General features: G+C 42.4%; 7 protein-coding genes and 2 long non-coding RNA genes across 13 annotated transcripts in view; 2 read left to right on the top strand and 7 right to left on the bottom strand.

Moving 5' to 3' along the window:
• nf2b (neurofibromin 2b (merlin)) overlaps nucleotides 1-10923 on the bottom strand; it is a 13011-nt gene extending 2088 nt beyond the window's left edge. The window contains exons 1-15 of the mRNA XM_042093029.1: nucleotides 10825-10923; nucleotides 10625-10750; nucleotides 10060-10182; nucleotides 9744-9827; nucleotides 9573-9641; nucleotides 9232-9314; nucleotides 8916-8991; nucleotides 8297-8434; nucleotides 7876-7950; nucleotides 6797-6910; nucleotides 5936-6058; nucleotides 4950-5167; nucleotides 2487-2589; nucleotides 2234-2364; nucleotides 1687-1855 (exon numbers count right to left, since the gene is read on the bottom strand). Of these exons, the coding sequence (XP_041948963.1) occupies nucleotides 1687-1855; nucleotides 2234-2364; nucleotides 2487-2589; nucleotides 4950-5167; nucleotides 5936-6058; nucleotides 6797-6910; nucleotides 7876-7950; nucleotides 8297-8434; nucleotides 8916-8991; nucleotides 9232-9314; nucleotides 9573-9641; nucleotides 9744-9827; nucleotides 10060-10182; nucleotides 10625-10750; nucleotides 10825-10914 (1722 nt within the window). The 5' untranslated portion in view covers nucleotides 10915-10923. The remainder of the gene's footprint in view (nucleotides 1-1686; nucleotides 1856-2233; nucleotides 2365-2486; nucleotides 2590-4949; nucleotides 5168-5935; nucleotides 6059-6796; nucleotides 6911-7875; nucleotides 7951-8296; nucleotides 8435-8915; nucleotides 8992-9231; nucleotides 9315-9572; nucleotides 9642-9743; nucleotides 9828-10059; nucleotides 10183-10624; nucleotides 10751-10824) is intronic.
• mettl27 (methyltransferase like 27) lies at nucleotides 10848-15318 on the top strand. Of its 2 annotated transcripts, XM_042093031.1 has the most exons (6): nucleotides 10848-10952; nucleotides 12519-12658; nucleotides 12871-12999; nucleotides 13374-13509; nucleotides 13902-13994; nucleotides 14597-15318. In XM_042093031.1, the coding sequence occupies exons 2-6, from the start codon at nucleotides 12539-12541 to the stop codon at nucleotides 14812-14814; spliced, it is 696 nt and encodes a 231-aa protein (XP_041948965.1). In that variant the 5' UTR covers nucleotides 10848-10952; nucleotides 12519-12538; the 3' UTR covers nucleotides 14815-15318. The 2 variants fall into 2 exon arrangements, with proteins under 2 accessions (XP_041948965.1, XP_041948964.1); XM_042093030.1 differs by lacking the exon at nucleotides 10848-10952 and having other exon boundaries at nucleotides 12365-12658.
• A 5478-nt stretch (nucleotides 15319-20796) lies between these two features.
• Nucleotides 20797-22229, bottom strand: cldn30 (claudin 30). The gene has a single exon (XM_042092757.1). The coding sequence runs from the start codon at nucleotides 22208-22210 to the stop codon at nucleotides 21200-21202; it is 1011 nt and encodes a 336-aa protein (XP_041948691.1). The 5' UTR covers nucleotides 22211-22229; the 3' UTR covers nucleotides 20797-21199.
• Nucleotides 22230-30513: 8284 nt separating this feature from the next.
• Nucleotides 30514-31096, bottom strand: LOC121709426 (claudin-4). The gene has a single exon (XM_042092758.1). The coding sequence runs from the start codon at nucleotides 31078-31080 to the stop codon at nucleotides 30514-30516; it is 567 nt and encodes a 188-aa protein (XP_041948692.1). The 5' UTR covers nucleotides 31081-31096.
• Nucleotides 31097-33348: 2252 nt separating this feature from the next.
• On the bottom strand, nucleotides 33349-40608 carry LOC121709481 (claudin-4-like). Its single transcript, XM_042092907.1, has 3 exons — nucleotides 40031-40608; nucleotides 36970-36979; nucleotides 33349-33984 (listed from the first exon to the last, which is right to left on the bottom strand). The coding sequence occupies exons 1-3, from the start codon at nucleotides 40516-40518 to the stop codon at nucleotides 33364-33366; spliced, it is 1119 nt and encodes a 372-aa protein (XP_041948841.1). The 5' UTR covers nucleotides 40519-40608; the 3' UTR covers nucleotides 33349-33363.
• Nucleotides 40609-46129: 5521 nt separating this feature from the next.
• On the top strand, nucleotides 46130-48253 carry LOC121708805 (claudin-3-like). The gene has a single exon (XM_042091718.1). The coding sequence runs from the start codon at nucleotides 46329-46331 to the stop codon at nucleotides 46974-46976; it is 648 nt and encodes a 215-aa protein (XP_041947652.1). The 5' UTR covers nucleotides 46130-46328; the 3' UTR covers nucleotides 46977-48253.
• Nucleotides 48254-55811: 7558 nt separating this feature from the next.
• On the bottom strand, nucleotides 55812-60484 carry LOC121708811. The gene is made up of 2 exons (XR_006031763.1): nucleotides 60381-60484; nucleotides 55812-55884 (listed from the first exon to the last, which is right to left on the bottom strand). It is a non-coding gene; the product is annotated as an uncharacterized LOC121708811 (long non-coding RNA).
• Nucleotides 55979-60046, bottom strand: LOC121708818. Its single transcript, XR_006031770.1, has 3 exons — nucleotides 59993-60046; nucleotides 56750-56849; nucleotides 55979-56548 (listed from the first exon to the last, which is right to left on the bottom strand). It is a non-coding gene; the product is annotated as an uncharacterized LOC121708818 (long non-coding RNA).
• A 2433-nt stretch (nucleotides 60485-62917) lies between the features above and the next one.
• Nucleotides 62918-64128, bottom strand: part of LOC121708793 (fMet-Leu-Phe receptor-like) — a 7662-nt gene continuing 6451 nt past the window's right edge. For all 4 annotated transcript variants that reach the window (XM_042091696.1, XM_042091695.1, XM_042091698.1 and 1 more), the window contains 2 exons: nucleotides 64048-64128; nucleotides 62918-63640 (listed from right to left, as the gene is read on the bottom strand). The exon at nucleotides 64048-64128 is cut by the window's right edge and continues 463 nt beyond it. In XM_042091696.1, coding sequence (XP_041947630.1) covers nucleotides 63224-63640; nucleotides 64048-64128 — 498 coding nt within the window. In that variant the 3' untranslated portion in view covers nucleotides 62918-63223. The remainder of the gene's footprint in view (nucleotides 63641-64047) is intronic.

Genomic DNA, 64128 nt, shown 5'->3' on the forward strand with positions numbered 1-64128 from the left:
TGTTATAGCTATGAACACATACAATGGCTCGTTTAAAAGGTGAGACTTTAAGCTCTCAGTGGGTGCAAACCGTGTATTTCTACACGCCTCTGTTCCTGAGAAATCCCAAGGTAAACAGTGGCTAGTTTTCATCAAAATCGCTGTTTTTTTCTAGAAATGGAGATATAACGTCTTTCATGAAATATTAAGTGTTGCCTGTAAACTTTCCGGGAAGTGATCAGCGAGACTGCCACTTAGTGATAGACCCACGAAAATGGCCTGGTTTTGAGATGACGTGTATGCGTCACTGATTCGACCCAAAGCGGCAACCGAGTTATGATAAAATGTCCAGATTGTGCGTTTTCATGAGTTTTCGATCGTCATATATTTAATTTCCATTCATCACAGAGTTCCCAAAATCACATATAAGGTGTGTTAGAGTGTCTAGTTTCGTAATTAAAAAAAAAGGCTAAAAACGTAATATTACGTTTTTGGCACTCAACGCATGGGAAGGAAAAACTTAATATTACGTTTTTGGAACTCAATGAGTTAAGAGCAGTGCATGCGCGTTCACGCTACGAGCATGTTCGGGAAACAGTCGGAAAAACCAAACGAACGATCGTAAGATGAATCGTAGAAAAAACTCCTAAGAGCGTGTCTCCGTCGGGAAACTGGGCCCAGTGCGTTATGTCCTGGGATTCGACATGCTCAAAAAGAAAAAAAACTTCGGGCTAGATTTTTATAGAAGATTATGAAGAGCAATATGAGGGAGAAATTTAATGATCATTGATCGTTGTTTTGGGACGTTAAGCCTTTTCCATAGGCGTCAGTGAAGGAGACAGTGAAGGAACATGCTATCACGTCAGGTAGCCTAAAGTTCATAGGCCTAATATGACTTCATGCTAAATTTTTTGAAGGTTCTTAGTGATTATGAGGAACAATATGAGAGCAATTTGGTGATTAGTGATCGTTGTTTTAGGACATTAAGCCACGTTAAGCTTTTTGCTTAGGCTACAATAGGCATTAATGAAGAATAAACGCTTAATGTCATCTTTGGCAAGGTGCGAAGCCCATTAGACACAAGGCCGCGGGCGACGGCACAATTTTTGCTGTTTTCGTGAATACAAAAGTTGGGTGACCCTCCCTTCTAGACTAAAAAAAGTTGGGTGACCCTCCCCTCAACAAAGAATAAAAAGACATGACCCTCCCCTATTTTCCTCCGGTGGTCCATTCCATCAATACCGAACGGTCCCTTGGTAGCATTGGCTAACTTTCGGAGTGCAGGGGACAAGCTGAGATAAGCTATGAGACAAAAGTTCACACTCGGTATCATGTTTCAACACACTTTAGTTCAATATCACACCGAACTTCTCCTTTAATGAATGTCTGCTGGGTAAGCATAGCACCCTTACTTTATGAGAGCCCGTGTCCTGTGTTAGCGTAGCGCCCTCACGTTGCTGTGAGGTAAGTGTGTTCTGCGTTAACATAGCACTCTTAAAGTGGTGTGAGGTAAGTGTGTCCTGTGTTAGCTTAGCTCTCTTACGTTGCTGTGAGGTAAGTGTGTTCTGTATTAACATTCCACCCTTACGTTGCTGTGAGGTAAGTGTGTTAGCGTAGCGCCATTGCACTGTGAAAGTGTTCCGTCTTAACATAGCACCCTTAAGTTGCTGTGAGGTAATGTGTTCCATGTTAGCGTAGCGCCCTTACGTTGCTGTGAGGTAAGTAGATGGGCTCGGAGTAGATGCGGGCCTGGGGTGGACACATGCCAAACACGCCGGCCTGCTGCTGTTGCTCCTCCAGCTTCAGGGACTCAATCTCAGACTTCAGTTCCTTCAACTGGTCCTGCAAGTGCTTGCTCTTCTCCATGTACTCCAACCTGGAGGTGACCCATACAAATACAAAACACACACACACAAAATACTTAAATGTATCACTGATGCAGAATAATGACGATCCCTCAGAGACTGATAGTTGGCAAAATTGTGACTAGCTGCAAAAATGCAAAAAAGTATAGCTGTATTCTAATGGCTTTATCTAATCTACACAGATGAACAATTGAAGTGCACAATGAGGCACAATTCATCGATGCACTTCCTACATTACATTTTCACAGAGCTTCCAGTTATTTTTTACATCTTTCACACATTATGTTTACTTCTCTGTTGCCTATCCTTCGCCTATTTGGCTGACACAGAATTGGACGCCTCAAAATTCAGTGTGAAGTGTGAAAGCATGCAGGTGTGCAGCACCTCACCGTTCCCTCTCGATTTCCATAGACAGCCTTTTCATGTCTGAGTCCTTGAAGTCCATTCTGTGCGAGCCTGTTTCCATGGACACTTCAGGGTATTCGGGGGCGGCAGGAGGGGTAGCATAAGAAGTGATCACCTAGACACACACACAGACAGATTTAATCAGGTGTGTAATTCTTTCAATCGATGTAAAAGTAAAAGTAAACACACATGAACTTATGAAACTACGGTGGCAATGCTGTTCATGACGTGTCCTACCGGGTATGTGGTTTTGGTGATGTCCAGGAGCTTCTGCTTGGCCCTGCGCTCTGCATCCTTAGCCTCATTCAGGTCCTGCTTTAGGTGATCAGCCTCCTTTAACCTACAAGACAATACTCTATAAGTAAACAACAACAACAACAACAACAACAACAAAAACAACCAACCAACGTAACAGCTCGACACCAAGGGGGTATTCCATCAACCTCGCTAAAGGCCAAACCTGGCTTATTTCGCTAATTTTAGTGAGAATTCCGTTCCATTAATGAGGTTAACGTGAATCCCAGCTTGGTAACTATGGGAATTTATGCCACAGAACTAACCTGCTCCGTAGCAGGTTAACTTTCAAGCTAAATTAAGCTGTGTTGCAAAAAAAACAATCAGTCGGAAAACGAGTCCAAAAAGATGGTTCCGTCAACCTGTGTTTCGTCACCTGTAGCCTACAACTTCAAAAATAGAAGTAGGCCTAGAAATGCTTTTTCCGACAGTATCACCAAGCATGGATTTACACATTCACTAGCTCCAAAGAATGTATAAGATTAAAAAAGCTTTAACTTCACATGCGTGTGGTTCTAGGAATCTTGCTACTCTGCGCCACTTACGCTCGGTGGTGGTGTAACGTGCAGCGAGACAGCATAGGAATGGAATTGCGTTCTTCCGTGTTCGCAGGTTCGCTTCCCATACGAAGTATTAAGGCTACATAGTTTATCACCTTGCTAATGGCATTTTTAGTTATAATCTTTGATGAAAGATATGTCTACTGCTGATAAAGGGCCATGCACAATTGGTAGGCTGTTCAGTGACAGCTGCCAGTGGCTATATTGTATCTGATGCAAGCCAAAGGATAATTCTGTAGCCTAGGCAGCTAATAATTAAAACTGCTTCATGTGTCGACGATTGTTCATGAATGTCAAATCAACTGTGTGCTACACAGATTAAATACCAGCCATAAATTGAATTGAAAGCCATTGCATTTCAGATAATTTTATTTCAAACACTTTGGGAGACAATAGGCTATTATGTTGATACTATTTTATTTATTTCACCTAGACAATAATTTGGAGTGAACACTTTTAATCTAAGAACGTAAGCTATAGATAGTTTAGATAGAATATCCATATGCATATCCATAAGTTGTTTTTGTTTATACTATTTGTTTTAAATGTATGCTTTCATTATTCTCCAATTTCTGTAGGCAATCTATTTTTTCTCTCGATGTTAAATTAGATGACTTTCAATGAAAATCCTGTAGATGGCGCTTGCCAACAGAAATCGTCTAGTATTGTCTTAATTTACGACATATATCCTCTTTTTGTCAAACTACTGTTTTGGTCTACTGTTCTCCCTCGTGCACGAGCAGAGATGAAGCTGACTTAAACCTCGCTTGAATAAACGAGGCCAAGATGCCGCTAACTTGAGTTAATGGAACGGCTTCAGCCCCAAGTAAAAGTCTACGCTAGTTCAAGCCAGGCTATTTCTGTTAAGCGCCGCCTTCATTAGCGAGGTTGATGGAATACCCCCCCAAGTAAACCGTAATAAACTTATAACCACAACACAAAACAGCAGAAGGACAAAGATGGAAAAGAAATCTTGATGTCAACTATAAAATGCCAATGAAGTCTGGTCTACAGTTAGTCTTTTCTACTCAAGCAGTAGAGATCTTTGAGGACAGATTTGACCATCTGAAGTCCCCACATGCTTGTAGACACAGGCGCTGATTCAGCCTGAGCAGTCCACTGCAAATGAACTGATACTGAAGATAAGAATTTCTCACTGATGTTACTTGGCTTGGCGTCTGTAGAAACTTTCCACTGCTTGTGGTCTTAAGTGCTCTCCTTTTACAAAACAACAACAATGACAGCACCATTTGCACTACTATCAACTAAAACGACCACAAACAAACAAACAACCAAACACATACACAACTACACCCAGTCATGTAATCTAATCCCATGCTTCTCCCCGGCCCTTTTGTGTATTCAGATCGAATGCAGTGTCCTCAGCTTGTGACATGTGAGCAAATGCTGCACCCAGCCAGGCTGTGGTGATGACTCACACATGACTGAGATGGAGCTGGTATCTACTGCATGAGAATACTATAGTGCTTAATCATCCGCATAGGATGAAGGAGTTGAACCATATCTCTGGCTTGAAGCACACACATGCTACATTAATGTCCTTGGTCTTATTTATGTTGCATATTACACTGAGGTTTTATTTACCCTACTCTTTTTCTTTCCCTATTTCTGATACATTTTCTCTCCTGCTGCATTATTATGACACTAAACAGTAAACACCATTTTAATTATTTATCTCATATTTATTCTTTTTCAATTAAAAAGTTTATTTATTTATCTATAGAGCAGTTTTATCAATTTACAATGTCTCAAAGTGTGTGTGTGTGTGTGTGTGTGTGTGTGTGTGTGTGTGTGTGTGTGTGTGTGTGTGTGTGTCTCGTCTGACCTCCTCTCGGACTGCTCCACGAGCTTCACAGCCAGCGACTCGGCCTCGCGCATCTTCTGCTCCATCAGTCGTTTCTCCTCCTTGGTCTTGAGCGCCGTCACCTCCAGCCGCTGGCGCTCCTGCTCCGCCTCCGCAGCCTTGTGAGCCAGCAGCTTGGCCTCCTCCTCCGCGATCTGGGCCTTCTCTGCCAGCAGGTCCGCCGTCTCCTCTGAGCGGAGCTAGACAGACAGCAACGGCATTGAGTCAACAGTAGGGGTGGGACGGTATGGATGTTTTCTTAACGCGGTTGGAAAGCAGGAAATGACCGTGATTTCACAGTATACCGCTTTAACACCCCCCCCCTAGGATTCTACTTCATGTAGCCGCCTGCAGACGTCTTAAGATAACTGAATAGACTTAATGTGATTATTTCTGAGATTCTGATACGTTTTTAACCCGGAATTGTGCATATGTCATAGTTGAAAACATATTATGCAGTCATCTTAAGACCTTTGCAGGCGGCTACATGAAGTAGAATCCCCCAAATGTTTCACAGATTTTTCTTTTTTTGTTTTGCGGTGATGACTGTGACAAGCTCAGACCCGCCCGCGGTAGGCATCACGCGACCGCGGTATTGCGGCAATGCGGTTACCGTCCCAGCCCTAGTCAACACTCAACAGTCATAGTTTTACTGTTTATGCACATTTACATGAAGTCATTTAGGTGATTTTTTTCCTAATCTGCCATCTCCTCCGAGCGAAGCTAGTTAGACAGCAACAGCATTGAGTCAACACTCGACAGTGATAGTTTTACTATACAAATAAACATTTACTTACTTACTTACTACTACTTACGTACTGTTTATGTACATTTACATAAAGTCATTTAAGTGATTTTTTTTTTAAGAAATTGCGTGACTTTCGATAATCATTTGAACTTGATTTTTAAAAAAATCTGTGTGTCTCTGTCTGTGTGTCTCTGTCTCTGTGTGTAATGTGTATCCTCACCAGGGCCTCGTTGGCCATGCGGGCTTCGTCCTGCAGCTGGAAGAGGCGTCGCTCCATCTCCTCTTTGGCTCTCTCCGCCTCCTCCCTCATCTGCTTCTCCCGGGCCAGCACCTGCCTCTCCATCTGACCATTCATCCATCACACACACGACACACACACACACAACACAACGAAGACATGGCACACACACGACACACACAACACAATGAAGACACGGCACACACACACGACACACACAACACAACGAAGACAGGGCACATACACACGACACACAACGCCCGTCACAGGAGTCACACGGTCAGCAAAGAATAAAAGCAAGCTTTTAGAATACGATTGGGTCTTTCATTTCAGCTATCAAACTGCCAATTGGCAAAATGTTCTAATCCATCATGAAAGCCATCTGAGAGTTAAAGGTGCTCCAAGCGATGCTGGGTAACATCACTTCTGTTAACATTCAAACAAAACAGAGACTAGCTCGCTACTTCCTCCCCCTCCCTCCCGTGCAATTGAAACTCCTCCTAAACAAGCATCTCGTCTGTGATTTGCTGGATCAGTTTGTTATGTATGGGCTAGGTTTGCCCAGGTTGTTTTTGTTGCCGTTTTTGGAGCCTGGGCGGTCCACAGAGATCGCGTTTTTTTACAGTGTTTTCAGGACGCAGGCAGCTAGCGGATGGTAAGGTGATGTTTGCTGTAAGTGACAAAAAGTGTTTTAGCCTAAAAAACGTGTGGCATCGCTTAGAGCACCTTTAAGAGAAGGCTGATTTGAAGCACCATCAAGCAGATAATCAATCTGTCTATTCATCAGTTAATTAAGAAGTGGGCCAAGTTATAATCAATAGATCCATGAGTAAGAGCCTGAACCTTTTTCCTGGCTTTCTCTTCCTTGGCCAGAGCCTTCATCTGCTGGACCTCTATCGAGTCCACTTTTCTTCTCCTCATGAACAGGTCGTGGTTCCCAATGCAGAGCTGCAGGATCTGTGATAAATTAATCACATTTACATTTTATTTGTTTAGTAGACACTAACAGTTAGGAACAAAATTACTCATACTCATATTGATTTAATATTTTCTCTTGACCAATGTTTGTTCTGAGTAAATGGTAACACTAAAACAAGGGGCTATATCAAGATTTTTGGAGGAAAAGATCTGGTCTGCCAAAAGACCTGCCCCAATAGGCGGCATTGGACCATTAAACCACACAATGATCCAAAACATACAGCCAAACAAGGCAAGAAATGGAGAATAATATATTTTAGATTAATAACATTTTAGAGTGGCCCAGCCAGAGTCCAGACCTCAATCCGTCAAAAAAGTGAGCACAAGGCCAGAGTGATGGCAAATAATCATTACTGCCTCAAAACCCAGATTGCTGCTAAAAAGGTGTGGTCTAGAATCATTGTGGAGAAATGGGGAGGTTTGGTAGATATTATAAGAACCATATTGAGAGCTGTGAATGCAAATAAAGATGTTTCCATTGATTATTTACAAAGCGTATTAATAATTTGGGACATGCCATTTTTCATAAAAATGTAAAAAAAAAAAAAAAAAATGAAAACGCTTCTTTTTTTGATTCCATGTTTCTCCCACATTGTCTTACAACCTTTTGGCATGTGGCAGTGTCATTTTCAGTCGGAACAAACATATTGGTCAAGAGAAAAAAAACATTAAATCAATATTTGCCATTTTATTCTTAACTGTAAATGTTAAGAAAAGCCAGCACTTCTTCTGAGACGATGCAGTCATCTGTTCGTATTGCATTACATTACACTGTGCATTCACATATCTATATGTCTATATATCACATATCTATATGTCTATATATCACATATCTATATGTCTATATGTGTGTGTGTCAGTCATAAGAGAATCCATTAAGAAATGAAAATAAGATCACAGCCACAATGTATAATTCTACATTCTAAATAGATCTCTTCACCTACCAGTTTGTTAACACGTAGCTGAGAAGAGTAGAACTTGAAAACATCCTTCTTCTTGTCAAGTGGCTTTATCGTGAACTAACAGCAGAGAAATATACAACAGCATTAGTACGTAACAATAGTCTAAAATCCACTCAATCAAAAGGAAGGCCATCAGATCTAATGTATAGCTGGGATCAGATGAGCAATGCAATAACACAAACAATAGCAACAGATAGACGGACAGAACACTGAAATTCTCTTAAATATCTTTCACTATGTGCTACGATCAAGACTTCCAAGATTTCAAGCTGGCCTTCATTTCTTCAGGACTTATCAATTATTTCTTTCTCACTTACGCACACACACACGCGCGCACACACACACACACACACACGCACACACACACACACACACACGCACACACACACACGCACACACACACCTCTTTCTCGCTGTATGAGATGTTGCGGATACCACTCCAGGGGAAGGACTTGTTGGGGGTGAGCTTGCTGTTGGGGCTGTAGATGTGCAGACCCTGGGCATCCACACCCAGCTGCAGCTCCGTGTCACGCTTGTTTTGCTAAGGAAAGAAACATCAGAGGACGTCAGTGGTGCACGAGTGCTTGTGTGGGTCTCAAACACAAGGGGATCTCTGACCCCAACCGGCCAGGCGGCAGTGGTGCACAAGTGCTTGAGTGGGCCTCAAACATCTGCTGACCACAACAGGGCAGGCCACTCAGCAGTGGCTAAGGAGGAGGAAGAGGAGTCGTTCAGCAGCAGAAAAGTGAGTAGAAAGCACTATATCAATGCATGAGCATATCAATATTATACCAATACTATATCAGTACCATTACAATCTACCATATGAAATTCCCAAACAAAAGAACAGCATTTCAGTATGAATGTATTGTATTTTCTTATCGTTACTGTAGCATTTGTGATGGAAAGCACACGTTATTATTACCAAAGCATTTGTGAGTTATATTAAAACTGATTGACATGTTCTGGTAGTTCTGACGCTTATCAGCAAGGCCTCAGAGTATTGATGAGCAGGAACCTACTGTGATGGAGAAGTAGCTAACACCGTACATCTCAAGGTCCTGTGCTATCTTCAGGTACTCCATCTCCGCCTCATCCCTGAACAGAAACATGAATTCGGTGAAAATATAGCCAAAGAATGTATGGTGATGATTTTTCTTTTAACCAAAGTGTTCAAATGGACATATTAAACACTATTAGGGGTCAATCACTGTCTTCTTAACCAGTGACTGAACAGAGGCAGCTAACAGAACCTCAATGAGCAGCAAACAAGGATTCTGTTTAGAATTGGAACCAAAGAAGCTTGGCCGAGGTTCTAGAGAGGAAAGGGTGTGTTACCTGGCGATACCTCTGTGCTCTGCATACCAGGCGGTGATCTTCTCCTCCCACATGTCCGGGGTCATCTGGTACTGCATCAAAACCTGTTCGCACACAGACAGACACGTCCACAGTTTAAATCTATACAGTATTTTTACAAAAATCATCTATGTATAACAAACAAAACCCAATTAATAAACATCTGTCATCAATTGTGTCTGTAATTTCTTCCAAAGACAATGGCATGAAATAACTGCAGATCATACATCATCACAACATCATAACTCACACACACACACACAATTATGAACACCAGCATTATCGAGAAAGGTAAAACGACAAAAGATCACACCCTTACTCACTCTTTTAGGCAGGAGTTCATCTTGGGCCAAAAAGCCAGGTTTGTGGAAGTTTGGGTCATAGTCACCATACTGGAAGTAACAAATACGCAGAGGTTACCATTTTACATGCTATAGATTCATGTTTCATTACATTAGAATTCGGTGGACAATGGAAGTTCCTACAAAACCAACCTTTGCTTGAACAGCATATGATGCCAAAAGTACAGACGCTTCAGGTGAACAAAATATCTCTTCATCTAATATCTGCTTTTTAACCTATGGGGTTGAATTTCAACACACACAGTCAATGTCAGAAACATTGTTATGGTACAAATATCATGTACGATATACATGTATACAATGTATCACAACATTATTGTCAAGAACATGCCAACAAAATACAGAGAGAGAGAAAGAAAGAAAGAAAGAAAGAAAGAAAGAGAAAGAGACAGACAGACAGGGAGGGAGAGAGAGAAAGTCAATAATTTGAAAGCCCAGGTCCACCCACCTGTAAGAAGAAGAGATGCTGCGTAATCTCCTGGACCAGCTCCTCCTCCACCTTCTCAGGGAAGAATTTTGCTAAGAAATGAAATGTTATTGGGGAGTCTTTGGGGACTTCTTGATCCAAGACCTGTTTCAGAAGAAGCACAAAACAAACACATTTAGACTGTACAAACAAACTGCACTACAATCACACCCTAGGTCATCAGGGTTTAGGCATCACGACCACACCTCTCCTCATAAAACATTAGAGGATATTTCAGTCAGTTACATTCATTGGGCATTTTTCCTTAGTTCCCCTCGTTAACTTCATTGTTCCTATGTCCCTGTGCAATCCAACTTGTACATTGTCCAGTGGTACAAATCCCCAGGAGTGGTAACACACTATTGTCCCTGTTTTAAAAGTTCCTATTCTAGATCCCAGCCAAAACAGCCACTGTTGAAAGATGCTGGTGCTCCATTTTGCCAAAATAACAGCAATCTGTAAGGGATCGAGAGCCTCCATTAGGACTGGGACTACCGCAATACCAACATATGGCGCCTTGTTGCTTGTCCACCCTATGCTTACTCACCCGTTTCTCTGTCTTCAGCCAGGCGTTGGTATCCTTCACCTTATATCTCAGACCAAAGAACCAGGTTTCCCGAAGTCCAATGGTACGGCAAACAAGGTCAAACAGGTCTTTTCCTTTCCACTTAACCTAAAGAAAACAAAAAGTTATTGTGTCTGGTTCACTTCCCATTGTTTTCAAACTTCATAAGCAGGGTAACTTACTTCACAACTGAATTCCATTTCGGCATCCATAGTGACGACTTTGACTTTAAAAGTCTTGGGCTGTTTCTTCTTTAGGCCAAGGATAGACATTTTCAGCTCTGGATCCTAAGTGATGAGCAAAAGAGGAGGTAATGTTAGTTTTGCTTTATGAATTGAGATGTGACGTAGTTACATTTAACACAAGTCTGCAGCACATCATGGTAGGACCCCATTACCATCAGAAATCAATGCATTGTTATTGTTGTGCAACGTGAAGCAACTCCGCAAGCTCTGCAAAACTACTTCATCAAGACAGCTACCGTTAGACGTGAAACGTCAAATAAAGTTGACAACCTGGCAGGGGTTTGGTATTTAGCCAGTTATCATTGTTCGACTCCAAATTGTCCATAGATGTTTTAATTTTAGCTCACGGAACTAACAAGACACTGGAGTAGAACTTAAAGCAGCCATCATACTATTATTGTCTGTGGATTAACGTTAAAGACAACCCGTCGCTAAATGGACCAACCAACCATTATTTTTTTGTTTCTTATCTAATTTCTGAGACATAAATGTTATGCAAGAAACGGACGGCACTACGGAAGATAGCTAACGTTCAAAAACAAAAACAGCTAACGTTTGACGTTAACGCTACGTGAATGTTAGCCAGCTCACTGTTGCTAACCAAAGAGCTAATCTAACTAACCTGGCTAATTAAGTCAGGCATTGGAATAAATCGCATTTCTATATAATGTCCTTGTTATTTGAAGTGAACAGAAAAGAGACGAATGTAAGGACGTTAAAACAACCCAAATACCACTCACTTCATAACTGACGTTGGTCAGTGAAGTTAGTAGCGAGCTGGCCATGTTGCTGTAATGGTAGCTAATGTTAGCGAGCATAGCCATAACGTTAGAACAAACTGGACATAGCCTACCTAACAAATAGCTAAATCGGTGCAAAATATTAAATGCAGACAACTACAATACGGTATCATCCAATTTAAGTCCTGAGAGTCGAATTTCAGTGTCGCCACAACAGTGCAGACAAGAATGTAAAAAAAACAGTGAAAACTTACAGTAGCTGTATGCCTGAACCGTGATTGACTTTCAGCTGAGTTGAAGTTTATCCACACTCCAGTGGTGAATGTGTGAACTGCAATCACAAGTAACTTCACTGTTCATCACCTTAGGGGAGGTATTTTCTGAAACCATTACACATACAGTTATGGAGAAAGATTACTACCTAGTAAATACTGTATTCAGATTCTGCTGACCACGAGGGTATATATAGCATATTTCTCCAAATTGCACTTGCCCCTAAATAATGTCCTTTATCTGTCCTCCTCCCATAGCCGTTGCAAGGGCTGTGAGAGAAGTGCACTCGTGATTTTGTACAGGTTGGCTATATTTTTCTACCGCTGAAGGTCAGAAACCGTATATCCGGTAACTCCGGCACACGAATACCTGAAGCAGGTGTGGTTATTGCTCCAGTCCAGTTGATGGCAGTAACCTAATATATAAATAGCATAGTGTAACAACCGGAAATGTGCAGTCAGCTAGACCCTAGACCCGAGAAGAAACGTTGAAAAAGAAACAACAGCTCAAACAGCTGAGCTGTGTGTTGACATGTTGTGTTGAAATGAGCAAAGTCCTTCAATAAAGTCTCTGGATATGAGGGACAAACCTCTGACAAATTCTCTGCTGGTATTTCAGACTTTTGCAGATAAACTATAATGGAAGAGCACACGAGGACTTTCACAGATGTGAAAAATGCAATTCTTTCTGCACACGAAAACAGTGGTCCAAGGGATAAAATGCGTTTCTACGATAAGTGGGCTGAACAATATGAAGAGGTGAGAGAAATAAAGATCAGTATGGGGACGGAAGCGATCAACACGACATTAGGCTAATCCTTTTTGTTTTGTGAGAAAGCCAAACCAATAGGCTTCTAGGGTCTTTGCTCTTTGCTATGAATTATTGTGACAATATTCCCAATTCTCTGTTTAAAAACACTTCACTGACTGTTCACCTGAATTCCAATAGCCTGTTATATCTTCTGCAACAGGATGTAGCTCTCCTGGACTATCGCGCTCCAAGTCTGGCCACAGAATGCATTGCGTCTCACGTTCAAGGTGACAGGGACAGTGCAAAGGTTTTGGATGTGGCCTGTGGAACAGGCTTGGTCAGTATGAAGGTAAATAAGTTATAACTGTTTATTGTTTTGATTTAAGAAATAAATTACCCTATATGATGCACTTCTCAATAATGTGCACATTGCATGGGCCAACTAACTCCAACCCTACTGTATATGGCCATTGCCAACAAATTGCAACATTTCAATTTCAATTCAATTTCATCTCACCTACAGAGCGTCAAAACATTGCACATGTCTCATGGCACTTTATAGAGTGTTAAACATGTCAAGGAAAATAAATTGCACTTGAATAATCAATTAGATATTTAGTACAGTAAGGTCACCATATAGCTGTGTACACAGAGGAAAGCCACATTTGTTTACAACACTATGTTTATCTATTAATTCACATAAGGGTCTTTTTGTTTTTGCAGCTGAAAGAAAAGGGGTTTCAGCATTTCAGTGGACTGGATGGCAGTGAAGTCATGTTGGATTTGTCCAGGAAGACAGGGCTGTATCAGGAGCTGTGGAAGTGTCTGCTTGGGTTAGAACCACTTCCTGTACAAGCTGGTATGCCACTGCATGGACTTCTGAATATTTGAATATGAGAAATAGAAGGAAAACTTAATTTCTAAAAACAGATATTATAAATCATGTGGAGATTTGTTGTGTGTTCCAGGTAATATCAACCAAACTGCAGTTAGGTTGATTAAGTAAAAATAAATTAAATCAAAACAACCCGATCACAGTTTATTTTAGGCCTACCTGATATGCACTTATGACCATTCATTAAAATGAAGGATATCTGTATTTGCAATTGAACTCTGCTTGAAATGTTCATAGGACTAATCAAAAAATTGAAACTCATTTCAACCAACATGGTCAACCTAGATTGGTGTGGTTATTGCTCCAGTTCTTTGATATCACCTGTGTTTTCTTCTGTCTCACCCCTCATATTTTAGAGGCATATGACGTTGTTGTAATTGTGGGGGCGCTGAGTGTCGGACAGGTACCCGTGCCGGTCATTGAAGAGATGTGGCGGGCCACAAAACCAGGTGAATGGTGCACCTGTCACATCAACTCTGATCACATTTACAGTACAGAATCATGTCATTTAATTAATCTCTCACTCTCTCTCTCTCTCTGATATATATTTATTTTTATGCTGTTTTGGTTTATTATTGTTAAGCGTCTTGCATTGAAGAAAGTCATTGCCGCTTACAGTTGTGTTCATAAGTTTACACACCCAATCTTAATGGAAATCTTAACCTTAATTTTAAAAAATGATGAAAAATGTAACGTTTTTAGGATACCAATTTTCTTTGTGAATGAATAATGTATCATAAATAAACAAATGTTCTTCCTTAAAATACAGGGGGCATAAGTACTGTATACACACCCCGTTGTTAAATTCCCATAGAGGCAGACAGATTTTTATTTTTAAAGGCCAGTTTTGGGCTAACTGAAATAAAACCATGTAAATTTCCAAAAGATGTTTTTCCTTTTTTCCTCTTTTTAGTAAACTTTAGCATGGGTGTGTACACTTATGAATACAACTGTAGCTGTTAGGGTTAGAATCAGTGATCTATATTTCTAAATGCTAAATGAGTTCATAATGAACCAGAGAGATAAAGCCATGCTTTGGCGCCTGTTTCAGGGGGGCACATCTGCATGACAACAAGGGCCAACCCTGACAACCTGAAGTACAAAGCTGAGCTGGAGCTTGCGCTGGACAGCATGGTCAGTGAAGGGCGGATGATCCGAGTTGCCGTCAGTGAGGTAGAGGAATGGGAGAAAGCAGTGCAGGAGCACGAGACTGGGTATATACCTGGGGCTGTGTATCTGTACAGAAAGGCCATGGCCCTGCACAAGTAAGGCATGTTAAGCAAGACATTTTGGACACTTGTGATCTGATTTGGGTTCGGATGTGAATGCTTTGGCAGTCTTCTCAGAAACAATGGTAAGGTATTGTGACATCAAATGATTTTCAAGATATGGTCCACATATTATTTGATGGTTCATAACTGAACAAAATGGCAAATAGGAAATCATTATGGTTTGATTTAGTAATGTTTTATATTGAAGTGAATGAAGTCAACTGCTGTACACAATGCTGCCACAAGATGGAAGCAGTGAGTTGACAAGTTGATGTAATGTGTTCACACCTAAAGTTTAATTAAAAAAAAAAAAATCACACCCCTGTACCAGGATTATATGCTATAAATTAGTATTTGTAATGCATTGTAGAATTATTCCAACTGTTGAGAGGTGAACCTGTTTCAGTAATTATCAGTAAGGTTACAGTTAACTGTTTACTCAGGAAAGACAATGTGACCTGTACAAGTTGTTATATTTCTAGGTAAAATCCATTGATATTGACATACTGTGGTTATATGTTCCTTCAGAAATGATGGTAGCAGAAGGGTCGTCACATCAGGTGCTATAGTGGAGGCTTCAAAACATGGCAAGGGATGGGAGCTCATTTTCATTCAACACCAGACAACGTTTTCGTGTTAATTAATCATCTTCGTAAGTTGGTATATGGTTAAATGACTCATTACAGGGCCAATGAAGACTCCCTCGCCCGCCCCTACTGCCTGTAAGAAGAATATCCCACTTGCAAGTTCGGTGTATCCTACCCGCCGACGGAAGCATTACATCCTGCATACAGCACAGAGGCAGGCTAACGAAACGCTAGCGATTGTTGCAAACGTGTGTGTAATGGCAGAGCCAGCGAAGAAGCAGCGAAAACCCTTGACGGAAGATGCAAAGAAAAGGAAAAGAGCTTCAGACCGAGCGAGGGGGAGTTTCGTAGAGAAAAAGCATCAAGCTTGCCTGGGGCCTGTACTACGAAGGGAGCTGATGCTGCTTTCGAGATGTCTCGTAAATCCGTCGCTCGAGTTGGAAAGTAAATTACCCAGCTTTCTTGCGACATTTTGGGCAGGCACGCCCACTTTACCTCGGAGTACTTGAGGGTACCCTGAGGTGGACATACGACCTTACAACAAACATGGCTGCGCCCATAGTTGATATGAGATGACATGTATTTTTTTTGCATATGTGTTGGTCATGTTAAAGTTGATGTAATGCTCTTACACACTAGATTACATTGCTGCTTCAATCCGGTCACCATTTCATGCATTGCACAGTCTTGCTGTGCCTGCAATACAATGTAACAATTTGTTTTGCAGCCGTTTAGCTAAAGGCTACATGTAGCACAAAATATTAACAATGACTAGCCTCCTGCTAATGCCCCTCGTGGCTCGAGAGAAAGGCGTTCCTAAAGCCACTCATTGGTACATGTTGTACTGGTGAGTGTACAATGATTTACGAGACATCTCAAAAGCAGCATTAACCTACCCAGATGTAACCCATGGCAGGGCTCGAATGATCTTTTTGTCTTTAAGGGGGTCTCTCTATCTCATGAAAAGTTGGCACACCCCGCGCATAGCCTAACAAGGCGATACAATGAAATAGCCTAGGCGCAAGTGGTGCTTTTGCGCAGTACAGTATAATGCGCACGGTAGGCCCAGGCTTTACCTTGACACACGCACACAAAAGACATAGATTTTTCATAGAAATTGATTACTTTTAATTCATTTCAACATATTATTGATTGTAATAGTCCATATCTCATTTCAATTTCACAATACAAAGAAATAGACTAAACGATTTAGTCTGTGCCATTCTCAATTTCACAACGTAACTCATTTAAACCAGACCACCGTCTCAGATAGGCTATCCTCAGTGTCAAACACAATAGGCTAATGCATGTAGTGTAACTTATACACAGGGGAAAAAGCACTTACTGGCAGAAATGAATAAAGCCAGCCAAACTATGTTCTAGTAGGCCAATGTGTTGAACCGTGGAAAATTAATAGACAAACAATTTTGGAGTTTGCACTGAGATATGGTCGGGTAGCCATTGAATATTCCGACATCAGAGATTGCTAACAGGTGTTTCAAAATAGCTGGGAACTTTCCGGAGCTCTCAATGGCAGAGGATAGCTAGATCATCAGACAACACAATCATTGTAGGCTGCATTATGGGCCATAATTTATGGCTTTGTCAATCAACATAGAATAGGTGAAGCGCAAGTTCAACAGCAAACAGGACTTTTCAGCACGTATCAAACCACGTAGGCTAGCCCAATGAACGCAAATAGACAAAACATTCACATCAAAGCAGGGTGACAGATTTGCGAGTGCTGTCAAATCGATACGGTTTGCTCATATAGTCTAGTGGTGTGGTGGTGAAGTGTCATGCTGCGTTCAAGAGCGTAGTGTAGGTCTACGTCCCGAGTAGCCTATATTTTAATTTAACGTCTTTAATGGTAAGAGATCGCACAGGGATGGATAATGAGCGGTTGTTTAAGATTAAATTACAATGCCAGACACCTTCAGATATGAGAGACCCCCTCAGGTTTATGACTTTGTTGCTTTCAGCCAGTCCTCACTCTATGGGAGCTCGGCTCCCTCTGGCTCCCACGTAATTCGAGCCCTGACCCAGGGTTACTTTGTAAAACCGGGGTTGAGAAAACCTGGTTATCATAAGTGGTGTTAATCGGTACTACGACGCTGATTAAGAAGTTGATTTGTTGAACTGGGATTAACCTAATTGGAGTTTGTGCGCGTTCACATAAAAGGGGCGGGTTGCAACGCAAGTCACCACTTTCAATGATGACGCGATCTCCTTATTTTATGGACGAGGAATGAAATTATTGTGACAAGTTATGAGGAATTAAAACTCACTTTACGACAAAAATCAAATACGTCGGCAGCAAGCAAGGCAAGGCTGTTGGCAACGCATTGCAGATCGGGTAGCCTAAAATGCCTAAAAGTAAAGTTTTATTTCCACATGCTCTTCAAATATGTGTTACTGAGGATTAATAGCTTGCCAAATGTCTGAAATGAGTTGAAATAATTAAATTGCCTATTTTGAGTTCATAAAAAGGCCTACAGATGCAACCCAATTCAGAAGTGGGCATATAGATTACAGTAATAAGGATATTTGAATGTTTAAGTAGCCCCCATTGACTGATTTAGTGTATGCCTAATCCTGTGAACATTTCAGATGCAACACCATTGCCAAACGCACATGGCAGCAGGTGAAAATGAAACACAAAAATATTATTCAGAATAGGTTTATAGCTTATTAATATTTCTTAATTATGAAAACATGTAGGCTAGGCCTAGTATGCTTATAGCCTTCACTTGGCCTCTGTTTTACAGCTAACAAGAAAAAGGTGTCTTTGAACACTACTGTAAGGCACCAGAGTGTTTTACAGTAGCAGAGGAGTTGGCCATCGCAAATAATAGTGGAAGGACGATTATGGAGGGGGTTGAGGGAGGCATTCGGTCGGATTCTGGTGCTGTGGAAATGTGTAGCCTTTATGTGCAGGGTACAGTAATATGACATTCAATTCAACAAGTTTGTTAAAATGGTGATTTTAATTTATTAGGCCTACTGTAGGCTATGTCTGATTTATTTTCGGACAGTAGGAGGCTATTCTTGCTCAGATGTTCAGCATATGTAGGCCTATGTCCGATTTATTTTCGGACATACAGTATTCTTGCTCAGATGTTCAGCATCACCGATGGAATACATGAATTGTCCACGTAAGGGCATTGCTATGACGGGTGTCTCATCTGATAAAGATAACGAATTCCCTCAGCTGACAATCTATATCTTCATAGAAAATATCGTCCGGGTATATATATATATATATCTGGCGGTCTCTAAAACCCCTCGCCCTGCGAATAGAGCTTCTCACGATTTGCGCTCCAATGTCGTATGGATCATCCAGGTATACGCCGACATTCTCGGGAGAAATTGGTGGAAATTTGGGGGAGGGGTGGTACTTATAAAGGGTGTGGTTAACGGAAACCTCGGGTTAACCAAGAACTGATGGCTCCTACACACAGCTGCGTGCGTTGCGTTGCTGGAGACGCATCCCATTCACTTTATATGGGCTCACGTCATCCATTGCCGAACTGAATTGTGGGTCCGTTGCGTCGCGTTTCTCCCACCGCTCGCGTTGAGAAGTTCAGCTGTTGCTGCACCGACAGACTGCACCGGTCAATCAAGCCAATCGACGGGCGGCACCAACCAATGAAATTACAGTTATACTTCAGGTCATTTGCATAGCTACCGTCGGGAACACCCACTGGCATGCGTTGACGGAACGCAACTGTGTGTAGAAGCCCTGACCGTGCTTTCTATTTGTCTCGTAAATCCGCCGCCCGAGTTGGAAAGTGTAAGTTACCCAGCTTTCTTGCGGCATTTTGGGCAGGCACGTCCACTTTACCTCGGAGTACTTGAGGGTACCCCGAGGTGGACGTATGACCTTACAACAAACATGGCTGCGCCCATAGTTGAGATGAGATGACATGTATTTTTTTTTGCATATGTACTGTGTTGGTCATGTTAATGTTGATGTAATGCTCTTACACACTAGATTACATTGCTGCTTCAATCCGGTCGCCAATTCATGCATTGCACGGTTTTGCTGTGCCTGCAATACAATGTAACAATTTGTTTTCCAGCCGTTTAGCTAGAGGCTACATGTAGCACAAAACAATAACAATGACTAGCCTCCTGCTAATGCCCCTCGTGGCTCGAGAGAAACGCGTTCCTATAGCCACTCATTCGTACATGTTGTACGAGTGGGTGTACGATGATTTACAAGACAAATAGAAAGCACCAATAGCCTGCTCGGAGCAGGTTTGAGATGCAGCGTAAATTGCCATGGCAGCATATCTCGGTTAAGACCTATCCACCTTTCGTAGTACGGGTTAAGTACGCCACACGTGATCAAGTTACTCTCGAAGTTACCCAGATAATTTAATTTTAATATATGGAAACATTAGACAATACAACAATTGTGAGGTGCGAACAAAAAACATGAAAGCAACATCAGCAACATAATGTAATGTGACTTTGAATTTAGTTGGTGGAGCATGAACACCTTCTGTTTTCCCTTTGTTGTTTTTGATCATTCTGTAAGGTGTGTTTTGAACCTGATACATGCAATCTTTTGTACTTCCTACTATCTACCTGCTGCTGTTTCATGCTGACATTTAAAATCTCTTTTAACTTATTTAAATAAAAAGCAGCTGATGTAGAGGACAATATTGTAGTCTCTGGGATTTCTTAGTTTCTAAAAAAAAGACATCTAACCGTCTGACTGGGAAAGACAGTATATTAACTTTGTGGAAGACACTAAAAACATTTAAAAGACTCCCTGTTCTATTCCTGTTGTCAACTAAAAGTCAAATTCTTATGTACATATACATGTCATACTCAGACAGGTGAACCAAATAACCACAGTATTCCTTAACCATTTCCTTTCTTAACCACTATCTAGCTACTACTCTAACTACTATTTCTTAACTACTACTTTACTAAACATCCCCAAAACAGTCTCATATTAAAGTATAACAAAAGCAAAACATCTGTTGAATCATGACTCCAAAACTGCATGATTTCCTAGCTTGCCTCACAGTGAAACTGGATTTGAATCCATTGCAAATATACAAAGTCCTGACAGAATGCAAAGCATCTTTATTAGCTCGTTCTCTGTCAAACCGGTTTCACCACAGATGCTCTTTCACTTTGCTGAAGCCATAATTGAGAACGATACCAGGAAGAAAGTGGGAGAAGGTATCGATGTAACGGACTAGCAAGCCCCTCAATATAATACTACAAAATAGCACGACACATATATAATATCAAATTATGAAGACATATTGAACTCTTATTCATTGATTGATATTGATTGTCATTGTGCTCCTCAGTTTGATTGATTGTGCTCCTCGGGCAAATGAAATAAAAATAGATACAATGTGTAAAAGATATATCTAGAAATGTATAAACTTTTATTTGGATAACATCAAAATGAGCATTCAAATAGCTGCAGGATAACATTTCAGAACACATTTTCTAAGAACTATTTCAGGATCACATTTCAATAACTGAAAAAGTAATAACATCAAGATCACAATTCACATTCATTTTTTTACACATCAAAGGAACACACGAGCACTGTGAAATTACATAAATTATCTTTCCTTCATTTTACTAGACATACATTTGAACATTAAGAAAAACATATACATTTCAACAGCTTCATTTTAAATATATATTTTTACTCTTGACTGGCCCGCAAGAAGAGTACAAAGTCCAAGTGCACAACTGATCCAATCAGGGTGATTTTAACTAGAATATAATGTGGCAGTGCCTTGAAGAAAATGCTGTCAGTCAGATGTAAGTCTTTGTAGGAGTCATTGGTGGCTCATCTGTGAATGGAGCTGTGTCATTGAGCTGGGACTTGGTCAGAGACTCCACACTCTTAGTGGAGTTTGCCCTCTGCAGCTGGGACTTGGTGGAGGGCCCCTCACTCACCTCGGACTGGGGTGACATAGGCCTAGGGAGCTGGGACTTGGTGGAGGGCCCCTCACTCACCTCGGACTGGGGTGACATAGGCCTAGCGAGCTGGGACTTGGTGGAGGGCGCTTTGCTGTAGTTGGACCCCACGGAGGGTGCATGGCTGGGGAGCTTCGCCATTGTGATGGGCTGCCTGCCCCACTGGCTGCCCTCTGGGAGGGAACGGACGGACGGGCCTGGGGTGTGTCTGGAGCTGCCGTTAATGGATGAGCGCACAAGGACGTACTTCACGGCGGGCGTGTTGTTCTCGGAGGGCTTCCGAGAGCAGGCCGAGCCGCAGAACATTCCCCCCGCCAGGAAGAAGAGGATGGAAGCCCCCCACCCGATGTACACTGCAGCCCCGAGTTCTCGACGCTGAGAGTCTGACATCTGGGGGTTATAGAATTTCTGCACCTCCACCGCAGCGGTCCATGACACCGGGATGATGCACAGGACCGCGGCGACGATCAGCGCCACTCCGGCGGCGAGCAACACCCGGGCCTTGAGCCGGTCCTGGCCGTCCAGGAAGCGGGTGCACTTGCCCCCGACGAAGGCGAGCAGGAGTCCGCCGCTGGCCATGAGCAAGGCGAAAACCATTAGTGCCCGGGCGGCCTGCAGGTCGGTGCCCAGCTCCAGCATGGACTGGTACGGCTTGCACATGACATACCCGGTGCTCTGCGCCACGCATGTCATCCAGATGCCCTCCCAGATGACCTCGGAGGTGACTATGGTGGTGCCCACGTAGGCCGTCACCCGCCACATGGGCAGAATGCATGTGAGCAGCGCACCCGCCCAGCCCAGCAGTGCCAGCGAGCTCGCCAGCATCTGCATGCCCAGGGAGGCCATCGTTCCCACGGAAACGGCTCGCTGCAACAAACACACCCTCCTCTTTGTTGTCCTGCTCAGTAGCTTCACTCAGGTAGTGTTGTCCTTGGACTCCCACTCTCCAGTAGACTCTTAGAAACGTTGCTGTTGTTTTTAACAACAACTATTCTCACCTACCTTAGTGGTACCTGTTCAGCCCTAGCCCTGTGAACACCTGTTCGGTGTATCCATCTTCCCCTCTCTTGCGTGCGTCTCTGACTAACCTCCTGTTTACCACTACCTCTGCATGTTGGCTCGTGCTCGCTACTTCATGGCCTGAGATCCTCTTAGGTGACCGAGATGAGAGGTGGAAAACTGAAAAACAGAGAGAGAGAGAGAAAAGGAGGTGTGATCCAGGCTGGAGACCACTCCCCCTATTTGTTATAAACTACACCATACCAGCTCAACAGGATTCTTCTCTAGCAAGAAGACACCGTGGGTGTGGCAAAATGATGGCATATGCAGACAACGGCAGGAGAAAACACAAATACATCTACGTACCTCCTTTTGGGTAGTTGAAGCTAATCACATTTTGAATACAGATATATTGGGTTTCAAACTAAAGATTTTTAACATGATCAACATGATCCAGAAGTTTAACCTATGAAGTGCATCCATCAAGGATTTTCCAATTTGGTTCTTGTAAACCTTTGAGAATATAAAAACTGTAACTTAGTTTTATATTTTCCTAAAAGGTTACCATGACCAAAATCCAAGGATTTCAGTTGTAAAACTTTGAGGAGGATATGAAACTTTTAAAAACTACATAGGAATTGTGCTCTTATTCTTGATCTTTTTTTTTGTTCTAAATTTGCGCCACCAACATGTGCAAACGTGAACACGCTGTGCATTGTTCAGAAGCAAATGTGGGGATTTTTATTCACAGTAGTGAATGTATTCACATATTTCACAACGTCAGTGTTAATTTTGGATGCAACCAAGTCCATACAGAGAGGGCATACAAGATCTGTTTGCATTGCATCATTTTCTTTTTTTAACGGCTCCACCTCATGTAGGCAAGCCTATCAAGTAGTAGGCCTCATGAATATCTGGATGATACAATTATGGGCTACTCGAACTGTATACAGTAAATTAGAGATAGGTAGTTAGGTCTTAGAATCTGTGCCAGTGGGTGTCGCAGATCATCTCTCCCCTAAGCAAGAGGAGGAAGCCGGACACCCAGCCCAAGTAGATGGAGGCCCCCTCGCCCCTCTTCTGTGGCCTTGGGGTTATAGAAGGTGTTGTTGATGATGTAAGCTGACCAGCTTATGGACATGATGCACATCAGCCCGGCCACTATGAACAAGATCCCTGCAAAGGGGCTCAACAGACCGCCGATCGCTCTCCTATTGCATTGGCAGAAGTCACGTATGGCCTCCACACTGACGACGAAGGAGAGCAACAGCAGGGGGTGAACCAGCCGCAGGTCCTCTGGGGGAGCCAGAAGTCAATGACCGCTAGCAAGAGGCCCAGGAGCTGTTTGCCTGCCCTTGTCAAGCACAAGAAATATATATCAAAGCAACAAAGAGGAAAAGACCAACAAAATTACAATGTAAGCCATTTTGCCGTGGTGTAGCACCCTCTGTTTACTCCGAACTCCAATTGAGTATGACCAACTTTTTAGTTGTGCAGCAGGTGGGGAGTGAGAGAGAGAGACTGAATATATTATTGTGTGTGTGTTCAGGTTTCCTCTTTTGACTGGATTGCTTTTTTATGCTCTGTGAGGTAGAGAGAGATGGGCAGACTGACTAAATGACCACAGGTGAAGAAGGTTTAGAAAATGCTGCTGAACATGTTTGAATGCTGAGGCAAAAAGACTATTCATGTGCCTTCTGAAGCTTATACCAAAAGACTGTAGGTGCAGCAGATCATCCCCCCAAGTATGGAAGTATTAGACTCAAAAGTTTTGTGTGTATCATGTTTTGAAGTAAAAATGATCTGTACAAGTAATTGTCAATATCACAAATATGCCCTACACTTACAAATCTATTCTACAGGTACGGATCGGTTTTACAGCTACAAATCATCCTACAGTTAAAAATATTTTACCATTACAAATATATTATGCAATTACAAATCAATATTCTATGTACAAAATGTTGTCCTACAGTTACAAATCTTTTCTGCAGGTGCACAGACTTTTGCACCACCTTAGGGATAAGAAGCGTCTCATATGTATTGTGTGTGTGTGTGTATCAGGATTTGTAACTGTAAAAATGATTTGTGATTTACCCTGTAACAAAAAAATAACACGAAGGATTTTAAGTATTACTCCTTCACTTACAAATATATTCCACAGGTATTAAACCTTCCACAGTTGCTGTCTTTCAATTACGAAACTATTCTGCCATTACGAATATCTGCCGGTCGCACATAGCCTGGCGAGCCAGACCCACATTAAAATGTAGGGTCTGGGCACTCACCGTTCGCAGTGCTCAGTCCGAGGGGCGGGATAATCAGTTGTCTTTCAAATTCCCTCTGCACGCAATAGGACAGCGGCAGCGCTATGAGTCCCATGCGTTTCCCACCAGCGGAGCTAGTTGGCTAGTTCAAACGTTTGCCAACATAATAAAAGCTTAACTCGTGTCACACTGTTCGCCAGCAGCAACATCCATCTTATTTGTTTTGAAGTAGCAGGGAATTCAAGCCAAACCGTTGTAACTCTGCCATCAATCATTACGTTAAGCCCACCTAACGACTCTATACACGATTTCAATGGCTTGATTAAGTTTCGATTTCTGGAGCTCACAAGCCAACGGAGAGTTGCTAGACTAGCCCTGGCAGCAATTTGCTGCCGCTAGGGGCGCGTCTAGATTTCTATGCTAGCTCGCACAAGTATTTTCTGCAAGTATACGAATACTTTTGAGACTGTTCTGGCACTTCCTGTTGAATAGCCAATGGCGATGCTCAGGTTTGGCTAGCCAATCAGTGGGGTATACTACGAATCTCGATTAGTGGGTTAGCGAGGTATGTTGCGCTCAAAGCCAGGCTATGCTGTGACATGAAAGTGGATCTGTTTTAGTGTCGCTATATCACCATGGCAGTGGTGATTCTAGACATTTTTAACAAGGGTGGCCCTAGTGGGGCACTGATTAATTCAACGGTGGCATGAGGCAAAACATCCAGATAAATAGAAACAGGCTCAAGATGTTAAATTAACACAAATACATTAGGAAAACCATGCACCAAACACCATACTCATCAATTGTAGGACAAAGACCATACTCTCACATAATATTTTATTTGTATTTGCATATAATGCAAATACAAATAAACAAACATATTAAATCTAAGTTGTCTATCAATGGGTTATGCTGAGCTAAAACAAATTCCATCATGGGGACATTAAACTGACGGTGACGGTGTGTTTCTGATGTCAGATTATTATGTAGGCTAGCCTATCTAGACTGTTTTCACGTTGCAGCGCTTTACTTATGAAGTAGCATTAATCAATATGAGGGGCAGAGTGGGATAAATGTTGTCCCCCCTGACGATAAAAAATATTTAGCAGAGGTAGGGATAGGAAAAACAGAGGGGGGGAAATCCTCACCATCCCCCCCTACAAATCGCGCCCTGCATAGGGGTGAGAATATTCCCCTTGGATATAGGACACCACTAGCCTATGGGACAACTGGGACGATCAAAACACGTTTTAATTACACGTAATTTACAAAGAGACCACACCGAAAGTTAATATTTTGTCACTAGCAATAACTTACATCTGTCTTTTGTCAAATACAGTTGCACTTTTAGCTCTGAACAAAACCGTTCAGGAATTCTTTAAGCAAAAGTGGAACGTGCACAATGTTTAATTTATCCCTCCTGGCCGGGACGAATAAAACAGGCATGGGGGACGAAATAAACATACAGTTTAGCTTAAGCTACGTAAACTTCCCAAAATTTAAATATTTCACAACAAATCCTTGACTGGTTGAATGGTCACCAGAATTCATATCGCTACCTGTAGCCTAGCCTAGATGCGACGAGTGTTTATAAGTGAGCTTGATGAACCATAAAGGAAAAGTTGTCTTATCATTACATTAGGACCAGGCTTGGAATTTCATAATTTTAGGGCCAAGGCCATTTGGCCTTCAGTTGGGCGTGTTTGGCAGGGGGCACAAAGGCCACATGTCAGGGCACCAAGGTCAAAGTTAACTATACAGTAGACATAAAAATGATCAAAGTTATATTTAGTCTATTCACAGCAGTAGTCCTGCATCACTGTATGAAACATGACAAAAACATGAAACATGACATATTACATAGAACTGTAAATCATCTGATTTTACAGATATCTAGGCTGTATTTAACATTTATGTTTTATTTGGCCTGCTATGAAATTTAAAGCCCAAAGTTGGAGACATGCATGTATAAATTTGCTGCAAATTCAAAACCGGATTACTCTGGAATGGCTATCTGTACAGGGGGATCCTTTACACCTTTGTGTTCGGTAAGGTCTGTTTATTCTGATATGTTTGTATGTATTGTTTGTATATAGGAAGAGTTCGCAAGACATTCCACCGAGATGAATGGGTAGGGAGATGGGCGCAGAACTGTATAATAATATGATTAAATTAAAGTTACTTTTCTCGCGAACCGTTTATCACTAGTGGCTAACATTGTTTAAAAGCTAAGAAAAAGCTCTTTCATGTGATGTGATACATGTACTGTAATGTCTGTGTGATGAGTAGGCTACTTCGCGAGTAGTTCAACAGAGAAGAATGGGTGAATTTGGACGCTCTTTCTTTCTTTCTCGTCACTTTCTACACTGCGTAAAAGACTAAATTAATGTGAATGCTAAGATTATTTTGACAGGCCATAGGTTAAATGAAAATCGCTTTTAGTCGGATGCAAAGCAGAATATTGAAAGAAGGGAGCACCAAGGCCACAGTGGCCTGTGAACCTCCGATTTTCAAACCTTGATTAGGACAGTATTATCATTAAACGCTTTTACAAAAGTAGGCCCACAGTTAAAGGGATGGTTCAGGATTTTGGACATAAGACCTTATTTCCAAGTAAGCAAGTGTGATATTTATCAGTGGAGACCGTTTTCAGCACGTTTCATCCAGTCCTTCTAGATGAAGGACTGGATGAAACCGGGTGTACTTTGGAGTGGGTAAGACTGTCTTTAGTGGCAGGCTAGCACATACCGTTGACTTGCGCTAGCCTAGCACCTGCGAACTCTGCAATTAGAAGGACTGGATGAAGTGTTGAAAACGGTCTCCACTGATAAATATCACACTTGCTTACTTGGAAATGAGGTCCTATGTCCAAAATCCTGAACCACCCCTTTAACACTTAATGACCTAGCAAGTGTTGGCTGAGCAGGCTAGGTACAATAAGCAGGTAGGAAAATTAGTCTAGGATGACGTGATTCAACAAACGCAACTTGTGTGTGTGATTAGATAAATAGGCACTGGCGGATGCGATAGGTAAATAGATATCTTTGCGTGTTGGCACAAGCAGTAGCCTGTAGGCCTAAACTCACATGCTAAAAACAATAAGTCATGTATAATGGCAAGCATGTTTGTCACTTTCCGAAGTCTGTCTGACACTTCAAACTAGCGCTGCAAATGCGTCAAGAAAGGTCCCGCCTTAGACCGTCATAATGGCCAATCGTAGACTAGGATTTCGGGGTGGCACCTGGGGTGGCCAATCGAATTTCAAGGATGGCCTGTGCCACCCAAAGCCACCCCTCTGGCTCCGCCCCTGCACCATGGTATCTTATGCTGTCAACCAAACCTGGTCGGGAGGAGGTTATGTGCTGAAATCGTGTAATCTACTGCACACTGACCAGTCAATTGTCTTAAAAACGAAGTTCTCTCACGTGTAGGATTCTGTCATATATCTTACAGATGGAGCTCCGCCTCTACTAACATTTTGGATCTCGAATGTGCTTTAATAAGTGCTGTGCGTGCAAATATCCCACTATGGACGTGCATACCATACAACAACTGATGACAATTGATTTATTTGATGTTATAGGTTGAACACAAAAAATGACCGCAGTGTAGAAGCTATCGCTCATGAATGCGGAAGTAATTGTTTTTAAATAGAGGCGGTCTTGTGCGTCTCCACGTTTCACGATTGGCCAACGTCGTCCCAACACCGAGAACGCGCACAGATCTGAGCTGAAAGCCTAGTTTGACAAATATATCACATAACTGCTATCGTAGTATCACTTAACGTATACCCCCGAGTCAAGGCTTTGTGAAGCCTCGCTATGTCTACATAGCCTAGATATGTCTAACGTGCTTCGTAGTATACCCCACAGGAATCTAAGTTTACTAACCAATCACAGAGCCAGGAGTGTACCAACGTGGGTGGGTTGTGTTGGTGGTCGCAACAGCTGGCAACTCGTGGCATAGGCTAATATCAGAGAATGTCTAATAAGGGGAGAACTGCCACTCTCGGAAAACCTGAAACTCAATTGCCTGACACTGGCATGTCACAATCATTGGTTGCTGTCATAAATAGTTCCGTCTATAGCTTAACGTTATGGCAAAGAGGGTAAAACGGAGTAGGCCTAGTCAGTAATCAAGGTTCTTCGGTTATGGCGTCTTACTAGCATGAGATGCAAAGTGACAAGCCATATGACACATTAATGATTGTATGATAGTCTTATGACTGAAGCTTAGAGTGAATTGTTAGCAAAAGTAAGATAAGTAAAATAAGGATGGGTAGTTGGGTCATCGCAGGATCTGTTAGATCAACCCTCCCCCAACCAAGAGGAAGGAGCTGGACACCCAGCCTAGATGGAGGCTCCCAGCTCCCCGTGACTCTCTTCTGTGACCTCGGGGTTGGAGAAACCCTTTCAAGAGAGTTCCATTTTCAGCATTATAGTTGGCCCCACAAGGCTTCCGTTTTAACATTCCATATGTTATCTTAATGCAGAGGAAGTCGATTGGGAACCAAATAGAACGTTCAAGCATTGTTTTTGTTTTTATTGTTGAAAGGGTCTATAGAGGCTCACCAGCTAGTCTCTCCTAGCCATGAAGTCATATATGGCCGCCACACTGCTGGTGATGGAGATGCACAGAAGTAACAAAACTGTTCCAGGCCCTCAAGAGGAACCAGGAAAGAGTGTACTGAGACCCTTTGCACTTAAACCACACACCCTCACTAAGGATATAGGATGTTGCAATGTTGTCCCTGGAAATGTTGTCACCTGGGACGCTGGGATAAAGAACGCCATGATGCTAAACATGAAGCCAATGAATGCCAGCAAAATGCCCAGGAACTGTTGACCCATCCTAGTCCAGCACAGGTAAAAAGAACAGGGAAAGGAAAATAATTAACATTTTGATGTAGCAGCCTAATTACTCCAATCGAGTATGACCAACTTTTTAGTTGTGCGGCAGGTCTGATGAGAAGTGAAAGAGAGAGACTGAGAATGTTTGTTTGTTTGTGTGTGTGTGTGTGTTCAGGTGTCTATGCTCTATGAGGATGAGAGAGGACAGACTTTGCTCATTTAGGCAAGATAAGCAGCCAATCAGAGCAACCCTTATACACTTGTAAGAGTAACATCATCATGTCATAAAAATGTAACAATTAATGATTTACTTTTATTTTCAGATATATATGTCAGATTGTGACCAGCAGTAGAAAACAGTAATGCTATCATTATCAGTCACTGTAATGGCAGATCACATGAGATTGGATGTCTTACTAGCATATGGCACAAAATCTTACAACAGGTCATGGCAAGAACTAATGTAATTAGACATTTCCTCTCACAATGCATAACTAGATGACACCTTAATATGACTGAAGAGTAGAATGAAGTATTACCTTAAATGTTTATGTTACCTCAAATAGAATTATAGTTATATTTTGATACAAAGGTAGAAATGTAAATGTACAAAATATTTTGTAAACATTTACTAATTCATCTGGCTTAATGTTGATTATACTGTATATGTCCTATTATAGCTTGGTTTTTTAAATCAGCCTAGTGCAGTAAATCCATTCTGACATTATCAGTATCAGCATTTTTAAAACCCCCTTCTTAAACAGGAGCATCTGATGTCTCTGGCCTGTCTGTGACATCCACAGTGTAAGGTAAACATCATATCATTGTCATCACAGGTTGCCATCACATAGTGGGCCAGAAAACTGTTAACATTTGCCTATTTATTTTAGCAAGAACATCTGGCAAAAAAAAGAAACATCTCTGAAAAACTTTGTCCTCATGAATACGTTCCAGCCATTTTAACTGGAGGTCCAGTTCACTCCAGTTTCAGTTCATCATAGTTCATTGTTTAATCTCAGGCATTAGTTACTCCTCAGCAGCATCTGTGAGAGTAGGTGCTGCAGATCATCCCTCCCCCCAGGAAGAGGAGGAAGCCGGACACCCAGCCCACGTACATGGAGGCCCCCAGCTCCCCTCGCCTCTCCTGCGTGGCCAGGGGATTGTAGAATCCCGTGATGATGGTGTAAGCTGACCAGCTGACGGGCACGATGCACAGTACGCCGGCCACCATGAACACGATCCCTGCTGAGAGACCCAGCTGGTCCTTGGTGATCCTCTCGTCCCTGTAGAAGTTCGTGCACTTGGCCCCGAGCACACTCAGGGATATGGCCACCACGGCGACAGCGATGGAGACGCAGACGAGGGCGCGCGAGGCCTGCAGGTCCTGCGGCAGTGCCAGTACAGAGTCGTAGGCCTTGCACTGCAGGTGACCCGTGCTCTGAATCACGCAGTTCATCCACAGGCCCTCCCAGAACACCTGCGACGTGACGATGTTGGCACCCACGAAGGCAGTCACCTTCCACATGGGCAGCGCGCAGATCAGGATGGTGCCCATGAAGCCGATAAGCGCCAGGCAGAAGGCCAGCAGCTGCCGGCCCATCCTGCTTCCGCGGTGGTGGGACTCACAGGACGGACTTTAGAAAGTTTGCGGTGAAAAAATCGACAGAGAAACTCATTCAGTCACAGCGTGCCATCCGATTATTGCCTGAGTTTGACCAGATTTTTAGTTGTGTAGCAGGTCTTGTGGGGAGAGAGAGAGAATGCTTGTTTGTGTTAGAGAGCAAGAGATGTGTAAGAGAGAGAGAGAGATAGAGAAAGAGTGAAAGAAAGAGAGAGGGAGGAGATTTCCTCGTCGGGGCTCGGGTTACTTTCCTGTTTGACTGGATTGTTTGTTATGTTCTTTGAGCAGGAGAGAGGGGGAGGGGACAGCAGGTGTAATGGGCTTAGAAAATGCTTTATGTTCGAAAGCTTTGAACAGGTGTCAAGTCTTCACATCAGCACTCTAGACTCTTCTGCAATGCAATGTTCTAAAGAGAACAGTTACAGTTTTTTTATGGTTTTCTAAAAATATCCTCAAATTAGGAATCACAGTGATGCTGAAAAGACGGATGCTCACTACTTAATGAATCAATGGCTGATTCCAGCCTGTGTGTCTATGATTTCTGTCTCTGTGTGAGTCCTTCTAAAGAACAGCGGCAGGGTTCTCCAAATAGAGGAAGGGGGGTGAACAGGTGTCTAGTAACCTGTTGTGCCTCAGACAAAGGAAGGAGGGATGCAAATAGTCCTTTAGCCCCCGATCCTGGAGACACAACACCCGAGCCCTGAGTATCAGCGGGCACCGTCCAGGAGACGCTCCAAACACACCCATGTCTTGATTTACTGTGCTGCTTAGTTCAACAGTTTTAAGAGACTGAAAAGGCTTAAAAGCCCTTTACCCCATAACTTGCTATTCCTGGTCATAGACATTTGTGTCTATGTGGGTGTCTCATGTGATGTGTTCTTTCTTTTGTGTTGAATGAGGATGGGATACAAGTTACTGTTATATGCCATATGCTTGTGCATGCATGTGCTGAGTGGATGAGATATATGTCACATGGGTGAATGGGATATATGTGTTACATGTTTTATGTGTTTTTTATACAGTATGTGTCGTTGCTGTGCTATGGAACAGAAGATGTGTGGAAATGATTATCCCTATGTGACAATATTCTAATTTCTATAATCAGAATTTAATTTGTCTAGAAACATGATGGATCTGGCTACATGTATCAAACACTAAAAAAAAAAAGTCTTAACTAGCAAATAGTGGTAACTCTGAAATACAAATCCAATTGAGGCACTCTTGGACTAATGATTACAACACATGTATTGTCACAATACAATGCTCTTAGGGATGTGGACGAATAAAATTACCAAGCATTTTCTCTCCTTGCTTTTATTTTGACCTATCCTTATTGTTTGTCTTCATATGACTTATAAATGATAGACACCAGAATCACCCGTATTCAACACAAAAATGTGTTGAATGTGTCTACAGTCTCCTCTCCTACAGTCTTGCAGTTTCACAAATTGTCGTGAATTCAAATCTGTAAAGTGGTCTAATTTCTTTTTCTTTTTTTACTAATATTGATTAATGTATGGCTTTATAATGGTTTATAAGTAAGGGATAGAACGCCGGTCATTATTGGGAAAATAAGTCCCTTCAGGGCGAAGCAAGACCCCTCCGTTGCGCTGAGCTCCTTTCCTAGACCGCCACCTGTGAAGTAAGTGTCACCTCTTAGTGTGTGTAAGAAAGAGAGGGAGAAAAAGAGAACTATTATCCTTCTCGAAACTGCAGAACAATAGATTCTAAGGCCGATACCCTTCCACAACTCACTGGTTCTCTAGTGTGATATTCACACAATGTAGATTGGATTTGAATACACATATTCAGAGTTTGACTAGAAACTAGATGTTCTAGCTTGAAACTGCGTTATGGATCTGGTCACATGTATGAAACACTAAAAAATTAAGTCTGTGTTAACTAACAAATGGTGGTAACACTGAAATACAAAGCCAATTGAGGCACTTTTGGACAAATTATTACAACACTGTAATGTCACAATTCAATGCTCTTAGGAATTGGACAAATAAAATAACCAAGCATTTTCTCTCCTTGAAAAAAGTGCATTTATTTTGACGAGTTTCATATAAAATGATAATTTCAATGGCAGACACATTTTTGAGTACTGACACAAATGGGAGTAGTAAACAGGTAAAAAGACTAATAAGTATTCATGTAAGAAGAAAAAGCCAAACTTATACAAACATGAAACAGTTACTTTTCCTCACAGTCCTTAGACTCCTCTACACCATCGGTCACCTGGTTTTCCCGCTGCATCCCTCAAACGTAGTCCCCTGAGGCTTTGGACCGGGCCGGGGCGTACTGCGCCGCTCCGTAGGCCTGGTGATCTCTGGGGGGGCAGTTCCAGCAGAGTAGCCCCCCTCCGAGCAGCAGTAGCACCGCGGTGCCCCAGCCAATGTAGAGTGCTGCGCCCAGCTCTCGCTGCTGCGCCGCTATTATCAGCGGGTTGTAGAAGTCACGGATGACTGTGTGAGCTGACCAGGACACCGGCACCAGCACCAGGACGGCGGCCATGATGAAGATGACCCCAGAGACAATGCAGGCCCTGGCCTTGGCGCTCTCGTCCTCCAGGCAGTTGGTGCACTTGCCGCCCATGATGGCCATGAGCACGCCGAAGATGCCCACGATGATGGAGATGATGGTCATGGCGCGCGCCGCCTGCAGGTCCGAGCTCAGCGCCAGCATGGAGTCGTAGACCTTGCACTGCATTTGGCCCGTGCTCTGCACCACGCAGGTCATCCACAGGCCCTCCCAGATGACCTGTGCCGTCACGATGTTGGCCCCGATGAAGGCCGTCACACGCCACATGGGCATCGCGCAGGTGATGATGCTGCCCAGCCAGCCGATCATGGCCAGCATCACACCTAGGATCTGGAGCCCCTGTGATGCCATGGTTACGTTGGTTTCCTGCGTCTTGTGACTATAAACTGGGTCTATCAGGAAGAGTCGCAGTCGCAGATCATCACTGCGTGAGGTCGATGGTGGTAAAGGTTCACCTGAGAAGTGGGGTCTGGTTTTATAGATCAAGCCGATGGGTGTGGCTCCTAAGTTCTTTTGTTCCCAGGCCCTGAAGGAAAGCTGAAACTTGATATTGAAGCTCTCCATTCTCTGTCGAGTTCACTGAGAGCTGACTGACTCCATGTCAGCCCCATCAATCCAGAGACACTTCAATGTGGACAGACAGTATGGACAGACATATTATTATGACTGCTTCGGGTCATATAGGGATTGTCAAAGTTTTTTTTTTTTTTTTTTTTCCCGTCATCTACTTCCTGAATTTTTGGTCAACGATACCTGGGACACCGAACCACCGGGGCACATGAAATTTGGTGGGTATGTAGCCCCACTAGACTTTTACGGAAAAATTTCGTTTCGTCCCCGGGGGCCACTCCCCCCCCCCCCGTGCTGGGCCCCCCGAACTGCAAAAAAGCAGTTTTTCCTAAATAACTACCTGAACCGTGGCACTGAGGATGAAGAATCTTTTATGGTATGTTGGTCTCAAGGGCCCACATCAACCTGGCCCATAATCACTCATTTGTGATTTGCACCCCCCCCCCGGTAAAAAATGAAAATGCAATATTATTCTGCTTTAATCGCACAGGCACCCACATACTATCGGTATTAGAACTGCCGATACATAATTACAAATTCAGTAGGATTAAAAGAAAGCCAAAATAAATATTCATCATCATCATCATGGATGCATTTCCAGTATTGGCGATAAGTAGTCGTTTGTCCACTAGATGGCGCATCGTTGCAGTGAGACGTAATTTTGTTGGAAGTTAAAAGTGGGTTGGAAAAACAATGGACGCTTCCTACAAGGACTGTAGTTTACCGCAGAGAACGTCTAATAAGGATAGGATGATGTTCACATGAAATGTAATTCCCATTTCTTCTTGAAGCCGAAATAAATCTGAGGATGTTTATCGGACATGCTTGGTTTTTACTGCAGGTACGTTATTCTTATAATATCAATAAGGACCTAGGTAATGTTACCGTTAGCGTTGGTTGAGTGATGGAGGCCAATTTGATTGATTGCATTTGTAGAAAACTATAAATGCGGTTATACCAAGCAAATGGATCTGTAATTGTATCTTTCGACTGTCATTTGTTGCACGTGCTACAAAAATCATTCTGTGCAATGGAAGATTTACCAACGTTACACCGGTCTGATACAGTTTTGCCTATACATGCGTGAGACTGAGACGCCTGTTTATTTTGTTTTAAGTGCGTGCAGGGTGTGAGAGGGGAATCGATGTGCTTTGATTCCAGCTTGGTAGTTGTAGTCTGTGAAATTAAAAAGCACGTGTGTGTGAAGTATCCAAACAATGACACCTTCATTAAGTCTGCCACTTAGGTAAAGTTAGACAGAAATTGGCAGATTCGCAAGATTCACGTTTTGCGGTTCAATAACTCATAGGAGAAACGTTTTCATTGCACAATAGAGAGCTCTATGTAACCGTAGTAAGGTAGACAACAAGCTACAACCCAGTTTTCATCCGATAGAACCGTGTACATATGTGGATAAATAAAACGCATCCCTGTGAGCATTCTGCTTTCACCCGAGCGTCTAGGGACTGTCTACAAAGTGCAAAACCGAAAGTGGATACAAATACTTTTAAATAGCTTCACTGTTATTGAGCCTAGTGCTTCCAAAATCATAGCACACGGCTAGTGCTTCCCTAGCAACACACTACACCTGTCAATTACGGGAAAAACGGACTCACCCCATTTATAATATATTTTCATTGGGGAGAAAATTCAATAGCTTCACTGCCATTGAGCCTAGTGCTTTCAAAATCACAACACACATCTAGGGCCTCACTAGCAACATACTACACCAGCTAATTGTGGAAAAAACGGACTCACCCTATTTATAATCTATTTTTAATGGTTGAAAAAGCCAATAGCTTCACTGTTAGATAGATAGATAGATAGAGATAGATAGATACTTTATTGATCCCCAAGGGGAAATTCAGGGGGTCTCAGTAGCATACAGACATCACACACAACATGCACTTACAGCAGAAATGGTAAATATAAGTATAAGTATAAACATATAACCAAACTCCACTGTACAATAGAGACAGTAGGAGATAAGAAAAACTAACAAAACTAAATACAAAATATACTATATAAATTAAATGTAAAAAATCCAGTGTGCTTGAGGGTGATCAAGCATGAGACGCTTGTAGTGACAGGGCCTGTAGTTCTGTGTACATGGTGAGGTGCTCAAGAGAGTGAGTGTCATGGTGAAAGTGCAAAAGTAGTCCTGTAGTTCTGTGTGTATGGTAAGGTGCTCAAGAGAGTGAGTGTCATGGTGAGGGTGCAAAAAGTAGTCCAACATTAGTCCAACAGTACAATAATAAGGTCTAGAGACCAGCATAAATAATATGGACAAATAGGAGAGCAAAGTATAATGTAGACAAGGTAATATAAAAAACTATGTCAGCCTGCCTCAGCAGCCTGTGAAAGGCTATTTAGCATCGCAGGACTCTTCAGTCCAAGAAGAGTAAGACTGAATCAGGCCCGGGGTGGGAAATCGGGAGAATTCCCGGTGGGCCGCTTCACTTTTGGGCCGGTCGAGGGAAAAAATATTGACATTTGTCACGTTAGCCTATCTTTTCTTAAAGTAGGACACGTTCCGCATTCTGTGCATGACACTAATGCAATGCCTCTGCATGGGTTGTAGTCTACGTGAGGGAGTTCTCCCCTCCCAAAAAGATTTGGTTGGGTCCATATAGCCCCCGTCTTTTCCAAAAAGTTTTCTCAGATACGGATAGCCGAGCCGGCCCTACAGTAGACACAAGCGCCAGGAAGGATGGAGGGTAGAAAGAGGCAGGAGAGTCTGAGCAGCAGATCAACCAGTCGACCACTGAAAATGATGAGCCCGAAATTAGTGATGAGGAGGCCATGACTACAGGGACAAGTAGAGAGGATAAATTAAAGTTATTTAATGTAAGAAAGAGCAATTACCCTACATGATAAACCTATATGCCTTGTTTGCTCAGAAGAGGGTGTAGTAAAGGAGTAGGCTAAATCACCAAACAACAATATAGCCTACCCATGCAAAAAACATGCAGCCTAAACATTAGTTCAATATGCCTCTTTGTGGAAGCGTGGGATAGGCTACATTTCAAAGGCTTTCTTTCTTTCTTTCTTTCTTTCTTTCTTTCTTTCTGTTTTTGTTAACTTGTGGAATAGTGGAATATTTTTTGTTAACTTCTTAGTTCATCACCTCCCGTTTGGACTACTGCAATGATGTCCTGTCTGGACTGCCCACCAAGGCCCTTAGCAGACTCCAGTATGTCCAGAACTCAGCTGCCAGGGTTTTAACCCACACAAAGCCCTGGCAGCATATCACTCCCATTCTCCAACAGCTCCACTGGTCGCCAGTAAAGTCACGCATCGCCTACAAGATCCTCCTGCTCACCTACAAATCTTTCCATGGACTCTCACCACAATACCTCACAGATCTCCTCCACCCCTACACTCAGTCACGCTCCCTGGGGTCCTCTGACAAGGACCTGCTGGCCACCCCCCGCACCAGGTTGCGGACTTTTGGGGACAGGGCTTTCTCTGTCAACGCTCCCACAGTCTGGAACAGTCTACCACTCCATGTCCGCTCTTCCCCGTCCCTGCCCATGTCCAAAAAGCACCTCAAAACATTTTTTTTCACCAAGTCCTTTGACCCCTAACCCCCCCCCCCCCCCCCCCCATTGTTAAGCGACCTTGGGTACCATGAAAGACGCTATATAAGTCCAAGTTATTATTATTAGTTGAAGTGAATTATTATATAACCTTTACACATTTGTTGAACCATGGTACTAATAAAAACTACAGGATCGTAAGAGCTGAAATGTTGCTTCATTTATCCAATTTCCACCACTATGGAAAACGTGGGCCGGTCTTGGGCCTGAAACTACCAAGCACTGAATTCTGGCAACTTTGAAAACCAGCTTCTTTCGAAGATGAACAGACACCTTTTCAGTTTCAACTAATGACTGGCATATTAGTAGCTGGACTAGGTGGCCTGTGTGTGTGTGTGTGTGTGTGTGTGTGTGTGTGTGTGTGTGTGCGTGTGTGTGTGTGTGTGTGTGTGAGAGAGAGTGAGATGGTGACCTGGGGAGTAAGCCCTAGAGATGCACATGACCAAACTTTTCTCCCTACAAGCAGGTCATTTTTTCTAAAAAAATAAGTTATTTATTTTTCATTTTTACCTGAAGTTCATACAAAAGTGACATTTCTGTTTCTGTTTTTTTCTTTGACGTCAGCTCTAAAAATATGCTGTTTGTTCTTTGAACTTAAGAGAATTGTGCCTGAAAAGTCCTAGAAAAGAATGTGATGAGAAATTTTGATTTGATGAGTGAGATTAAGAAGATATGGGAACCCTGAATATGCTTTATGCTTTACTATAAGAAAGCCAAAATAAAGTTCACAATAAAAGTTCAAAATAAAACCGCTTGCTTTTTACTTTTTAGTTTTACTTCAAATACTTAAATACATTAAATATCAGAAAATTACTTTTGATACTTAAGTACAGTATATATCAGATACTTTAAGACTTTTACTTAAGTAATATTCTAAAAGGTAACTTTCACTTCTACCAAAGTCTTTTTCTAGTGCGATACTTGTACTTTTACTCAAGTATTGCTTTCTAGTATACAACACTGGCCACGCAACACCTGAAACTGTTCTATTTGTGTGGCAGAAGCCACAAAACAGTGATAAAATAATTTCTAAAATCCCATTGTGTGAAGTTTCTTTTCTCGTTGTGGTAAGTAGCCGTATAATAATTGGGATAATGTGCTGTCCGTGTCCGCTGCGCATCAGGGTCCTGTTTGCCCTGTTGGGACTTATTTTCTGATAATGAACGACGGACAATACATTATCCCTTACATACAGTATTCAGAAGTGTAACAGTCCAGCTTCAAAAAGTAAAAGTCCTGCCACATATTTACCTCACAACTCTATCTTCAGTTTACAGTGGAACGCAACAGGTTTTCATATTGCATAAATACTATACAATGTGTGCTAGATATGATGCAGCCACACATAAATCAGAACCTGTTTCAGACTTGACTGAGCCTCAGTGCTATTCATTTGACTCAAGGAATGTTACTGTATGGTTATCTCTGATCTATCGAATGATATCAGATTTAAAATGGGTGAGTTTATGGTCAAATTCGTTGTGATGTTCTCACAGTGTAAAAACATATTCAAAGTAACCAATGAGTCCCATAAAATTTTTATTAACAAAGTTCCATGTTGTTTTCAAAATATTTTCAAGAATGAAAAAAAATAACGTGTTTATATTTACAGACTTTACTGACTTAAAGTTAAATGGATTTGCTTTGATCATCCTCAGACTGTCAACACACTGTTACTGACAAAATCAAGCTGTATATGTCTATTTCAAGCAACTTTAAGGACACAGATTTAGTCACTGAAGTCACAGTGAAACACAAAGTTAACAGAACAGCAGTTTAACAAATGATTCTGAACAAAGAGAGTTTACTTGTCTGATCCTGATATTTTCTAAACTTTGTCTCCCAAGCAGTACTTCCTTTGTGTTCTCGCCCCTCCCTAATATTGTGTAAGTGATACTGAGCATTCTCCAACTCGGGAGTAATCACATGTAATACATTTCCAAATGTAAACTTATTTTAACAAAATGTCTGACAGCAACTCAATTGGAGGACGACAACAGTGTCCCAAAACTTAAACTACCTCTCAGAGGACAAAGCCATGCTTTTACCCAGACTCTGATCACACATAGTCCTTATTGGAGGGAGCAGAGGCATTGGATCTAGCAGCTGAGTACTTGGCAGTGTAGCCGGTGTCGTCGTCGTTCTTGGGGCAGTTGCAGCACAACAGGGCACCTCCAATGGTCATGAGTGCACCGGCACCCCAGCCGATGTAGAGCGCGGCCCCCAGCTCGCGTTTCTGGGCCTGGTCGAGCAGCGGGTTGTAGAAGTCCATGATGATGTTGTGGGCCGTCCAGCACACAGGCACCAGGGTCAGGATCCCGGCGATGATGTAGACCACACCGGCAACGATGCCCACCTTAGCCTTGGCCTTCTCATCCTCCACGCAGTTGGTGCACTTGCCACCGGCCACCGACAGCAGGATGCCGAAGATGCCCACGATGATGGAGATAATGCAGAGGGCACGAGCGGCCTGCAAGTCCTGAGGCAGCGCCAGCAGGGAATCGTAGACCTTACACTGCATCTGACCCGTGCTCTGGTGGACGCAATTCATCCAGATGCCTTCCCAGATCGTCTGTGACGTGACAATGTTGCTGCCGATGAATGCGGTGACTTTCCACATGGGGAGGGCGCACACCACGATGGCACCGATCCAGCCGATGATGCCCAATGCGGCACCCAGCATCTGAATCCCGGCAGCGACCATTTTGTTCTCCACGTATTGGCCTTCAGTTAAAAAGAAATATCCTTGAGAAGTTGCTGTGTGTCTGTGTGATAAAGCTGCTGCCTTTGTTTCTCTCTCCGTCAACCGTTGCACACAGAGTGTAAGGTGAGGTCCCCGGGGTGGACGTTTGAGAAGGGTGGGGCCTGACACACAAACACCATCATCTAACCAGCTCGGCCGGTTTCACAGTTTCTTCCTGTGGTTAACAAGGGGGGAGGGGGGGGACTTTTATATTCCCCTGGGTTAGTCACACAACACAAATTATTAGCCAAGGGGACAACAAAGAGCAGCCCATATATGGTCACATCATAGATGATCTCTTTAGGATTAAAGCCCCTCTTCCTTTTCAGAATAGTGTCTGATTTGTTGTTTTTGTCCAGTTATTTTTTGTGGCTTCCTTTAGCCCTTTCTTAAGTGGCAAATTATTTTGCAAATTATTTATTAATGTAGGCCTTGGACCCTTATATGTTATATGTTACAATCTCCAAATGAACAGGATTGCCTTTGATACATTAAATATTATATTTACTCACTTATTAGGCACCTTTATCCAAAACAACACAAACAAAACAACAATACAAGTGAGGAACAACGCTCACTTTAGCCACAGGACAATGAGTCCTTGGAGTAACATGACACCCGTGGTAGTTCCGGTCTAATTTCCTTGAAATGTCTATTGTATGCATTGCTGAATTTCTTAGAAAAACAGCCTAGCAAGCCTGTTAGAGCCATTTGAATTTTTAGCACCCAGAATGTATGTGCGTGGTGTCCTGTGAGGTCTTACAGGTCTGAATCATTTAATATGGCCTTTGTCTTCATTCCTTCATATAGAGATGAATAGAATAATTTGTTTAGATAGTACCTTTAGTAAAGCCAGTATTGCTTTGTGAAATATCAAAAAGTGAAATACATATTCAAACAAAAGATACAAACTTAAATCAAAGGGTAAACATTACAAGATAAACATACACAATCTTAAGTAAGATAAAGTCAGGAGATTGTTGTACACAAGATAACACACACATTGGAATTAGGATTATATATTAAATACATTCAGGTGATAATACACTTAGAGATGTAAGCTTATCACACACTAATAGAGTGGGTATCAGTGTAAGACACTCCACAGTCTGACTTAACTCTGTGTCTGGGCCAAGAGGGTGTCAGACTGTAGTAAAGGACCTGAGTGAGCAGTTAGTCAAGTGTGTATGTATGTGTATGTGTGTGTGTGTGTGTGTGTGTGTGGGGGGGGGGGGGGGGGGGGGGGGGGGTCTAAAGACTCGAATAGAGAGGTGTCTCAAGGCCAAATACACTTCATTCTCTATGTGCTCCTTATTGGTGCCCCCCCCCCCCCCCCAAATTCCAATCCACCCTCACCTTTCTTATGCAGCCCTTGCCACTTAATCTACTAAACCCCTCTTCTACTGCACTTTTTACCCCCCCCACTTTGCACAAATAGGCTGACACCAGACATAATTTCACTGCATTTCTTACTTCCAGTAACTATGCATGTGACAATAAACTTCCTTGTATCCTTGTATCCTTGTATATGTGACAATGATGACGAGTTACTGGTATGCGAGGTGCGGGTGTTTGTGGAAAGTTTGTCATTGGGGCAGCCGTGGCCTACTGGTTAGCACTTCGGACCTGTAACCGGAGGGTTGCCGGTTCGAACCCCGACCAGTAGGCACGGCTGAAGTGCCCTTGAGCAAGGCCTCACCCCTCACTGCTCCCCGAGCGCCGCTGTTGGTGCAGGCAGCTCACTGCGCCGGGATTAGTTTGTGCTTCACCTCACTGTGTGCTGTGTCTGTTTCACTAATTCACAGATTGGGATAAATGCAGAGACCAAATTTCCCTCACGGGATCAAGGAGTATATATACTTATACTCATTGGTGCACGAGCACATTCTCTAGCATGAGTCAGGCTGGGGAATTCTCAGCATGTTACGGTGCTCAGAGGAATGTATCGGACATGCCAGAGTAACAAAATGTCAAAGTATACAAGACATTCTTAACGTTTTCATTTTTCGATGTATAATAATTTAAAAATAAATAGCGTGTGCAATTTGTTTGATAATGGCTGCTGGATAGAAGCCAAAAGCTTTGTTTTGAGGAAGCAAAATGCCCTGTCAATTATTGTGAATCAAATCCTTGTTTCTGAAATTGCAACACTTTCATCATGCCAAGTTCATGGCTCAAGTCTCATCTTGACAAAACAATGCAACCTATCTGAGTGCACACTCTGCCCACAGCCCACACGATCACAATACCTTCACAAACAGCACAAAAGAAAGGTTTACATTGACATTGAGGTATTACATTGACAAATCTTATACATTCTTTTATGTAAATATAAATCATACAATACATCACATCAATATCATACTTTGTGTACAATATAGTGTGTAAGTATCACATGCAAGCATAATATCAAGTACTACTTCACCTACCATTGCCATTCAGTTTGGCTTTATTTGCATTGGGTTTAAGATATGGCGCAAAGTTGTGTTAGAGTTCCAGAAACTCTAGCTGAGAACGGATACAAAAATAAGGAAGGCCAAAATGCCACTGAAACTAATTGTCTGATCTGAGAGGACAGAAACTCCTGATCTAACACTCTCACCTGGAGGGAAGTACAGAGTGTTTTTTATGGAACAGGTGTATTGTGATTTTGCAGTTGACTTTTCTGTGTCATATTTGTGAGGTTGTGTGCTCTAATCTAATGTCCAAGGATTCACAAACCAGTCCAGCTTAAAGAACCAAAAAAGACCCACAATTGCAAAGAACAGTTCAACAACACAGATGCCCACACTACAACAGCAACAGTGACTTATAATCATGGTCTCATGATAACACATTTAACATAACAAAGCCTCACAGTTTAAATAAGCCTTTTCTTTTTCTCCATTTACTCAGTTGGACATCTGGCAGATGCTTCAAACTGTCACTTTCAGGAGTAAGAATGACAAAAATAGTCACACAAGAGCAGGTAAAAAGCTGTATGCAGCTCACTACCCCTTTCACAGATGATTATATATATGGTATATATATACACTACCGGTCAAAAGTTTGGGGTTACTTAGAAATGTCCATTCCACACATTATACAGAATACCAGCTGAGATCAGCAGTTTTCAGATTACATTATGCTTACATAATTGCAAAAGGGTTCTCCAATGTTTTCTCAGTTAGTCTTTTAAAATGATATTATATTAGTAAACAGAATGTGCCTTTGGAACATTGGATGAATGATTTATTGGATAATGGGCAATGTAGATATTGCATTAAAGATTAACAGTCGAGAACCTTTTTGCAATTATGTAAGCACATAATGGAATCTGAAAACTGCTGCCATGATTACAAAAACAATGCAACTGATCTCAGCTTGTATTCTGTCTATAATGGATGCCATAAAGTGACTCCAAACTTTTCGGTGTATATACTGTATATATACATATACAGCCAGAAATGACAGTCCTAGTGATTTGCCCCATTGAGAACTCAGAGAAAGAATGGTTGCAAAGTCAGACTCCAATGCAAATGAACTACACTAAATGGTGCACATTGACCACCCTACATATCTGCCCCAGGGACACATGGTAGCAGTATGTATGCATGTATTATACAGTAACAATCAAATGTTTGAACACTTACTAATTTATGTTTTTTTTCCCTTATTTTGACTATTTTTAACAAAACTGAAGAACAAAAACTATGAAATACCACACAGTATTACCCTGGAAATACAGAGTTCTCGCGAGAGCACAATTTAAATTTGCTCAGCGACTTACTCTGGCAATGATGCTCATTACCTATGCATGGAGCCGAGCTGCACCAATCACATCGGTGTAACTGATATAGGCGGGCCAGAGGCGAGCTTAACGGATGACAACAGCGCTGCAACATCAAAGTCCAGAATCAGTCAGTAAACATTGGTCTTAGTGTTATCCAATTGCCTGCGGTGATATTTTCAAATGCATGCTTGGTGCCGCCCCTCCAGTTGGGCCATTTTCATTACTCATAGCCAGACCCTAAATCTTTAGATTTGGGTCTGGATTTCCAGGCTAACACAGGATTGTGTAGTAAGCCAAATCAAAATGTTTTATATTTTAAGCTCTTCAAAGCAGCAAACTTTTAAAGTTAAAGGTGCTCTAAGTGATGCTGGGTAACGTCACTTCTGTTGATTTTCAAACAGAGAGATAGCTCGCTACCTCCTCCCCCTCCCTCCCGTGCTGCTACCGTGCAATTGAAACTCTCCTAAACGCGCATCTCGTCTGTGATTTGCTGGAACAGTTTGTTATGTTGTTATGGGCTAGGTTTGCCCAGGTTGTTTTTGTTGCCGTTTTTGGAGCCTGGGCTGTCCACAGAGATCACATTTTTTTACAGTGTATTCAGGACACAGGCAGCTAGCGGTTGGTTAGGTGATGTTTGCAGTAAGTGACATAAAATGTTTTAGCCTAAAAAAACGCATGGCATCGCTTAAAGCACCTTTAAAGTTGACTGGTATTTAGCAGATGCTTGCATCAAAAGCATTACAGATTCACAATGCGGATTCGGGACTCGCAATGGCAGATTTGGGAGTCAATCCCAGGCGGTGACGTTACAGCTCCTCCACTATGCTGTTTTACTGTGGTGACTGCTTATCACGCTCTTGGCATTTTCTCAACCAGCTGCGGGAACACAGAACCCTTGCCAGTACCCAAATAGTCCCCCAAGATTCATGAAAAGAAGCAAGAAATGCATGCAGGGCACATTTGTGGTTGTCAGTTGTGTACTAGTGAAGGTGTTAATGGAAATGCAAGAGACTAGGTCGAAGTACTCCCAGTGCTATTGCGCCACACATTGTAGTTCTCCTGTTTATTCGCTTGGAAAATCGCCATGTTTCATGTTGTGTGACCGTAGACATTTTTATCAACTACTCGTGCAACTGTATTTAAGTCGGGAAAACTTGGATGTTTTTGATTACTTCTACGTCTGGCTACATCTGAGCCCTCTAGCATAGCAACATGCTAACACAGTCGCGCCGCACACCAGAGCGTTTGAGTGCACGTACCGACACTGGAGAGGTAAGACTCAACTCGTGAAATTTAAGGTAAGAACATATATTACTACTGACATTGGGTGGCGTGTTCTTTTAAAAATCAATTTGACAACAGTTTAATCAATCTTGATTTGGTTAGTGATTAGGATTTGGCATGCATGATCATGTATACTTCAAATGTTTTCACGTCACAAGGCCAGTATTAGCCTGGACTGGCATCGTGAGTGGTAGTGTGGCTTCACACTTGGCTGTAATATTCCAGATCCAAACAACATTAAAGCCTGGGTGCCTGACCCGTTGCCTGTACTACAAAACTGCGACTTGTTGTGGGTCATTTTACTGGTGAAACCCTACCCATCAGTAGTCCCCCATTGTGTGTGTGTGTGTGTGTGTGTGTGTGTGTGTGCCTCTTGTGGAGCTGCCGGCTTCTAGCCAGCGTCGTTTACATACAGAGATTACATCAGTTTGCTTTTTTCCTCTCTCCTCCTCCTGATGACGTCACGTACAGGTCTCCAGCCCTCCTCTCCCATGGGACTATAAGAGCCGCTTGTTTTTCTCTCCACCTGAAGCATCGCCACACCCTGACGACAGGTACCTCTGCAACCGGAGCACACTCACCTGCACGCCTGCACGCCTGCCATTATTTGCGGCTTCTGTGGTTCACACTGGTAACATCCCTATTGTTGGAACATAGTCTAAAATCTACTGGGCTTTAGGAGCATCTTGGGGGAAGACACAGCTGAGGAGGCATCATGTCGATGGGATTGGAGATCGGAGGCATTGCTCTGGGTGTCATCGGATGGATCATCGCCATCGTGTGCTGCGCCCTGCCTATGTGGAGGGTTTCTGCGTTCGTCGGGGCCAACATCGTGACAGCGCAGACCATCTGGGAGGGCCTGTGGATGAACTGCGTGGTGCAGAGCACAGGCCAGATGCAGTGCAAGGTCTACGACTCCATGCTGGCGCTGGGCTCCGACTTGCAGGCGGCGCGCGCCATGACCATCATCTCCATTATCCTCGGCGTCCTCGGACTGCTCATCTCCATCATGGGCGCCAAGTGCACCAACTGCATTGAGGACGAGGCCTCCAAGGCCAAGACCATGATCGTCTCCGGCATCTTGTTCATCATCGCTGGCATCCTGATGCTCATCCCCGTGTCGTGGTCGGCCGACCGCACCATCAAGGACTTCTACAACCCTCTGGTGCCTGCTAGCACGCTCCGAGAGCTGGGTGCTGCCCTCTACATTGGCTGGGCAGCAGCGGCACTTCTGATTTTTGGCGGTGCAATGCTGTGCTGCACCTGCCCTCCGCGAGAGAGGAGGTACAAGGCCCCGAAAATGGCCTACACCAACCCCAACTCAGCAAGCGTGGGTGGGTACGACAGGAAGGATTATGTCTGAAAAACCAAACGTCTCACACATCTGTTTAACTTCACTGTGGAAATTGTTATTGCACTGTTTTCATTACTTTTGTGCTTTTGGAAGACAAATACCATACAATTCTGAGGTCTGTAAAATTTGTATTTGTAACCCATTCATTGATAAATCAATACTTTATGTTAATGTTTCTATTAAGTAATTCAAGTAATTGTGAAAAACTGTTGAAATTAATGTGTATTTTCAAGTGAACGTGTCCTTTGTCTTAAACATACTGTTAAATAGGAGTGGTGTGTTTTACATATATTTGTTTAGGAAAATCCTGACCTGGAAAAGACTCAAAACAAAACCCAAACATCTCACAGATACTGTTTGGTCTATTCATTTTTACTAGGAATTGAAAAATGTCAAGGTTGCCGTGGTGATTATTTATAAGTAATTAATGTCAACAAATGTCAAGATTAGATCAAACCATTTAACTCTGCTACATCTTAAAATTATAGACACACATAATATTCATTTTATAACTTATTACTTTTATTTATATAATGTTCTAGTATATCCATTTAAAATGTCTATAACGATAATGCATTGATCCTTATACATTCATGAACTGATTAAAACAGAGGGCAAAGAGACCCATCTAAATTCAAATTTTAGAAATGTATATACATTGGTCACTCACTATTTTCATTTGTTACTGTGTGTTACTTTGTTTTATAGAAATTTGTACTTATGTGCAAATAAATGCCTACATTTAAGATAAGTTTTATTCCTGAGGGCACATATTCTTATTTATCCATTATGGTTTAAGTCCTGTGACTTGACGTGTTGCTCACTTTAGCACACAAAACTGTCCAATGTTTGCCAGAGGAGGTGGCCATCACAGAGAGTGCCTTTGCATTGTCACTGTGGAAGCCAAGAAGGAAGCACAGACAACAAAAATACAGAACTCAGTGCTCATCACAGGCCAACACCGGGTCAGATTACAGAGTACTCAACATTCATTATATTTATCGTCTTAGTGGCCAAATGCAACGTCAATGTGTAGACCAAATGTATTTTTTAACACAACATATGTTAATTGATTCTGATAAATAGCCTTTTGTGTTTCAGAAAAACACATTTCAACATTTCATCATGGTTTGTCCAAAGCGACCAATATGTGTTTATTGCCTGGCTGTTTTGTTTTTATTATTATTTTGGAACTGAAACTAAAAAAGGACTTTACCTTGTACATATGGGTGTGATAAATATTTTACTTGATGAATTAAATGAATAAAGACAATTGATCAATTTTGTGACTCTCTGAATGTGTGTCAATTTTGTGACTCTCTTAATGTGCAATGGACAGAAACTGATGGTCTACAGACCAGAAGCACATACACACTGAAGCAAAAACACATATGCATACGTCTAGTTTTTAGGAGTTTCTCCTAAATCGGCCAGTAGGAGCTACTTTTAGCCTTAAGATTCTTTGGGAATATGGACCCTGACCAACAGCTTAGAAATAATAAGCTAATAAATCATATATTTATTTTCCTTCTAATAAGCTCTTGTGATTATGCATTAATGTCAGATATGCTTATCACAGATATCACACATGCTTATAATGCATATTATGAGGATCAGTGACATCTGTTCAGGACAGTACAGGATCTGTTCATCAACAGTACATCTGAAAAGGAATAAATCACCTGTGTTTTGTTGTTGTTGTTTATGTATTTGCTTGCTATTACTGCCTGTAGATAATAATACATTGTTTTTATGAGAAGTGGTTTAACTTCACCACAGGCCACAAAGTTCCTCCTTTCTAGCCTTTCTTTGTTGTTATTTCCACGGGGGAAATGGTCTTTTAAAACTCAGATTACAGCTGACCAGATGAAAATAATGATCAATGTATATTCGTGCTTTGGGGAAGAGTGGAAAGCTGAATCAGATAGCCTACTTGCATGCAGCTATAATCCAATTTAGTGACATTTTCACGATTTATGTATCAGAAACATACCAGTATAGTAGGCCTCCATGGGGTTTTACAAATGAAAAACATATTCAACAAATCTGTTGGGTCAAGTAGTTTATGCTCACACAATCTTTATAGACAAGATGGAGATGTTTTACATGTACTACTCTAGCACCTTATCTGTACAGCAGGTTTGGCAAGTACAGTACAAAGTAAACTTTTTGATGACTCTTTTCACAAGAATTGACAGAAATAGCCTAAGTATTAAGGTCAGGTTAGAGTTAGGGATCAGAACCTAACAAGTAGTTGTTTAAATTTTCAAAAGAACGACCAAAGAAGTTCTTAAGTGAGAAAACAAAGAAGTTCGTAAGAAATATGACAGTTCTTAAAAACATTTTGGTGAATACCATTTAAGAAGATTCTTAAGAATTTCTTATTGTTTTTCTTAGGAATCTACTTAAGTTCTTAAGAAAATGTTTGTGAATCCAGCCCAAGAACCTAAGTAGTTGTGAAATGTTGGAAAATTTGGGATTAGTGTACGTATCATCATTAAAATATGATGAATATTTGAAGAGTTTGGTTCCAAAACGCTATATCCTCAATTTCAATTAATTTTCATAAATCATTTTTTTTGTTTACATTTTGTTTTCCAGGTAGTTTCAGTGCAACTGTAATTGGGTTATTGTTATTTGACTTATCTTTATTCAATCAAAACAGCAAAACTGCAATTTTATTGATATTACCTGAAATACACATTAAATAACCTGACTTATTAATGTATTTAAAAATGGAGATAGTGTTTTGGAACCTAAGTCTTCATTTGTCCCATATGTAATTATCTGTCCCAGTTAAGTGTGCTTTTTCAGATACTAAAACTACACAAACGTCTAAAAAAGGCTGTTTGTAAGACAATAAATGCACTCAAGAAAAATTGAGACTGAAAATAGAATTAGGTGAAAGAGGAGACCACACTGAACTGCTACAGCTGTCCTTGTCACCATGGAGACTGTATACCAAGTATCTTCTGCTGCCTTCATGGAAACCTTGTCCCTTGACACCTTTGCCCCCTCTAATGAATAGAGATAACCTCCCCTTCATCTGAGGACAGGCTTTAATGTAGGTTTTCTCTCATCTACCATGCCCCCTAAAAAGATTCACAGAGGAACCAAGTTTGTAATTTCCTTAAACCTATTTGAGAAGGGCACGGTATAGCAACTAAACAATTAGGTCTGGTCTTATTGACCTGAGCCTTATTGTTTTGCCTCAGTGTTTTTGAAAGACTTAGTAGGTAATGGTACTGTGGGTTGAGTCAGTAACCAGGAAGTGTGTACTTATGACTTGCCACCAGGTGACATCAGTTCATCAAATCACCTGAAAAGTTAAAGGAAACATGATGTCCACTGGGCAAAGGACTCAAACAAACAAAGAAACGAAATAAACAAACAAAGAAAAAAAACAAATAATTAAAAATAAAACATTTGACATTCCATGTAGACTTTTAAATATTTCTCCTTTACAATATAATATATAAAAATTAAGATTAAGATTGGAAATGAATAATCTTAATAATTTATAATCACAGGAACCTAGCCTCCATGTGAGGCTCAAAAGTGGCTCAAGGGGGTGAGTTGGAAGTTTAAAAGGTCAAAGGTTTTATCAATCAGATGCAGGTAATGGAGTCTATTCAATCTAAAATAAGTATATTTAAAGAAATCACTTCTTGTGTACAGTTTCCTTCCCAAATGTTGTTCCAGAATATGGAAAACAGTGGTCAGTCACTAAAAAGGACGCTTTGGAAAGTGGGATGGATAACGTTCGGTTACGTTGTAACCTTTGTTCTCTGAGTGAAGAGACTATCTCTCCACTCTGTTACATATTCCATATGTACGGGGAACACAGGTGCTGCATAAAGCACCTGTGTTGGCGTGGGACTAGTGCTTTAAGCTGATCGACACAAGTCTCCGAGCAGCATGACGGTGGAGAGATAGTCTCTTCACTCAGAGAACAAAGATTACAACATAACCGAACGTTCTCTATCGTATCGAGACTATCTCTCCACTCCGTTACATATTCCATATGTACGGGGAGCCTCTGTAAGACACACCGGGAGGAGACAGTGCAGACCAAGCACACAGATAGACATAGTCAATTTACACACCCCAAGGCTTTCCAGCTCTGCCAGATGCAAGAGCCATTGCCTTCAGCCCAGTTGCCAGACGCCACCCTGGGCCTACCAACTCTGCAAGATGCAAAGGTGTAGTGGTGGGGTGAAAGTCACTCAAACTTGCCCAGCAGATGCAAGGCTGGTTGAGTTGTAATGTACAGATCTTCCTGGTCGAGAGCACATCAGGCCTCCAGGAGGAAGGGACAGCAACAAAGGGCATGGAATCCCAGCCTACAGTAGTTGCACGTAGCACCAGCCACATGCAGGACGGACCAGCAGTCATGTTCAGGGAGTAGTATTCCACAAAGTCAACAGGGTTGACCATGTGGCTGCTGCACTGATATCCTGTAAGGATGTGCCCCACCACAGTGCTATATCTCTTGTTAAATGTACACAACCCTGACAGGTTCAGCCTCTGTGTTCCCCACAGAATCGGAGAACCGAGATTACATAACCATACGTCCTCTTTCAGCCAAGCTTACTCAACGTCAACCAATGGGACACGTACAGTAGCCCATAGCCCTCATCACAGCTGTGGCAAAATAGTTCACCAGGAACTGATAATGAAGCGTAGCATAGACCTTCGCCTCCAGTATAATAAGTCATCAGCGGAGTACATATACATTCTGACATTACCAGCAATGGCAGTGTTTTCGTACATTTTCGCATTGGCAGGTAAGAGGTCACCAATGCAGCCCAAACAGAGCTGGTGCATGCACGCATTGTGACACAAAAAGAATTATCAGTGAGTCTTCACATCCACCTTTTACACTGCCAAATGGTGGGGTTCCAATGACCACTGCTTAAGCAGGGAGTCAACAGTACAGCACAAGATGAGTTTGATGGTTACACAGTGACACCATCAACAGGATAAGGCTCCCACATCTGCATGACACTAGAGCCGATAGTGGGTTCAGCAGCTGCTCACTTTAGCAGTGAAGAAGGCAAAATGTACAGTACTACACAAGCTCTGGTGAGTGTGTAGTGACAAGAGAAACCACTGGGTGTTCTACAGCGACTGGCTGGTTTGGCATGTGTCTGACAGTTGCAAAAGCACACTGATGAGCACACATCTTCAGCACAATGCATGGTTTCCTTCAATGTGTATAGCTAACAACAACGTTGGCTAGACAACACCCATCGGCCGACTGTAACCTCAGTGAAGAGCAGCAGATTGCTGGCTCAGGACAATTCTCACATGCCGCGAAGTTGAGGTGCAGAGCAGGCAATGGAAGAACTGTTGACGGCCAGATTGTAAAAGCAGGCAAAAAGGTCTGTGCCATTGAACTCCTTCCCATATTACCCCAGAGGAAGCCACACTCAGTGGTGCGGGCTCTCGATCGTTCAGGAAGGGCTACACCCAAAGCTTTCTATGCCAGAGTGATGGGCTTGACCAGTGGGGAAGCCTTTGCTTTGATAATGTCCAGCCAATTGCTTGAGCCCTGTAGCAGATAGACAGTCGGTCAGTTCTGTAGAAGATCGGTGTATGCCGAAGCGCTCTTATTGGGAAGCGATCAAGTAGCCATTACTCTTTCTGTTGAATGTTGGGGTAGTTCAATTGCCCTGCTCCTGAGTGCTGAGGTCAGTGCCTTAGGCTGGCAAAATGGATTCACAGCCAGGTAACACCTGATTTGAAGTCTGAAGTTCACGGAGAGAGCTATATTAAATCCCTCACCTGCTTGACCGCAGCGACAGCAATTTCAGCTCAATATCTCCCAGATAGGGTGACCACCTGCTAATAAGCCCAAGGGGGGACAAGGGGTATGTTTCTGAGGGACAATGTGGGACACTGCCTGGCGCGGCGGTGCCCCCACCTCACGGGCAGACTCACTGATAGTGGTTTACCCATTTCTAGCACATACCACCTTACATGGTATATTAATAATGCCCTTCCCCTAAACATGTGTAATTGCTGATGTATCATGAATAGGCCAACCAATGTGTATTTTTTTTTTCTAAATAAAGATTCATAATACTTTGAACATTCAATGAATTGACAGATGCACTTCCACTTCCACTTCCGATTTAGCTATTTAATTTGATTTATTTTTCATTATTTATTCACTTTAAATAGATTATAATGTAAATTTGTAGGATTAACAGGAAATTCTTAACTCACAACGCCAGAGGTTCACGGAACGAGAAGGGGGAGAAAGGATGGTGGACTTGCATGTTAGTAAAGGCAGGCGCAGGGGGAAAAAAACTGTTCAGTGTTCTGGGTAGCCTAACGTTCACTAATGTTGTATGTTAAAGCCACATCTAGGTTTGACTTCCTCCTGGAATCCATGCATTTCCACTGAATTATTTTTGGAATCTGATCCCTTATCATACCTGTTCATTCTTACTCGTCGCTTGACTTATCGTGACTAAATTCAAGATGGCTGCAAACGCCTTGTAAGTAAACTACCAGTGCTTTTTCAAAGTTCTCAATGTCTCGTTTTAAATGTCAGGGCCCTCGGAAGTCTACCAATGAAGTGTGGAGATACATTGAGCCTCGTAAATGGGTGTAAAACAGTGATTTATTTGCATGGCTAGCCCGATGCCGAAGCACCACTATTGAAAAAGCTGTTGGTAGCATCGGCTAACTAGCGCCAGATTTTGGAGTGCAGGGGACAAGCCGAGATGGGCTATGAGACATATGTTCACACTCGGTATCATGTTTCAATACACTTTAGGTCAATATCACACTTTCTCCTTTAAGTCATAACTTCTTGTGTTACCAGAGCCTGTCTACCGATCTCTGGTGTTACATTGAAACTATTCAGTTTGGTGCAACCCGGTACATTTTAGTAGCTCGTAAACGTCAACGTAGTTTACGTTAGAACTAAGCTAAGATGGAACTTACGTTCAACTGGTGCAACCGGCTGCAGGATATAGAGCGACCAATTTTTTTTTGAGCAAGCATTGATTATGCGTGACACAGTCTCAATTTGCGGGACGCATGAATTGGGCTTCAAACGCTGTGCGCGTACGCGTTACGCGGGACGGGTAGTCACCCTACTCCCAGAGGCTCGAAGAGCATACTGGAGAGAGCCTTCAGCACTACCGAGAGGTCCCACGGAAATACTGTTGTGGTGCTTAGAGGCCATAGGCAGCAAGCACCACTTAGAGACGCTAGGGGAAGAGATTCTGACGCCATGCCACTCCAACCTAAGTGGCAGGCAAGCTTGGTAGACTTGGTAGACAAGTGTAAATGTAACGCAACCCAGTTCCAATAAGTACTGTAGGAACTCAAGCACTGAGTCAATGGGCCACAACAGTGGGTTACATTACCAGCACACCATTCTGCAACACCTCCGCTTAAGTGTGTAGAGTGCTCGTGTCGCCGATGCTCTAGCACTTTGTATGATTTTAGGGGGCAGTCCCATACTCAGGGGTCTTGTCCACTCAGGGGCTGCAGATGGAACTCCAGATGTAAATTGGGACTGCAGATGTATATTAGCCTAAGGCTAACTCAATATGGTTAGCATCAAATGGTTACATTTATGTTTGAATTGCAAACCACACCTTACAAGTAAGTGGAATTGAAATTGAGCCAGATGGTCAGTCGCGAACTCTCTAGGTTCGGGCACCATATTGCCCTGCGCTTGAGACAGCAGGTTGCTGCACCAGTTGCACATGCACGATCAATCTGAGGTCTAGTTTGCTCAGGGGGGCTTACCAGAATGATCGAGTGCTTGCCCGTTCGCGCTCCTCACAGGAAATCTGAGATGAGCACTGGCGGGAGTAATGCATACAGATATGCATACTGACACATCTATTCCCAGCGGTGGGTTGTTGTCGTGAATCGAGAACCACAGCTAGCAGTGGGCTGTCTTGAGATGCAAACAGGCCAACCTCGGCAACACTGAGGGCCAGATGTACTAACGTTTTTGCGCCCACTTCAGGCGTATTTGTTTCGCAACGTGCGTGTAAAATCATTGCGAGGTACAAACAGGCCGCAATGATGTAAAAGCGCAAACTGCCTGTCGCGGGAGCTGAAAGTGGCAGATTGCGTTTTTAATGTCATGCATATGCATTCATGGGAGGATCCATGGGAAAGTGGGAGTTTAGCGTAAAAAGATGGGAGGGGAAGAGTAAAGAGCGCCTAATTATGTATTATGCGGTATGTACAGACTGCTCCTGAAAGCGCACGTCTATTCTGCGCCTAAATACTTCCGCCTTGTAAAAGCAGGTGTTAATCCAAATGGCAGTTCAATGCGTTAATAAGAGAACCTTTCAAAGACAACAGAATCGCTATTTAGAGCACCAGTTTTGTAAGTCTTTGTACTATCAAAAGCAACATTAACTTTCGTTGGCCTTTCGAATGTCTTACTTTCACGTCATTCACTTAAACTTTCCTACTTGCTAGATTTGACCAATCTTCCATAGCCTACGTGCACAAGCATTTAGAGTAGAACTACTGATCTTCATTATCTCCTTGCTTGTTGACATCTTATCATGTATGGTATTATTTCATGATCGCTAAACGTTTGATTCTTTTAATGTGGTCATCAGTTAACTTCCTTCTACTGCGCTTGTAGGCGCTAGCTGCCATTCAGTTGTGGACGTTCGTAAATTGCGTTTATGGGCGGAGAAAGACAGATAAAAGCGCAGTTTACACTAAGGATTGAACGACTGATAAATACGACGGAAACTTGGGTCTGATAGCGTTCGCAATTTGCGGTTTGTCTATGACGCTGATAACGCTACATTCGCAAATGTACGTACATCTGGCCCTAAGTGTTTTCTATATGCCTGCCACGACTGTGGAGTGTAGGTGCTACTACGACGGCAGCAAACAGCTTACGGAGAACAGAGCTGTTCTGAATGTGACCCCCAGGGGGTGCTCAAGCTCACAATTTGTATAGCTAAGCTAGGCCACCAAACAGAGCTCTTCCTCAAACTATCTAGGCAGGTTATGTCCAATGAAGGAAGAGGAATGGAACTGATGTAATCAAAAAATATACATTTATTAGACACTAGACAGACACCATAAATACACTGATCGGCAATCAGGACAAGCAAATGTTCCACATAGGCAACAGTGGATGAAATTCTACAATAAATTACAACGAATGAATAGGTCTTCCAGATGAGTTACAGTGTATAAAGTCAAATACATTAATAAATACTTTTCACATACACAATCTAAAACACTCCAATCTGCAAGAGGCACTTCACACCAAATGGGCCGTACACACAGACACGGCGTTTCACACTTCACACTTCACACTAGTGAGCACTGCAATATTGCACAATTCCCAGGCCGAACACGTATTACAATGACTGGCACACAAACAGACAAAGAAACAAACAAAACTAACAGGTTACCACCAGCAGGCTTCCCCCTAGGCCCACCTAAGTTCCCAGTAAACATTCAACAAATGTGGTAGATTTCCGAGGCACATACATACATGAATTGAAATAAAACGAAATAGTTAAATCCAGGAAAAACAGTGGCTTGTTCGACAGACGAAGGCAATCCTCCTGTAATAAAAAGCATAAATGGTTTGTAATGCTACGTTTGGTAGCATCGTAGCATAAACGCCAAAGTCAATTGTACGAAGGCCAATATCTTACTCAAATGGCTGCGGCACTACTTCCTATTACTAAATGTAGTAGCAATTAAATCAGGACTAAATCTCCGATTGAAAGACTAGCTACGTAAAAGGAGTTGAATGAACTTACGTTTTTAAGACCAGCCAAGATGAATTAGACGAACCAATGAAGTTATACCAGTGTGGATGACTAATAGCTGTGCACACTCTCGCCAGCATCAGCGTTGCTTCTGCCCATAGACCAGTGATTCCCAACCGGGGGTACGCGTACCCCTAGTGGTACGCGAGCACACTGCAGGGGGTACGTGGAAATTCTAAGGTGATAAGTAGGCCTAATAACCCCGTCAAAAATGATAGTGCATCAGTTTCCCCAGGGAGACAATTAGTCTGTGGCACAACCGCGCCAAAATCTCACAATCAAAACAGCTGCTTACCTGCAGACAGAAAAATACTGGTAAGCTATGGATAAATGGCTGAAACGTCCGCTTATTCTTGATTCAGGTCAGAGTTCAGAGGAGCCCACCGAGAAACGCAAGAAAGAGGCCAAACTGAAACCAAGGCAGTACAGTGAAAAATATATATTATATGGATTCATTTCTACTTCTGCGGACCCACCGCAGCCTCAGTGTTTCTTTTGCGGTGAAGTCCTGGCTAATAGTGCGATGAAGCCAGCCCATTTACAGCGACACCAGAGCACCAAACACTCGGGAAGTGTCGATAAAAGTGAAGAATTTTACCGACGAAAGCTGTCAGAATTTAAGTCGGGTCAGACTGTAATGATGAAAGCCACGAGTGTGTCAGTCAAAGCACTCGAGGCATCTTACGCAGTGTCCCTGCTTGTGGCTAAATCAAAAAAGCCTCACTCAATTGTTGAAGAACTCGTTCTCTCTGCAGCGACTGCTTTGGCTGAAATTATGATAGACAAGAAAGCAGCCGACGCACTCAAGAAAGTTCCCCTGTCGAATAACACCGTATCCCGTCGGATCAATGACATATCTGTTAATATTATTGGACAAGTGGTGAACAAAATCAAACTAGCCGGTCAGTTCGCTTTGCAGCTGGATGAAATGACCGATGTGAGTGGAGTAGCGCAGCTCCTGTCCTTCGTGCGTTACAAAGATGTGTCGGACATAAACGAGCACATTTTATTTTGCAAAACGCTGCCAGGAAAGACAACTGGGGAAGAATTGTTCCAAGTTATAGACAGCTTCTTCAAAGAACATGATCTGCAGTGGAAAACCTGCAGCCACATCTGTACAGATGGAGCAGCTGCGATGACGGGGCGCGTAAAGGGACTGTTTGGACACGTAAAAAAGGTAAATCCCGACATTAAATGGATGCATTGTATTATTCACCGTGAAGCACTGGCTAGCAAGAGAATGAGCCCTGATTTAAGTGCTGTTATGGATGATGCTGTGAAGATAATAAATTTCATCCAATCTCGGCCATTGAATCACAGACTGTTTGAAACTCTTTGTCATGAGAACGGCACAGAGTACGATCAACTATTGCTTCACACAGACGTCCGCTGGCTGTTGCGTGGGAAAACGCTACTGAGACTTTATGAACTTCGCAATGAAGTTTTTGTGTTCTTGACGGAGCATCTGCATCCTCTTGCTGTGGAGTTTGAGGATGCCAAGTGGGTGGCACGCCTGGCATATCTTGCTGATGTGTTTACCAAACTTAACGAGCTCAACCTATCACTTCAGGGGAAGGATATATCCTGAAATTGTATGACAAAGTTCAAGGATTCACAAAAAAGCTCAAACTATGGGAGAGGAAATGTGATGGGGGAGATGTGAGCTGTTTCCCACAACTCAATGCCCATCTTGCCACCACTGATGTTGCCAGGGGTCCAGTGGTCAAACTGGTGCAAGCACATCTGTCCAAACTCTGCACTGATTTCAGTCATTATCAGGACATTGAAAAAAAGTCAGAAAGACTGGATTGGGTGAGGAACCCATTCATTGTGAGTGAGAGCAGCAACAGCCTTCCTGCAAGGCTGCAGGAGCCTCTGATGGAATTATCATCTGACCGTGGGCTGAAGATGGCATATGCTGAGAAGACATTGACTGAGTTTTGGTGTGATGTGGAGAAGGAATATCCTGAACTGGGAAAACATGCACTGATTGAACTTTTGCCTTTTGGTTCTACTTATATGCGTGAGGTGACCTTCTCAGCTTTGACACACATCAAAACCAAGCAGAGGAACAGACTGGATGTGGAGACCAGCCTGGTAACAGCTGTTTCCACACTGCCCCCAGAACTATCAAAGCTTATGAAAGACAAGCAAGCTCAAGTGTCTCATTAAAGCTCACATGACTGATGAAAAGAAACTGCTAGGCCTATTAGTGAGTCTGAATATTATTTTGGTAAGTGTTTTGTTCCTGGTTTAAAGTTTAAATGCCTGTTTAAAGGGGACTTATTCAAAGGGGCTCCAGGTTTTTTTGTGGTAGGCCTAAATGTTACAAGATATATATATATATATATATATATATATATATATATATATATATATATATATATATATATATATATATATATATAGCAAAGACAAGTTGATTATTTTGATTTCATATTTATTTATTTGTTAATATTACTTATTATCGTTAATATTATTTATTTTCAAGGCAACATATTATTCATTTTTATGCTTAATTTGAGTTAAAATTAAGAAAATGCCTGAGAATTAAAGAAGATGAAATAAAGTTATTTTCATTCAATAATCAATTATGTTATACTTTTGAATAATCATTAGCACGTATGAGTGAGGGGGTACTCATGGTATGACAAAAAGGCTCAGGCGGTACACAAGACAAAAAATGTTGGGAACCACTGCCATAGACCAGTGGTTCCCAACCTTTTTTCTCCAGGGCCCCCCTAATTCACTTCTGGTGGAATTCGTGCCCCCCCCCCAAAAAAAAAAAGGAAAATCATACGTTTTTATTTTGTGTGCCTTTATTTAATAAATGTAATTATTGTTAAATTATGTTAAATGGGTGGGTGATGGCTCATAGTAATGAACACCATAACTGAGATATGTTTGCAAATTGATTAAGTGCACTGCTTCCCCTCGTTTAGTCCATCAAAGGTAGTTCAGACTGTCCGCACGAACAGATGGCAGATGGAAGTCTGATTGGAGCTTTGCTAAGGTGTATTACTGTGTTATTACTGTTGTAAAGTTTTGCATCTTACAATGCACCTGTTTCACGATAAAGCATCGCGCACCCCCCGGACTCTCTAGCGCCCCCCCAAGGGGGTCACGCCCCCCAGGTTGGGAAACACTGCCATAGACAATATCAAGACAGGAAACGGTTAGAGCTATAAATACTACGTGTTACGTCTGAAGGAAAAGGGGAGCAAGTAAACTTACGTTGCTGCAAACCAGTGTGGATTCACTACTCGCTATTATGCGAGCAAAGTAGACCTAAATCTGCGTGTACCATTTACTGGTCACCATACGCACAGACACCAGGCCGAGCTACAAACAAACAATGAACCGTGTTAAGTGCTACTCGATGGAAACAAGTTTAGTGTTAGAGACCAATAGACGTAACCTTCTGAAAAGACTCACGTTCTCCTGTTTGCACAGCTTATTCCACAAAGCTCACTCTTCAACGCACACCGCACTATTGTTCTCCTTTCCGCATCTCACTCCACATTTAAAAGGAAGCGCTACTGGTGCCACCTGATCCAAATAATCAGCATCAGTGGGGCGGCCTTCAAGCTGCGCTTCCTGTCTCAACCACCCTACCCACTACATGAACATCAGACAAATGTTGTGACCGTACCTGTTAGTGTGACCACAACGTAATGTCCCTCACATACAGTAGGTGGCCCAGCTGCTGTGTGCTAAGGCCACCATGGCAGTCGGTCTTGTATAGAACATAACAACTGGTCAAATGCTTGCCAATATGCCCCAAGTGTGTAGTTCCAGCACCCTGATGTGAAGGCATTTCTGTGTGGTCATCCACACACCACAGGCTATCTGCCATCTTGTACACGGCTTCCCAGCCATAGAGAGAGACATCTGTGGACAAGATGCGTCAGTAGCTCGGCCTTCCCATGGGCACACATGTGCATAATGAGTTTGGGGAACACATAGCTCCACCAAGCTTGAAAACTCTTGCATGGGATGCAGGCCAACCACTACCGATGCTGCGGTGACAGGACCCCGCTGTCTCAGGCATCTGCGTACGTTAACTGTACATCCTCTGTGACAAAGGGACCTGTCTCTCGGTCGAGAGCTTGACAACCTTTTTTGCCTGGAGAGCCACTTTTACCAAATGTATTATTTTTTTAATCTCAGAAGAGCCACATAAAGACGGTTACAAGAAAAAGTTTGGATATTTAACGTACAGTTACTTTCATTCAACAGAGGATTTTTAAATAACCTACATTCTCTACTAGTTTTAATGTGTAAGCAACTTGAAATGTAAAGTGGAATGACACAAGTATAGGCCTTAGGCTTTCCATGTAGGCTAAACACCACCCCCTATTTTTCCAGTGTCCTTTGGTATGTAAAGTAACATCATAGTTAACAACACAACACTCAATTTTTGTTGACATGTCATTGGCGAAATTGAACATTAGGCCTACCAGAGATTAGATTTGGTGATGGCCTTGGAGTCTGGCTGGCTCATATTCAGTGAGGGGAAGTGTCATGCAAGAATTGAGGCTGTCACCATTTAAGGGCAACTCCACGCAAAACTGTCACATCCATAACGCCAACTAAATAGCCTACCATGGCATTGTGTTGGCGTTATGGATGTGACAGCCTTGCGCGGAATGGCCCCCAAACGTGAGCGCAGGTTTGTCTTTATATTTTTCTCACATATGAAAAATATAAAGACAAACCTGCGCTCACGTTTGGGGGAAAGTTGGTGAAAAGTTATATAGGCTAAATTACTCAGATAGACTTAACAATATTACTTTTGAAAATGAACGAACTAAAATAAAATACATTTTAATTAAATACTCATTAATTCATTTCAAAAGCTGAGCCGCATTAGAGGGATCAAAGAGCCGCATGCGGTTCCGGAGCCGCGGGTTGCCGACCCCTGGTCTGGGGTCTAGCACAAGTCCAACAACTGCAGCTGTTCAGTGGGTGTCAGTGCATATTTCTTCCAAAGTGGCTGTAGTGACTGACTGAGTGTGCCCATGAAGTGCGGTTCTGAAGGCCAGTAAGGCAGTTCCACAAGTAACCCTTACCTATGTTCCCCATTCAGTTAAATAGGAAAATAGCTGCCCGGTAACTGCTCAAAGTGCGTTACCGAGATGGCTGCTGAGTGGGGGAACTTGCCTAAAAGCACTTTGGCTCAAGTGTAAGTCCATTTAGCCTCCCGAAGGTGGGTGTGTGCCCTTGAATTGGGAACAAATGCTTATGTGTGTTTATTACACGGCTCTTCATAATACTGTCAAGGAAAATGGGTTTTGTGCTTCTTATTCACGTCTTTCATAGCCTATCACTACGCAAGGATTGGAACTTCATTCAAACGTGAAAGCAGACGGTTGATCAGCTGTGTTCTAAAGAATGTTTGATTCAAGTTCAGCGTGTGTTGTTGCGAACTATTTGTTTCTCAGCAAAAGCCACGATGAACGGTAACAAATATGCTATAGCCAAGGCTATGTAGGCTAAATAGTCATATCGTGGGAGTTTATTGTTTTGTTTTGGCAAGTAGCCGTGTAATAAGCGGGATAATGTATAGAACGCCGGCCATTATTAGGAAATTACCTGTGCGCTGCGCGTCGGGGTCCATGTCGGGACTTATTTTCCCAATAATGACCGGTGTTCTACACATTATGCCTTATCTTCAACACTCCGGTGAAGCAGGGAAATTAAGTGCCTATGGGAGTTGTAGCAGGCATGACATTTAGAATACTGTTGAGATGTGGCCAACATGTAGTTAAAAAAAAAAAAAAAACATGTTAGAAATTGTAGAATTTCACTGATTATGAACTCATTGAACGAATACTCATTTAGAATACTCATTTTATTTGTAAGTTTTATAAGACAGCAAAATTATTCATTGGAATGCAAAGGAATATGATCAATGTGAATGACCATATTAATATGAAAATATGAAAATTCTACAACTATAAATTGTATATCAGGTTTTAAAATGTGTCATTGAATTCTTCAAGAGAAATGTTCCTATTGGCATATAGATTATTCCCGACTATCTTCATGTATTTCCTCTTGGGCTGACTTGCATAAACTGCCCAGACAGCTACATTAGACACTCCCAGGATTGTTTTCATTGTAAGTCTCCTCTTGAATAATTAGCCTTCGTAATTTATTTATTTATTCATTTATTTTAAGTGGACAGTTGAGTATCACCTGCACCTGTCAAGAGATAAACACCCATCATATGATTATGCTGATCATTTCTAATTCACCGTTTAGCTGGTCCCGGACTAGCTAAGTTTAACAAGTGTGGCTTACACACAGATTTTAAAAAACAAATACCAACCAATACATGGCAGGACTACTAATTACTTCCTGAAGCTGGACTTTTACATCTCTGGCTGTGATTGCATTGAAGACTGCACATGATGGTATAATTAATAGAAGACAGACACAAGCATCAAATTACTGAATCAACTACAGACAGGTAGAGTTTTTTGTGGTGCTACCACAGACAGCAGGGTGGTAAGCAGCATTTCTGATCCGCCGCAGCCAGCCTTGTTTAATACCCATGCAGAAGTACAGCACAGGGTTGACACAGCTGTTGAAGTAAGCCAGGCTCTTGGTCAGTGCCAGACCCACTTTGATGGGGCGGTTCTTACTGTCGATCACCTTGGCCAGCCGGAAGCAGTGGTAGGGTGCCCAGCACAGGAAGAAGGCAGCGACCAGGGTGACGAGCATCCGCAAGGGACGGGACTTTCCCCTCAGCTGTGTACGCCGGATTCCTACGCCTGCTAGCACGGAACACAACAGGATGACTACGAACGGGAGGAAGAAACCGCACAAGAGGCGGATGACGATGAGAGCCATCTTGGCGGCATTCCCATCGTCTCCCTAAAAGAGTGGATGATGAAACAGAACAGGCTATGAAAAGCATCAATGACCATGCAATATTGTAAGAGATTTTGAGGTTATTGATTAGTGGAGTATTTATGCACCATAAAGGTTTTTACACACAGGTCACAACACACACACAGGTCTGCAAATTGTGTTAGACACCTAAATCCTCTATTAGAACCCTTGAAAGCTTAGAACATGTGTTAGACACCTTAGTCCTCTCTTGAAAGCATGTTAGCTGAAGTGCCTTTAAAGATAAACTGAAGAGCCTTTAAAGATAAACTGAAGAAATAGACCAGAATACATTTTCATTTCATAATATGAATGGTTTTGGTTTATCAGTTTAGGGTGCTACGCAAGTAAAGCTATACAATCTGAGAAGAAGGAAAGATAAAGCTACAGACCTTCAAGCCACACCTGTGATTTTTTTTGTCAGGGTAGACATGCCAATGGATGAAGTACGGTGCGCTCATGACCGACGCCAC

This window comes from Alosa sapidissima, chromosome 5 (genome assembly GCF_018492685.1).
Source record: "Alosa sapidissima isolate fAloSap1 chromosome 5, fAloSap1.pri, whole genome shotgun sequence".
Lineage (NCBI taxonomy): Eukaryota > Metazoa > Chordata > Actinopteri > Clupeiformes > Clupeidae > Alosa > Alosa sapidissima.

Coding starts and splice junctions, on each gene's coding strand:
- mettl27 (XM_042093031.1), top strand. CDS start 12,539: ATGGAAGAGCACACGAGGACTTTCACAGATGTGAAAAATGCAATTCTT. Junction 13,000..13,373: donor CAGGCTTGGTCAGTATGAAG/GTAAATAAGTTA, acceptor TTGTTTTTGCAG/CTGAAAGAAAAGGGGTTTCA. Junction 13,995..14,596: donor GTGGCGGGCCACAAAACCAG/GTGAATGGTGCA, acceptor CGCCTGTTTCAG/GGGGGCACATCTGCATGACA.
- cldn30 (XM_042092757.1), bottom strand. CDS start 22,210: ATGGCCTCCCTGGGCATGCAGATGCTGGCGAGCTCGCTGGCACTGCTG.
- LOC121709426 (XM_042092758.1), bottom strand. CDS start 31,080: ATGGGCCGGCAGCTGCTGGCCTTCTGCCTGGCGCTTATCGGCTTCATG.
- LOC121709481 (XM_042092907.1), bottom strand. CDS start 40,518: ATGGTCGCTGCCGGGATTCAGATGCTGGGTGCCGCATTGGGCATCATC.
- LOC121708805 (XM_042091718.1), top strand. CDS start 46,329: ATGTCGATGGGATTGGAGATCGGAGGCATTGCTCTGGGTGTCATCGGA.